Source organism: Pezoporus flaviventris, unplaced genomic scaffold, assembly GCF_033815535.1.
Source record: "Pezoporus flaviventris isolate CSIRO_AGI_PZ_B2104156 unplaced genomic scaffold, CSIRO_AGI_Pfla_v1 ptg000213l, whole genome shotgun sequence".
Taxonomy (NCBI): domain Eukaryota; kingdom Metazoa; phylum Chordata; class Aves; order Psittaciformes; family Psittacidae; genus Pezoporus; species Pezoporus flaviventris.
The window spans coordinates 1,133,079-1,197,769 of record NW_026892761.1 but is presented as its reverse complement, the minus strand read 5'-3'; the positions used below and the strand labels follow the sequence as shown (position 1 = coordinate 1,197,769).

Sequence of the window (64,691 nt, the reverse complement as noted above, 5' to 3'; positions counted from 1 at the left end):
CCTCCTGCACCCTGGTGGTTGTTTCTGTGGAGGGATGACATTGGCACAGCAAATACCTACATTCTATGTCTTTAGGTTATTGCCCTGCTGCTCAAGAGCCTTTCTTTAAACAAGGCCATGCAGGCTCTGCCACATGCTGCACCCTGAACAATGCTCTTTCATGCTCCGATGCTGCTTCCTTCCTCGTGGGTTATTTTGAAAGCTGACAAAGAGATTTTTGTGCTTGAATGCTTAAAAATATGTTGGCTTTCACTTGGGAAGGATCTGAGAGGTGCAGAGCCTCTGCTTTTGGTTTAGGTAGGACGCTATTCGTTGGTATAAAACTGCACTAAGTTCCTGATAAGTGTTCAGAAATTAGGGTGTTTGTGGCATACAGTAGCTTTCTTTTTGACTCATTTTGACTAGTCTCAGTAATGCAATGTGCACAAGCAGAATGCAAAGAAACCTCTTTAGACGTGCAGCAGAGTTTTTCTTCTGTGTGTGGGTAAATCACCATGTCTAACACAGATGCTGCTGTCTCTTAATGTCACGACTGTAGAAAGTTGTGACTGAAACTGGTGCCCCATCCCAGTCAAACTCTTCTGCCTGCCTCTGTTTGCTGTGAAGTGCTCTGAGCATCCTCAGGCCGTTGGGTCTCTGAATGGTTGGTAACTGGCCTTAAGGTCTTCACAGTGGCCTTTCCTGTCTTGCTGCTGGTTGTTCTTTGCACAGAAGGACTCGCTGTAGCCACACAAACCTTTGTGTGTGAGCACAAAGGCTTTGGTCCTTTCAAGAATTGCCGGTAAATCCCAAAGTTCTGATTTAGATGAAAATTGGTCCTTCTAGAAGTTGAAACTTCAGAAAGTGCTTCATTTAGGTTGTGCAGGTGACCTGTTGGTCTGTCACCCCTTTGCTGCATCGTTCAGTGGTGCCTTGCAAGAAGTGATAGTGTGGCCTGCAGTGAATGAGGTGTGTTTGTTCCATGGCAGGCACATTCCTCCTGGATGGGGAGAGGTTTAGCCCATGGCTGTTGCTTTCACTCTGGAGCTGGATGGAAGGAGTGAGTCTAGTCTGCAGCTACACACCCTGCAGTTCTTCCCTTTGGGAAGGTTCTCTTTGTAACCCTCATTTGGAAAATCCATGCTGAAGTTGCAAAGTTGGGGGGTTACTTTTGCCAAGTGATCCTGTCCTGCGTAGGGGGGGAGCAGACACACAGTTTTCAGGCTCTGGCAGGTGATCCCAGCCCGTGGCTGGGCTCCAGGTTCTCCTCAGCAGCTTTTAATGATTAACCTGAATATTTTTATAGTATCTTGAGGTTTTTACCCTCTGGTTGGTTTTCTCTCTGCAGGTGGAAGAATCCAAGGCCATTATCCTCCAGTGCAGACCAGGCAGCCTCTGATTTGCCATCCCATCATTCCCACCTGCCAACCTGTCTGATATGTCGGGACCCGTGCCGAGCAGGGCCAGAGTCTACACGGATGTGAACACACACAGACCCCGGGAGTACTGGGACTATGAGTCGCATGTTGTTGAGTGGGGGTAAGTCTCTGGGCTCCCTCTGGATGTCCCTGGACCAGGATCAATCCCTGCAGGATCCTGCATTTAGTGCATGGGGAGTTCAGGCACCAGCAGTGTCAAGCTTTTATCCTGCTCCTTAGCAGCTGCCTGTGTGCATGGCAAGTGTTGGGATCACAGCCTTGCTTCCCAAGTGTTTCTTGTCAAAATGTGAAATCCCCAACAGTGCAGGGATGTTTTTAGCAGCTTCCTTAAAGAGTTTGGGTTGAAGAGTGTTTGCAGGGAGTCAGGAAATGGCCCCTTTCAGAGGGAAGAAAATCTTGTTCTGAAACAATCTAAACATCAGGGTTGAAAAGAAGTAAAAAGCCTGAAGCTGCCTCTGCCTGGAGTGGCTGAAGACACTCAGCAGACTTAAATAGGTACCTGCTATTTTGTGACTTATTGCTCAGCTCTCTGAGTGACTGGAAGAGATGTCTGCTGCTTTTTGAAGGAAGGAGGTGCCTAAATTGAGCTCATGACTGAACTGTCCAAGAATCAGCCAGCAGTGACACCATTCTTTGTAGCTCTGCCTTCCCCATTCTGTATAGCAGAGCCTGGGCTATGTTCTGCCCTCAGCTTTGTGGTGCTTCTTGGGTTCTGAAGTGTACAGAGTGTGCTGAGCCGAAGTGGTGGCTTGTGCCTGCTCTGGTTTTAAACAAGCCAGTGCTGAAAGTTCTGGTCTTTCTGGCTGTGTTGATTTTTAACAACATTATACAAGGAAAAATGTAGAGACCAGTGGAAGGGATAGGTCGAGTTTGCCGCTGCTGAGATGCATAGTCAGGCTTATGTTACCTGCTGTGGAAGAAATCAGTTCTGGATTGAACCTAACTTGGGCAAGTAGAAACTCCCTGCTCCTCTCCTAACTCTGAATCACTGTGCTCAGATGAAGACACTCATTAATCCACCTTGTCTGGAAGGTGAGGCAGTGAGTTTGTGTTAAGGACCAGTTTGTAAATCGTGATGCAAATGCCAGAGCTCTTTGGAACTAACTCTAACTTCTTATCTCCACAGGAATCAAGATGACTACCAGCTAGTGCGGAAATTAGGCCGAGGCAAATACAGCGAAGTGTTTGAAGCCATCAACATCACAAATAATGAAAAAGTAGTTGTTAAAATTCTCAAGGTGAGCTGGGGATTGGGCAAGAGATAGAAACCATCTTCCTGACCCTCCTTCATATGAAACCAATGTTGGTAGCTGTCAGGGTTGTGTGATTAGAAAGGATACTGCAGATACTGAGCAGTCAGGTAACAAGAAGATGTGTTTGAGCTTCACTTGCAAAGGCTCCAATGTATTTTGCTGACTTGCAGTCACCACCTTTGTGGTGTGGTTGTTGAGCTCTTGGCCTCCCTTTACTGCAATGCTCTGTCTTACTTGTCGTTTTTCTGTTCTCCAGCCTGTTAAAAAGAAGAAAATCAAGCGTGAAATTAAGATCCTAGAGAACTTGCGGGGCGGCCCCAACATCATCACCCTTGCAGATATAGTAAAAGATCCTGTGGTGAGTGTGGAGGGACCTTAAAGGGTCCTCTGGGGTTATGGTGAAGTTGCTGTGTTTGACTTCAGCTCTGATCTGGCTCTTTGTTTTCCCCTGCTCTTAAATCCTGCTTTTGAACTGCTTAATCAGATCAGCTCTTAATCTGATTAACTCCTTTTAGAGGGCCCTGCCCCTGCAGGTGCCTTCAGCCCCTTGCTGTAAGGGTGAGATACCAGTGACCTGAGACAAGTTAATGCATTCTGCTAACAGTGCTGCAGGCTTTGCCTCTGCTTTTTGTCTCGGGGGAATCAAGTGCATCCAAGGCAAAGGGGCTTCTACCAGTTTTGGGAGTAGAAATGATTTAACTTGTTATCCTAAGTGCAAACATGTTATCTCATCTTAACCACAGCTGAACCCTGTTCTCTCTGTTGCAGTCTCGAACACCCGCTTTGGTTTTTGAACACGTAAACAACACAGACTTTAAGGTACAGTCTCATGTTTTCCATTTGAAAGCCTCTTTTTAATGTGTTTCTGGGGAAAGGCAAGTATGTAATGGGCAGGTGGGTTGGTTGATCACTTCCTTCCAACACAGTAACTGTCTTTCAAAGGTAAATGCAGAAGTTTGTAACTAGTCCTTCAGTTCCCTTTTGCCACAGGAGGTTCCAAGTGACATTCTAACCTCCAGAACAAATTAATGTTACCTTGTGGCCTGTCGGTGCTGTCCTTATGAAACATCTTGCTTTTATGCTCGGTGTATAACTATTGGAAGCACTTTAAATGTGGACAGCTGTTTCTATGGTTTCCATGCTTCTGGGGAAAGGGATTTAAATGTTTATTTGTCCCCTTCCCTACTGACCTGCCTCAGGAGGAGGTCTGTTTGAGACCCAGTCTGCAGCATAATGCGTGAGGCTGGTGGTGAAGAGGGGGATACTGTCTGAGCTGGAAGTGAATGTGGGATTTGTAAGGGTGAGGGTTAGGAACAGCCTGATGAGCTGGGAGTGGGATCAGAGGAACTTGGGAAACTTTGTCCTGTGCCTTCAAGGAGGTTTGGAGAAGCACAGCAGCAGAGCACAGGGCTGGCGGGGATGGGGTGTTGCTGAGGTGTTGAACACTAACAGGATGTGTTTGTGTCCCACAGCAATTGTACCAGACATTAACAGATTATGATATTCGATTCTACATGTATGAGATTTTGAAGGTAAGTTAGTGTTTTGTTGGTTGATTTGTAGGATTTGCACTCAGCTAATCCTGTAGAGGTGGTCGTTATCCCACTAGTGGGGATTGTAAGCTGTTGCTGGCTGCTTTTGTGCTCTGATGTAAAGTTAAATGTATTTATCCATTCTTCTGAAACAAATATTCTCTCCTTGGGAGTCTGGAGAAGGGAGGTGTGTGTGATCAGTGCCTAGTGACTGTGCTCTTAGAGACTCTGAAATGCCATTTGCATGAGGAAGCACATGAGGTGAAGTCAAAACACTTCTGTTGCAGTGGCATCCCTTTGAGAGGGAGCTCTAGAAGTCGTGTCTGTGGTCCCCAAGCCTAGTCCAGGATATAACCCTACAGGCAGTCTGGTTAGACTGGGTTTATGTGGAAATTGCTCTGAATTATCATTGAACTTGAAAGGTCCTTGTGACTGCAGCATCTCTTTCTTTGTGTGTCACCTCCAGGCTTTAGATTACTGCCATAGCATGGGAATCATGCACAGAGATGTCAAACCTCACAACGTCATGATTGACCATGAGCACAGAAAGGTAGCATGGGTTGGCTGGAGGGTGGGGAGGGGGGCCTGCTGTTCCCTTGGCAAGCTAGGATCCCTTTTGGGTACCTCTGCATAGTGATGCTAGCAGATATCTGCACAGGGGTGGAGAAGGGTAAAATGGAACTCTTAAGCATCCCTTGATCTTTGTTTTCTACCATTTCTAGCTTAGACTAATAGACTGGGGTTTGGCTGAATTCTACCACCCTGGACAAGAGTACAATGTCAGAGTGGCTTCCAGATATTTCAAAGGACCTGAACTCCTTGTAGATTATCAGGTAAGGAATACTGGGATTTGTCACTAGCTTCCATATGGGAAGTCTGTGCCATTTCGAGGCAGCAAACCAGAAATTCAGGTTCCTGGAGACCTGGAGCTAAGGACAGCCCATTCTGAAATGCATCACAGAAAGCAGTGGCTGTAAAGCTGCTGAGTTAAAGAAACTATTGAGTAGTCTCAGGACGTGAGGAAGAGCTGCAGAACTGTCATCAGGGTGCTGGGAATACAAATGCTGAATGTGGTTTTAGCAGGGCTGTGTTTGCAGTAAGTCCAGGAATGAAACGAAGCCCTTGTGGGAACAGCCAGTACTGCATGGACTAAATAAAGCTAAAACCATCCCGGCAGCTGATGGCAGTTTGCATTATGGGCTGGAAATAGCAGTGATACTGGTGGCTTCCGCTCCATGCTGGTTCTGAAGGAAGGCACTTCCTCACCTGTCCATGCATGCTGTGGAGTCCATTTCTTTTGGTTCCCGTTGTGATGCTTCCCTTGGATCACTGGAGGGAGGGGGGACCCTGTTAGTATTGAGAGTCTGTTCTGCTTCACTCACTAGACACTGAATTGTCCTTCTGGTTCTGTACAGATGTATGATTACAGTCTGGACATGTGGAGCTTGGGTTGCATGTTGGCTAGTATGATATTCCGAAAGGAGCCCTTTTTCCATGGCCATGACAACTATGATCAGGTGAGAGCTGGTCCTGCAGTCAGAGTACTCTCAGCACAATGGAGGTTTCCTCCTTGCACTTCTATCAGGATATCTGAAGAAGAATTTCAGCATTTTGTTAATGGCTTCTTTGCTCAGTCTTGAAGCCACGTTCCTTTTCTCAAGTGTGCAGGATTTTCTAACCAGTGACATAGACAGACATTTACACTTTGTGCTTTTGAGCTACTCAGTATCTGGGAAAGTTCTGTCAATATTAATGCTGGGCTTCTGGCACACAGACTGACTATTCCTGAGGCTCTGTTACGTGCAGACCCCTGGCACTGTCCGTCCATCCTCCCTCCCCTCTGTCTGGAAACTCTGCATTTGGTGCTGTTTTATTTAGAGTCTGAAAACATTGTGCTGCCTTTAGGCCAGAGTTTTTATACTTAAACCTTTAGCACGTGCTCTGCACCTGACTGGTGGGCAGTCCTTGAAAATCAGTGACCTTCTCTTCTCAAACCTCCATTCTGGAGCCCTCCAGGCTGGTGCTTCACCCTGCACGTGAAAGATGCAGAGTTTCTGTTTTCATGACCAGTTATTCCTGCCTTCCCCCCACTGCTTTTGAGTATTATCTTGCTTCCAGGGGAGTTGGTGTTGCAGGGTCTTGGGTGTTAGTGCTGTTGGGGTGTGCAGCTCCCTCCTGGCTATGGGGTTACCGAGTTCCAGCTGTGAGTGGAGGCATGGTCATGGTGACCCTGTGGCTGCTGGTTCAGACACCGAGACCACATTCAGGCTCCCAAGGGAATGTGCTCCTGCCTTTGTGACTTTGGTCTGTTTGTTCCCAGCTGGTGAGGATAGCCAAGGTGCTGGGAACAGAAGATCTGTATGACTACATTGACAAGTACAACATCGAGCTGGATCCACGTTTCAATGACATCTTGGGCAGGTGAGCCAAGCTCCAGAGTAGCTCATGAGCTCTTGGTAGACCCAAAGAGCTACTGCTTTGTCAGCAGCCCCTGAAGTAAACTGAACCTCATGCTTTTGGGAGATATCAGAGCCAAGATTCTTGAGAGCTGTCACTGTGCCTTTGATCACTTTTTTCAGTGCTTCCCCTGGTCCCTTTTCTGGAAATGGACTTGAGGAAGGGCTTTTCATGTCATCTAGGCAGTAAATGAACTGCTGGAGCATAAAGCATGAAGGGCAGATGCTCTCTCCAGTGTTCCGGGGGAGAAAACAAAACAGTGCTCTAAGTGCAAAAGATCAGGTGCTGCATAAGATGGCATTTGTGTCTTTTTTTTCCCCCTCATATTTTGTGTGACACAAACCAAACCACAAGGGACTGATGTTGAGGGAACAAGAGGAAGAGAAACTGGATTTTAGGCCTGTAAATCCATCCTGACCTTGAGTCCTCGTGCCGCCCTGTGGAGCTGCGGTGTACTGCTGCTGTGCACTGGTACAGCTCAGCCCTGGGGCTGCCACACTGAGCAGAGGTGGACATCTGAGCAGTTCTTGCTCTTCAGAAGGGTGACTTTTGGCACTGCTGTCCTCTTCCCTGCCTGACCGGGGTCTCTCTTCCCTGCAGACACTCCCGTAAGCGATGGGAGCGCTTTGTTCACAGTGAGAACCAGCATCTGGTGAGTCCGGAAGCTCTGGATTTCTTAGACAAGCTGTTGCGATACGATCACCAGTCACGACTCACAGCGAGAGAAGCCATGGAGCACCCCTACTTCTGTAAGTACAGGGGTTGTTCAACGAGTTCTGCCTCTGGGAAATCTCTGTCCCTGTAGGTTGTGCAGATAAGAGCTCAGAAGAGCAGCGTAATGAGCCTGGTCTGCAAGGAATTGCACTGGAGCCAAGGATGCCTCTGTGGTGGAGCAAGTAGGCCGCTGCCACCCACACCAGCTGAGGAAATGGTGTTACACACCCAAGTCAGGCCAGTGAATGGGCAGCCCTGTGTTCAGGCAGCTAAACCCAGGCTAACTTCAGCAGGTGGTAGGGTGCATAAACCCAGAACGCTCTGGTTTGTCAAGGCCCTCTTAACAACTTATGTTCCTAATTGTGCCTTAGTGAATGGTATATTCAGGTCTTGGCCCTGCAAAACAAAATGTACTTTACTGTTAAATGCTTTTAACCACTTGCTGCTTTTCACAAATCTTGATATTTAGGGGTTTGAAGCAGCTATAATAATGCAAAATGAGTATTTCCTCAGTTCTTTTTGTTTCCTTGCTGCTGAACAGACTTGGGTCACCAACAACCAGCACAGCTCTGTGTTATGCCTGTGGCAGGTGTTCAAGTGAAATGTTTTGCAAGTCTGAGCAGTAGTAAAGCTGAAGGCTGTGAGACAAACAGCTAAATTAACTCATGTCCTAACAGAGGCAGAGCTTGTACTGAGCTCCATGTGAGGAAGGGCAGCATTTGGAGTTCAGTTCTCTGATGCAGTAGGTTTGGGAGGCAGAAGGAGGTTGTCACAGCTCAGGTGGCAGTGTTATTTACCTGCAGCTGGAAATGAAGAATCACAGAATCCCAGGTTGGAAAGGACCTCAAGGATCATCTGGTCCAACCTTTCTGGTCCAAATATGACCAGTGCTGGAGGAGTCACCACTTCCCTGGGGAGGTTGTTCCAGTGGCTGATTGTTCTCAGTGGGAAAAATGTTCCTCTTGTGTCCAACTGGAGTCTCCCCAGAAATAACTTGTGTCCGTCCCCCTGCTCTTTGCCATGTGACTCCTGGTCAAACAGGAGTCTCCATTGTCTTTGTAGCCACCCTTTAAACCCTGGAACAGAGTTAGTGCAGAAGTTGGGAACAGCTGACAGAAGACAAGGAGCTCAGTGACACAACAGCTCTTGTGATGTGTGTAGAGACACGACATACAGTTGTAATTGGTGCTAATCTCTGCTTGCTACACCCGTTCTCTGGGTTTGGCTTTGCAGTTACACAGATCCTTAGCAGAGGAGATAAACTTTACCTTCATGTCCTTCAGTTTTTCCTCTTGCTGAACTCCAAAGCGCATCATTTCGGTGACTTCCCACTGGTGGTGTTTCCTTGGCACCTTCTTGGGTGCTTCCCACTGGAGCTGGTGGAAGCTTCTGGTAGACGAGGCTTGATGTTACCTGCCATGGGCAGCTTGTCAGGACCGGCTGAGCAGTGTGTGCTTCAGCTGCTGCCTGCTGCCACATCACCTGAGGGGACTTTGCTCTTCCTAGATCCCATCGTGAAAGACCAGGCTCGGATGGGCTCCTCCAACATGCCGGGTGGCAGCACTCCCGTCAGCAGTGCGAGTATGATGTCAGGTCAGTTCTGCTGCTGACCCTTCTCCTTGGGTGGTGTGTGACAGCATTTACATGTGCTGTGAGCATCCAGGAGGGTGAGGTCTGCGGGTGGGGCATTAGATCATCTCCTGGGACCGATGACAAGGGCACAGAGGGCTGGGAAGCAGTGGGTGGGAGAGTGTGATAAGGCCTCACGCAGCCTGAGCTGTTTTTCTGGTCTTGCTTTAAGAAGTGCTTTGCAGTTGGATGTTTTGAAGTCTGAATCTGCCCCTCAGCAACTCTTCAGAGGCTGCAGAGAACAGGGAGAGCTCTTTAATCTCAGCTTATTTTGGCAGCTCTGAACATGTAACAGAGCAGCAGCAAACTTAACCTGCAAAGGGACAGCACTTGGGTTACGAAGCCGAGTCCCGCGTAGCGCTGCGCTGGTGCCACTCTAATTCCTGCTTCCCTGTCTCTCTTCCAGGGATTTCCTCAGTGCCAACACCTTCCCCCCTGGGACCTCTAGCAGGCTCGCCCGTCATCTCCGCCACCACCACGCTGGGGATGCCCGTGCCAGCTGCTGCAGGCGCTCAGCAGTAGTGAGGGGCTCCTGTGTCCTGCGGCCTGAGCTGGGTCAGGTGGGGAAGAGGTTGCCCCTCACCCCCTGCTCAGGAGGCAGCTCGTGCCTGGCAGGGGAAGGGAGGGGATGAACGCTTTGGAGGCACCGTGTCTGAACTGTTGCTTGTGGATTTATAGTAGTTCAGTCATTATATACAAAATTATTATAGGCTGATTTTTTTTTTCTTTTTTTACTTGAACTTTTTCGTAACTCAGGGGATTCCCTGAAAATACCCACAGCTGGAATATTTCTTGGACAGTTGCTCCCTCCCCACCCCGTCCCCATCCCCAACCTCCCCCCCCCAAAAAAAAAGTACTCTTCATTTAAGAACAACAGATTGAATCAACAGCATTTCCTTGCATCCTACTGGAAATCTCTTCATGTTCCCACCATTCCTCCTCCATGAGCTTACACCCTGGGGCATTGTGCTCTTCTCCAGAACCAAACCAAGTCTTTGTGGGGCAGGGGAGGGGGATTCTTAAAGTACCACTCACTTGAACCCCATGTCCCGCCTGCCACCCAGCCCAGGGTCTGCTGAGGAGACAATTCCAGTATGGAGAGGTGGGATAAAGCTTAAAAGGAGTGAGTGCAGATAATGTTTGACACCCAAATTGGACTGAATCATGTCTCCTTAGGAGCCAACCACAATGCCAATTCACCCCCCTGCATGTCATTCTAGTCTTAAAAGATGAAGTTTCTGCTCACTCGGGGTCCTGGGCAGCTCTGAGGCCGGGGCTCCAGCCTGGAGCTCCCTCTTCCCGGGGTCTGGATCTCTGAAATTACTTTGTTATTTGGGTATCTTGTTTCTTTTAAATCGTTTCTCTAGGTTTCAAGCTGGTGGCTACTTAAAGCTGGAAAACTCAGACTGCGCCAAGTCCGATCCCACATCTTCACCCCCATCCCCTCCCTCACGTGCCATGTGGTGAGAATCCAGTTACCTCACAGTCCTGTAAATACGCACTGAGAGGACGGAGCGAGTTCCCTTAACCCGGAATGGTAGATCAGTAATTGTGGACAACTATTATCATTGACAACGGAAAAAGCACCCTCGTTACAGCCCTGCTACCCCTTGCTGTGTATATATACTTTGTCCTTCATATGTGAAAGATCCAGTGTTGGAATTCTTTGGTGTAAATAAACATTTGGTTTTATTTATCGAGGTTAGATTGAAGTTCCCTGTGTAGAGGCCTCTGGGGCCATGCCCCCCCCTGTCCCCAGTGCAGCGTGGCTGTTGCTTCTTTAGGCTGTTCCATCCCTTGGCCTCCAGCCCTTGCTCATCCCCACAGGGCCTGTCCCTTGCAGAGGGGATGGCTGGGGCCTTCCAGGTTGGAGTTAGGATGGAGCCAGTGAGCTGGGTTAGATGCACTGAAGAGAAACGGGGCAGGAGACTGAAATGCTTGTAGGGAGGTGAGGTCTTCATGGACACGAGAGCAGCTTCTCCAGGACACCATCCCATAGAAGCCCATTGTGCTGCCGTCATTTACAGCCCAGAAGCAGCGGAAGGCCGGTCTGTGTTCCCTCACGTGGCTGTGCTGCACCAGAGCAGCCCCCGCGCTGCCGTCCCGCTGCTCCTGGGGCACAACCGCGCACTTTTGGGGCTTTTAGCGCCGTTTTGGTGAATTTGAACCAAAACCTTGAATCGAGCGCTCCAGTGGCACCACGTGCTGCGCGCCCCCTTCCGCGCATGCGCAATACCCCCGCGCCCCTTCCGCCATCGTGATTTGCCTCACGGCTCCGCGCTTGCGCCATGGGGTGTCGTGACGTCCCGCCCGCGCGCCGCCGGCGGAGGGGTGGAGGGGGGGCGGGAGGGGAGCGGAGCGGACGGCACCGGGAGCGCGGAGCCCCGGCCCGGCCCGGCATGCGCCGCAGCGCCCGGGAACATGGCCCGGCGGAGCCCGCCGCGCAACGGGGTCGGCGGTCACGGTAAGGACCGGGCCGGGCCGGGCCTGGGGGGCGCCGGATCCTCTGAGGTGGGCGGGGATTAGAGCGCCCCCTGACGGCGGGGCGGAACTCGGAGCCGCCGCGGCGGGGATTACCGGTACCGGTACCGGGGAGGGTTCAAGCGAAGGGGCCGGGTCTGGGCCCACCCCCTGCGGGACCGGCTCTCGCCGCAGGAGCGGGGCCTTGAGCTCTCCGGCTTCACTGCCCGGGTCCGCCCGCCGCGGCAGTAACCGGGGAGGGCTCTGCTGGCCCGGCCCCGCCAAGCCTCGCTCCGTGCCCGCGGCTGCGCCCCGGGCGCTGTGCTCGGGGCTGGCGGTGGGAGCCGCTCCCGGCGCGGTTTGGCTGCAGGATGAGCCCGGGCGCAGTTACGGTGCTGTGGGTCCCCGGTGAGCCCGATGCCGTGAGTCCAGGTTGTGGGTGCCCAGGGCAGGGTCTGCAGTACCCCTGTGTCCAGCGCAGCCATCGCCCTGTGCGGGTCTGACCCCGGTAAATCCCGGGCTGCTCCCCAGTAAAGCTCAGACCAGGAGCCCCCGGTTCCTGCTCCTTCCTTCGCGCTGTTCCCCGAGCGCTTTGTGTGTGGCCGGGAGGAGCTCCCGCAGCTCTGCTCCTCCTTACTTACCGTACCCGGGGCAGGGAGCAGGGGCCGGCTGCTGTTCCCTGCACATAACTTGCACAAGGGGTGGGGAAGGAGAGGAGAGAAGAGGAAACCGCGGTCGCTGCGGGAGGGTTTGGTGCTTTGACGTTACCGGGACTCGGAGCCCGGCGGAGCTGGCGCAGGTTTCCTCCCAAAAGGGTGCTTAGAGGGGGGGCAGTGGCTGCTGGTGGCCTCCCCGCTGTCCGAGCAGCCGGACGTGCTCTGCCCGGACACATTCCTGAAGGCGGGAATTCCAGCCGGGAGCGGGGAGCAGCGCCGGGACAACGGCGGTGCCACGTGGGCAGGGAGCGAACAGCTGCTTCCCCATCGGGATCCTTTGAGTTCCTCCCATGCAAACCCGGTTCGGACACGTCCTGATGGAACGAATCCCGATCGGGTCCCCACAGTAGCTGGATCTGTTGGGAAAGCCTTTAAGTGAAGGAGGCGCTGGGGGCCTCATCCTGCGCTCCGGCCCCGCGGCTGCTTGGCGGAAACTCCTCCCTGGTGTGGGGCAGCGGGGACAGGTACCGGGATGCAGTGGGAAGTGGTGTCCCCAGGAAGCGCTCTCGAGTCCTGTAAGTGCGTTTAACCCGTTTGAAGGCAGAGCACTGTGTGATACTCCTTCCCCTGCCTTCCTTGTTCCCTTCCCTGTGTGTGTTCCATCCCCTATCTGCCCCGTGTGCTCCACAAACGGTGGTGGTGGTGGTTTCACACTGGCCCAGTGTGTTCCTGTGCTCGTGATTCCCTACCTCTGGTTTAATTCAGTCCCTTCCTGTGCCCGTTGGGCTCGGTGGAAGTGCTCAGACTCCTCCCCAGGCCGCTGCCGGTGGGAGCTGCAGCCTGGACTCAGCAGGAACACAAAGTCCTGGCCTTAGCAAACACTTGACGCTGGAGCTGGAGGCTGCATCAGGGAGCAAACAGTTGCAGGTGGCTTCGCACGGCTGTCACCGTCCCGCACGGAGCCGTGATCCCCCGGGAACACGGGGCAGAGGGATCCCTTGGGCACTGTGCTGAGAGGAGCAGGAGCTGCCTCCCGCAGTGGGACCAGTGGGGATGTTCTGTGAGCTGTGCGGAGCCTGAGGAGATGGGGGCCTTGAGCTGGTGGGTTGGCGCTGACGGGGCCTGTGCTCACTGTCCTGTGCCATCTCCCCTGTGAGTGTGTGTGGCATCGCCATGAGTGGGTTTTGCCCCCTCACGCTGTGGGTTGCAGCCCCTCCCTGCCCCAGCATCCCTCTCTGTGACCCTCCTGCAGACTTTGATGACAAGAAGAAAAGGAAAGTGGCGGAGATCTACCAGGCCCTCAACAGTGACCCCATCGACGTGGCCACGCTCCGGCGGATGGCGATCAGCGAGGGGGGGCTCCTGACCGACGAGATCCGCTGCAAAGTGTGGCCGAAGCTGCTCAGTGTGAACACAGACGACCTGCCCCCCCTCCCAGGTACAGCACCCAGCTCTGAGCCCCAGGGCATCCACAGGCGCTGGCCCAGGGCTGGGTTTGTCGGCTTGGCTCGGTGTGGGGCTGTTGAGACGGGTGGTGGTTGATGAACTGCTCTTCCTGGTCTCAGAGCTGGGCATGCCCTGCTGCTGTGGGGGGGTGCTTTGGGTTGCACAGTTAAAACTGTGGAACAGGGATGTTTCCAGGAGTGCTGTGTTTGAAGACCACACCTCCCTCTGGAAGGGGACTGCTTTGCACAAGGGCCTGTAGGAGCAGGACAAGGGGGAGTTGGCTTTGAACTGAAGGAGGGGAGACTGAGCTGAGCTCTCAGGCAGAAGCTCTTCCCTGTGAGGGTGCTGAGGCGCTGGCACAGGGTGCCCAGAGAAGCTGTGGCTGCCCCATCCCTGGCAGTGTTCGAGGCCAGGTTGGACACAGGGGCTTGGAGCAAGCTGCTCCAGTGGAAGGGGTCCCTGCCCGTGGCAGGGGTTGGAGCTGGAGGAGCTTTAAGGTCCCTCCCAACTTAAACCAGTCTGGGATTCTCTCATTCTACAGTTAACAATCTCATTTCCCCACACTGAAGTTTGTTAATGTCTGAACACAGCAGCAAAAGTGAGGGGCCAGGGCTGGAGTGTGACACATGAAAAGGGGGCCATGCCATGGGATGCTGTGTGTGTGTGTGTGCAGCCTCATCCTCCTGCCTCCTGCAGGGCCTCTCCCACCTCTCTTCCTGGTACGGTGTTAACCATATTCCTCTTTTCCTCACAGGCAAGGAACTGCGGAAGGACAATAAGGATTACCAGCAAGTGCTCCTGGACGTGCGGCGATCCCTGCGCCGGTTCCCACCAGGTGAGGGGGGATTCTCCTCTGGCCTCTCTGGGGGTGAGCTCTGTGCTATGGGGCTCCCCCAACTCAGACCTCACTCGGGGGGTGTCGCAGGTGGTGACACTCCAAGAGCCTGGCTCTAGAAAGCTAGAGCTTACAGCAGCTTCTCCGTGCAGCAAAGCCACTCTGAGCTCTCAGCTCCCTTCAGCTGGGTCTGATGTGACTTCCCCTGTGCCCCCCACTGCACATGGAACAGTTGTCGGCCCCTCTCCTGCCAGGAGCGGGGTGAGGTTTGCATTGATGGAGTGCTTGAGAAGCAGCCTGTTTGCTGTGGTTCATTTTAGAGCCTGCTCTGGCCCAGGGAGGGGGAAAGCAGCGTTGTCAGCGGTTGGAACCGTTTCCGGTGTTCAACAGCCTCCAAATTGGGTTCATGCACCAGATTTAGGAGGGCTCTGAACCTTTAGAAGCAAAACGCGTTGCAGTTGTTCAGTTCTGCTGCGTGGCTGGTGCCTTGTTGTGCTATTTATAAAGCATTTCATCCCCAGCTCTGCAGAGCAGTCGTTATTTCTGGCCAGAACCTGCTTCCCCCTTCTGCTGCCTTTGTGTGAGTGAGCACTTGATTCACCCTGATTCCCTTTGCAGAGCGGATGCCCCGTTCCTGATGGGTCTGATCACACTGAGTGGCAGCCTCCGGCCTATTTTTAGATACATCAGTGAAGCAGGGGAACTTTGTCACTGCAGGATCTCCACTGGGACCTGCTGCTTGGCCTTTGGGTGTTTTGTCTGTGGACAGGGATTGCCGGAAACCAGCTGCAGCTGCGGGCACAGGAGCAATGTTTTTCCTGTCCCTCAACCCGTGGTGTTAGCAGGGACTGATGTGGAGCTGTGGTGGGTGCTGCTCTGAGGCTGTTGACACAGTTTCTCTGAAGCTGGGTCCTGTTTCATCTTTGTAGAACCTCTGGGAAATTAAAAATGATTGCAGCGTGCTCAGTGCTGGGTGTGCAGCACCATCCTGCACAGCTCTGTGCACAGCAGTAAACTGCTTGGACACAGGGGCTTGCAGCAGCGAGGTGTCCCTGCCCATGGCAGGGGGTTGGAACTGGATGATCCTAAGGTCTCTTCCAACCCAAACCATTCCTTCACTGCTGCTCACACAGGCCCGTGTCCTGCCAGGCTCAGGGCACAGATCCATGTGCAGCAGCGACTCAATGTCCGGTGCTGTTCCCACAGGAATGCCGGATGACCAGCGGGAAGGGTTGCAGGAGGAGCTCATCGATATCATCCTGCACGTCCTGAAGCGCAACCCGCAGCTGCACTACTACCAGGGCTACCACGACATCGTGGTCACCTTCCTCCTGGTGGTGGGGGACCAGCTGGCCACGGCACTGGTGGAGAAGCTCTCGACGCATCATCTCAGGTACGTTGGGGGGCCTCAGCTGGAGGAGAGGAGCTGCATGGGTGTCCCAAGCTGTGGGAACACAGCACAGACAGAGCTGGCCTGGAAGGGGGAGCCTTGGGTTAAGGCCATACCCAGAGGGGTGCTGTGGGGAGCAGTGTGACCACACGTGGCTTGGCAGGAGCCGTGCTCTGGGGAAGGGCTCATTGAAGGCTGCCAGGTAATTGGTGGCATCTCTTGAAGCTGCAAAGCCAGCTCCCTGCATTGTGCACAGCTCTGTGGCCTCTGCTGCCAGGGCCTGGCTGTGCCTCCCTATCAGCCTTACACAGCCCTGGGCAGTGTGGTCTGCACCAGCAGTGGCCTGAGCCCCACAGCCTGTTTGTGCACTGAAACGAGCCCAAGCCTTCAGCTGGGTTCTGTTTTGGAGGGGGTTCTCCCTCCTTTCCCAGGCAGGGAGTTGGGGTTTGGGTGCTGGGAAGGGTTTACAGATCAGGTAGGATGGAGCCTGTCCCAGGTGGACACAATTCCCTGGGGCTGGGGCCACCCTGTCAGGAAAGCTGCAAGTGCATTTCTTTACCTTCTGGCTGCCTCCCTGGAGGCAGAGCTCACTGATGTGGTTGCTTGATGAAGCTTCTTCTCCATCTTCCCTCAGGGATTTTATGGACCCAACGATGGATAATACCAAGCACATTTTAAATTACCTGATGCCCATCATAGACCAGGTGAACCCTAAGGTGCATGACTTCATGCAGAGGTACGCAGACGTTCCCTCAACACAGGTGTGTCAACTGCAGCCCCAGAGCCAACAGTGACAGCCCAAAGCCACGCGTCCCCTGATTCTGAGCACACCCGCTCCTGTGCTGCCTCTCTTGAGGGCTTTTAGGTGGTGCCATCTTCACCCCGGTGCTCTGCAGTCCTTACGGGGAAAGCTGGGGGTTTGTGGCTGGGATCATACAGAGCTGCCACCACCACTTCAGGAGCCCAGGGTTTTGGCTGGTGTCACCTTGCTGCGGTTTGTTGCTCTTTTTGGGGGTAATTCCCAGGATTTGGGGAATTAGGGCCCCACAGGTATGGACTGGGCAGATTGAAACAGAAGCAGGAAAGTAAGGGGGGAGGTTCAGTCCAAGGTCCTTCCCTGGGCCGGTGCCTCTGTTAGGTTTCGTGGCCGAGATGTTCCTGGGTCCCAGGCAGGATTACAACTGGCAGGTGTTAGTGAAGCCTTTAGGGTGGAAAGGAGCCTGCAGGACTGGCCCTGCCAGGCGTGGGGCTGCAGTGCAGGGCTCCCCAGGAGCACCTCAGCCGGGCTGACGGCTCTTTGTCTCTGTGCAGCGCGGAGGTGGGCACCATCTTTGCTCTCAGCTGGTTGATCACCTGGTTCGGGCACGTCCTGTCCGACTTCAGGCACGTGGTGCGATTATACGACTTCTTCCTGGCCTGTCATCCCCTGATGCCCATTTACTTCGCTGCTGTGGTAGGTGCTGCCTGGAATGGCAGGGGAGGAAGTGGACTGCGGTGAGGTGGTGGTGGTTTGGGGCTGGCAAACCCAGTGCTGCTCCTGTCCCCTGCTCTGCAGAGCCCCCCGAGGCCAGTGATGTCCTTGGCAATGGCAGGGGGGATGCAGGAGAGCTCGGGCTGGCCTGAATGTGTCCAGATGTACAGCCTGGTCCAGCTCAGGGCTGTGGGGGCAGCAGGAGCTGGTGGTTTTCTTTGCTTTCATGTGCTGGCCCTGCTGCTGGGCGCTTGCTGGGGCATCTGGCTGGCTGTGTACAGCCCTGTGCTGTGCTGCCCTTTCTCCTTATGGGGATCCAAATAGATCTCTCTTTGAGCCCAGAAAGGGGCTATCAAAAGGAGCGTGACCAGCAGGTCGAAGGAGGTGATCCTGCCCCTCTGCTCTGCTCTCATGAGACCTCACCTGGAGCATTGTGTGCAGTTCTGGTGTCCTCAACATAAAAAGGACATGGAACTGTTGGAACAAGTCCAGAGGAGGCCACGAGGATGCTCAGGGGCTGGAGCACCTCCTGTATGGAGACAGGCTGAGGAAGTTGGGGCTGTTCAGCCTGGAGAAGAGAAGCTGCGTGGAGACCTCAGAGCAGCTTCCAGTACCTGAAGGGGGCCTATAGGGATGGTGGGGAGGGACTCTTCATTAGGGACTGTAGTGACAGGACAAGGGGTAACGGGTTCAAACTGAAACAGGGGAAGTTTAGATTGGATCTAAGGAGGAAATTCTTTCCTGTGAGGGTGCTGAGGCACTGGAATGGGTTGTCCAGGGAGGCTGTGAATGCTCCATCCCTGGCAGTGTTCAAGGCCACGTTGGACGAAGCCTTGGGTGAGATGGTTTAGTGTGAGGTGTCCCTGGCCATGGCAGGGGTTGGAACTGGATGATCTTAAGGTCCTTTCCAACCCGAACTATTCTGTGATTCTACGATCACGGCCTCAGCCTTGAGAAGAGTTTGGCATTGCTCTTCCCAGACAGGGAACGCTTCACTGCCACATGGCCCTGTGAGGAAGGGCAGCTCTTCCAGCTGGAAGTGAAGTGTTTTGTGGCTCGGAAGTGAGTGCCAGCGGGTGACAGGGCCTCGTCCCCCCTGCCCTCAGAGCTCTCTCTGCTCCCTGCAGATCGTGCTGTACCGCGAGCAGGAAGTGCTGGACTGCGAGTGTGACATGGCCTCTGTGCACCACCTCCTGTCCCAGATCCCACAGGACCTTCCCTACGAGACCCTCATCAGCAGAGCCGGGGACCTCTTTGTCCAGTTCCCCCCCTCCGAACTGGCCCGGGAGGCAGCCCAGCAGCAGGTGGAGCGGTGAGTGCTGCCCCTGGCTTCGCTCCATCCCCTCCCTGGGTCTTGCTTCCTCATGAAGATCGTCCCCTCTTGGAGCACTGGGTGCAGCTCTGGTGTCCTCAGCGTAAGGAGGACATGGAGCTGTTGGAGCAAGTCCAGAGGAGGCCACAAGGATGCTCAGGGGCTGAAGCACCTCTCGTAAGGAGACAGGCTGAGAACATTGGGGCTGTTCAGCCTGGAGAAGAGAAGCTGCGTGAAGACCTCAGAGCAGCTTCCAGTGTCTGAAGGGGGCTACAGGGATGCTGGGGAGGGACTCTTCATCTGGGATATGGGGTGATGGGTTTAAACTGAAACAGGGGAAGTTCAGGTTGGAGATAAGGCAGAAGCTCTTCCCTGTGAGGGTGCTGAGGCGCTGGCACAGGGTGCCCAGAGAAGCTGTGGCTGCCCCATCCCTGGCAGTGCTCAAGGCCAGGTTGGACACAGGGGCTTGGAGCAAGCTGCTCCAGTGGAAGGGGTCCCTGGATGGAACTGGATGCGCTTTAAGGTCCCTTCCACCCCAACCCATTCCATGGTTCTGTGATCTCCCTGTGGCAGGAGGCGGGTCCCGAGGACGAGCTGGGGCCACTCCTTGACCCCGGTTTCTTCTCTTGCAGAACCGCGGCTTCCACGTTTAAGGACTTTGAGTTGGCCTCGGTGCAGCAGAGACCCGACACGGTGCTGCGGCAGCGCTTCCGGGAGCGCCTGCGCGCGGAGGACAGGACAGAATCCATCCTGGCAAAGCCCAGGACCAACCGCTTGGTCAAGCTGGCTGTGATGGGGCTGACGGTGGCGCTGGGAGCCGCTGCCCTGGCCGTGGTGAAGAGCGCCCTGGAGTGGGCCCCCAAGTTTGAGCTGCAGATCTTCCCCTGACGCCCTGGCCCCGCGCCGCTGCCGCACGCACCGGGTGCTGCTTGGCGTGAGGACCTGGCTGGAAATGACCTGTGCAGCGATGGGGTTTTATCATTGCTGCCTCCGGGGACGCTTTTGGCCTTTGCAACGGAGACCGAGGGGAGCCAGTCCAGCAGGATTGGACCCCACTTGGATGCTCGCCTTGTTCTCTGCTCCCCGGGCAGGGCTGAGCACACAGGCACTGCCAGCACCTCGTGAGGAAGCGGAGTTTGGAGGAGTCTGGCTCTTCAGGCTGCACCCAGGTGACTGTTGAGCAGAGAGCTGGGTGGGGGCTATCCCCAAACGATCCCTGTGGGGTAATTAGGTGGGAGCAAGGGCAGATCCGTGCCTGGAGCAGAATCTCACTTGGCTGGGGGGGGGGGAGGGAGTTGTTACACTCCTGAGGAGCCAGGCAGCCCTGAGCTCTGCATCACTCCTGTCTGCGGGCTGCCAGTGGCCCCACGGTCCAGCCCTTTCCTATGGGCAACCTCTGAGCAGAGCCAGCCCTTTCCCAGTGCCCTGCCGTGAGGTTCTCTCCAGCGTGAACGTTCCCTGTTCTGTTTCCTCATCTCTGCAGCCTGTTGGCAGGAGAGAAGGGCCAGGGCCAGGCGCACACTGGGGTGGCCCCGGGGAGCCCGGCTGCCCCTCACTGGGGCTCCATCGCTGGCCACAGTGGGGGTGAGCAAGGGGAGACCCGAGCGTCGCACACGCTGCCAGAGGTGTGTGCCGTCATGTGCCTGATCACCTCACCACGAGTCTTAGCAGCACCACGAGCACCCGTTGCAGGCTTCTCTTACAGCTCCGGGAGCGGGTTTGAGCGCAGAGAAAGGCTTTTTCCACCCTGTGAGCCCCTTTGCACGCATCAGAGTCATGGCCACGGGAAACCTGGGAGAAACCTCCCCCAGGAGCTGCTCACGCTTCAGAGCAACACAAGGGAGGGAGTTTCCCAGTCAGGCCCCCTCCCCACCAGGCACAGCTCCTGCCTCCCCTCCAGCCCCATTCACAGCCCCAGCACTCCCTCCCCTCCCAGCTAAGCAGCACCCCCTCCACCCAGCTCAGTGTCCCACTGAGCCAAAGCCAGGCCCTGCTCCATGCCTCTACCTCTCCCTGAGCTGCTCAACCTCCCACAAGTGCCCTTACCTGTCCCTCTGCTCCCCCCCTGCTCCCCTGCCGTTGCTGCGTGGTGCCCAGTGCCCTGCCCAGGGGCTGCACCCCTGCAAACAGGCGTTGGTTGAAGAGTTTGGGATAGGAAGCTCATTCCCTGCATGTCCCAACCCTGTGCTGGGGTTCTGTGAGCGCCTCGGGGCAGGTCTGGTTTGCCCTGTGGGCTTTCACCCTCGGCGGGGCTGTGCCTTTGTGACCATCAGGGTGGCCGCAGGGTGCACGGGCTCTCCTCATGTGGTTCCATTGAGCTCTGAGCAGAGGAGTTTCCTTTGCAGGCTGCATCGGGAGCAGGTGGATGTGCTCTGGCCCAGGCAGGATGGGCCCCGAGGCCCATTCCTGCTGCTGCTCCCTCACTCCAGGGCTCCGTGTGCCCACGGTGGGAGCCGGGGGCTGCTCTCAGAGCTCCCTCCCCACCAGCACCCCCAGGGCAGCAGCGTGTGGGGCAGAGCACGGGGCTTTAGCACTTTAGCAACTCGTGGGGCAGGAGAGACTGTGGTGCCCTGGGGGTGCTGCTGGGGTCCCAGGGCCCCTCTGTGCACTCCCCAGCACCCCAAAGGAGGGGATGCTGGAGCCCCCCCGGCTCTCTGCCCGCCATGCACTTTAGTTGTTGCGTTGTCCCCGGGGAGGAAGGGGCTGGAGGAGATGCTTCGGGTGTTTCAGTTCCTCTGTACCAAGACTTCACATCCCCCTGTCCATGCGGGTTTGTACAAAGCCCACCCTGTACAATAAACTGTTACTGACACCTATCCTGCCCCCCCGTGCTCCTGGCACCCTGTGACCCAGAGCTGGTGCATCCCTGTGGCCCCGCAGTGCAGCCGGATGGGGTTGAGCTGCCTGCAGGTCCCTGGAGCTGCTCCAGGCTCTTCCCGAGCACCCGTGGCTGAATTGGGACTCAGTGCATTGAAGAGCATGGAAGCATCACCTTTATTGACCCCAAAAGAGTGGGAACAGGGGCTGTGTGCCCGTGTCCCCCTGCTGCTGTTGTGTGGATGGACCACGGCTGCGTTTGGCATCTCTTCCTCCCCATCCTCCTTGAGGAGCCGCTCCCAACGCTGGGAAGCATCACTTGGCCTTGGCAGAGCAGAGCGGCTGTGGGACGCGATGGGACACCACCTCTCCCACAAGGACTGTACCAGAGCCAGTGCTAATGATGGGGATGGGTCCTTGCCCCCCACATCTGGAAGGTAAGAGACCCCCCCACCCCAACCCCTTCCCCTGCCTCACGCTGGGCTCATGGCTGCACTCTGGCTCACGGCTGGGTGTTGGGTTTAGGTATCATAGGGAGGGCAAAGGGACCCCAGTACCCACCAACCCCTCCTGCAGCCATAGCACCCTAGGGTGCAGGGGCGGGGACCCTGCTGTGTGCACCCCCATGCAGGGGGCATTGCCTGTTTTGGGGACCACCAAGAGGGACTCCAAGAGCTGCCCCCTCAGACCCCCACCAGGGCTCTGTCTTGGCCACCAGGACCCAGCCAGAGCCACATCCTGGGGGTGGCAGACCAAGGGCATCACTGCCCTCATCCCGGTGGGGCTCCCACACGTGATGGAGGAAGGAAACCCCCCGGCACCACCGGGACGTGCCCGTCCTGAGGCGCGTCCAGACCCGCACGGCCCCGCCGCCAGGATCGGGCCCCACATCAGGCCACCCGCAGCCACCCAATCGGCGGCCATGGGGAAGGAGGAGCAGGGTTGGGGGGGGAGCCGAGGGGCCGCCGCCGTTCAGGGATGCGGGGACACGGCCACCACGTCCCCTCCTGCGCCTGCCCCGCGTGGGGAAGTGCCAGCCCGGAGGAGGGCGGTTGGGGACCGGGACCCTTTCGGTGCTGCCGCGGCGCTGAACAAAGCCCTGCACTGGGGAGGCCCTGCAGGGGGATGCGCTGCTCGTGCCCTGGCTGTGCCTGGACCTGGGGACGTTTGTCACCGCCTCCATGGACCATCAAGGTGGTTCTTGGATGCGGGGGTCCGGGGGGGGCCAGCCTGGTGCTGACACCGTTTGGTGGGGAGGGGCTGCCCACCCCAGTGCATCCCTGGTGCTGGTGCCTCCTGCCCCGGGTTGCCCTCACCCTGCATCCCCCCCAAGTGTCCCCACATGGGCTCACCCTGCCCGCACCCCTGCCTGCTCCCTGCTTACCTCTGGGAGGGCAGAGGCCTTAGAGCATCCTTCTCTTTTCCAGGTCTCTCTACTATCCTTGTGTCCAGAGGGATCCATGGCATCATCCCCGGCTTCAGCACAGCCCTGGCACTGTCCTTGTCCTTGGGACGGGGGGGGGCTGTGCTGGACAGATGCTGCCGATGGGATGCTGTGTGCACCCACCGCGTGGCTCAGAGCCAGGCCGGTGCTGGTGTGGGCATGGGCCTGTGTGAGCCACACCGGGCACCAGCCTGTGCCGAGGGCAGGAGGCAGCAGCGATGGATCGTGGTCAGAGCGGACCCACCAACCGCCTGCTCTGGGTGGTGACCCTGGGCAGGAGCCCGGTGCCACGGCCAGGGGCTGCTGTGAGCCGGTGCTGGGGCATCGCTGTCCCCGTGGCTTTGGGACTGGTGCTGGGTGCTGGGCCCCGCGTGGCTGTGCAGCCATCCCCCACCCTGGTCCCCAGCATCACCCGGGTGCAGGGCGGTGGTACCCAGGGATGCTCGAGGCTCCCCTGTTGCCATGGTAACAACTATGGGCGGGGCGGGGGGATGCAGTGATGCAAGCAGCGTGTGCCCCCGTGGCCCCCCCTCCCTCCCGGGCCCTCCTGCAGGGCTGGATTAACACCCGACCCCCCATAGGCTGAGCCAAGAACCCCCCCCCGGGGGCTATAGGGCTGTGTGTGCCCAGAGCAGGCACAGCACATGCGTGTGCAGCCGTGCACAGAGCACATACATGTGCACGCATCCCCGTGTGCTGTGCAGCCACACACATGCACGGGTGCACACACGCGTTGCACACCAAGCGGGTGCTTACACGCATGTAGGGAGATGCACACGCATGCATACACGTGTGTGCACACACACCCTGGGGTTGATGAGGGTGAACCTGCCCCAGGGGATGATCCCTGGGGAGCCCACGGGACCTGGGGCTCAGGGTGGGAGCTGGATGGTGGCCACTGGGAGCGCCTCATCCCTCTGGGAACCGCATCCTCCCCCGGGGACCCTGCATCCCCCCCTCTCCCGTCCCGGGGGTGCCGCAGGAGGAGCCGCAGCCGCGGGGCTCAGACCAACACACTTTATTCCATAGTCACAACAGCCAGGATAACCGGGAGCCGAGCTGGGCAGAGCCGGGGCTGCCCTCGGCTGAAATCCCGTTTCTCCAAGACAACAGCTACAGGTTCCTTCACTACCACGAACACGACAAAGGTGACCCCGAGCGCTGGCGCCCGTGCGGAGGCTGCGCCGGGGCCCCACCGGCTCCGGGAGCCCCCCGGCCCGCTCGGCCGCCGCCGGGGCGGCTCCTTCCTGAGAGAGGTTTGGTTTCTTCTTATTATTAATGCTTATCACTGTTCATTATCACCGTGATTCGCTTTGTCTCTGGTGGCGGCGGCTGTCGCAGGCGCGAGTGCCGGGCAGCACCGGGCAGCGGGGAGGAGGGCGCAGCGGGAGGGGGCCGCACGCTGGGGGGGTCTCTAAGCACTACAACCACACGGCACAGACAATCCACCACTGTCCACGACGGTTCTCCCCTGACAAAGACACCCAGCGAGGCTCGAGGAGGGGGCAAGGACCGGGAGGGGATGGGATGGGATGGGGACGAAGCGGATGCTGTTGTGCTTGTGGCCGGGGCTGGGGTAGGGGGGGGGTTGAGCCCCGGCTCTTGGCTCTGGTTCTGGTGCTGACCCAGAACCTGCTCCTGAGGAAACGTTTCGCCTGATAGTCCGTGGAGGGAGCGCCCGGCCCACGGGTGATGCTCGGCACGGAGGGACCCCAACAGGACCAGGAGATGCAGCCCCGGCAAAGCAAGCGAGTGATGAGAGACCCTCACCGCGGCCTCAGGCCCTGCCGGTACTTGGGGGCTTTGGCTTCCCCATGGACGGGGATGGAGGGCGGGATGCTCCGACGCGGGGCGGCCGCGTGCCCTGAGAAGGCACCGAGGTGCTGGTCGAGATCTGTGCACATTGGGGAGCCCCCATGGGGCCCCCGAACCCGGCTCATGCAGGGATGGGGCTCGGGGTGCTCCTGGTATGGGGCTGCCCAGGGGGTGGGAAGGCAGAGCCCCCCCCCCCCCCCCCGGCTACGGCATCACGGCTGGCCCGGCACTGATTTGGCTTTTCCATGTGGGGGGATCTGGGTCCGGTAGGGAACGGCCCGGGAGGAGGGAAGCAGGGATGGGGACACGCTCTATACGGGGAACACGTGTGTGATGCGTGACACCCGCCTGGCACCCCAGGCTGGCACCGCACCGGGGCTACGGGAACACGGCGCGAACGCAATGCCGACACACACAGAGCTACCGCTACACACCGACACATCTACCATGCTGGGGGGACTGCGGGGACCCCAAGGCCGCCCGGGAGGGGGGACATGGAGCATCCCTGTGAAGGGACCTGTGCCAGGGCATCAGGGCAGGTCCCTGCTCTGAGCTGCACTGTGGGGCGCCAGGACCCTGGGGGGGGGGGGGGAGGGTGATGCCCTTCCCATGGTCATGGCAGCCCCATAGCAATGGGCAGCCTGTGACTGGAGGAGCTGCAGCCTCTAAACAGGGATGCAGAGACCCTGGTACCCTGGGAAGGGTCAAAGGGGCGCTGGCATCCCCAGAGACTCAAGGCAATGGGGGACTTGAGAGGCTGCTTCTAGCAGAGGTCCCCACTGAGCCCTGTGCAGCTCCTCCGGGCACTGCTGGCCATGGCCATGTCCCCAGGGCTGGCACTTGGGGTGCCCGGGTTCCTCCCCAGCCCCACACACAGAGCACAGCCCTAACCCACAGCTGCAGCAGCCGAGCTGGTGCTGCAGCCACAGCCACGTGCTCCCGGCAGCGGGAGGAGGTGGCTCAGTGCAGGAAGGAGCCATTAGGAAAAGCAAAGACAAACCTGGCCGGAGGAGCCGTTCCTGCCGGGATGCCTTTGCTCTCGTGGTGCCATGTGGAGGAAGCCCCATGCTGGAGCATCACCCACGGCACTGGCATCGGCTGCTGCTGCTCTGGGCCCTGTTCGGGTGGTGGCTTAAGGCAGAATTCCAGCAGCATTCCCTCTGCCACGTTGGCACCATCGCTCGCTGCAGCCGAGCACAGTGGGACTCGCTCCACCGGCCAAAGCGAGCCAGAGCGGAGCGTGTCCTGCATGGGCATCGGCTCCGAGGCCGGAATGGGGGCTGGCTGCCTTAGGAAGGGCTGGTTCCAGCTGGAATTCAGGGTGGCTCCGGGCACAGCCTCCTCCGCACAACCGCCCGGCGAGAGGAACAACACAACCTCCCGCACCACGTGCGCATCACGTGCGCCCAACTTCGCTCTTCCCAAAGCGAGCGGCCGGGAGCGTGCGATCCCGTGGGATACGGAACCCCCACAGCCGGGGACGCCCAGGGAATGGGGTGCCGGGCAGGGAGGGTTCGGTGGGGCTCTGCCTCCATCCATCCATCCCCGGGGGCTGCGTCAGGGAGGAGGAAATTGAAGCCGTGCTTGAAACGTGGTCAAAAAGCAGACGGAATCGGCCATTCCCCAAGGGATGGGGAGGATGGGATGGGCGCCGAGGGCCGGTGTGGGCGCTCCGGCTGCTGGAGAGTGGGAGGGAATGGCTACTGGGGATGGGAGCAGCCATGGGAAGGGGCCGGGCCCTGGCAATGGAACCCCGATGAGAGGTGAGCAGCCACACGCCCGGGCTGGACGGGCAGATGAGGAGCGGGTGTGTGCTGGGGGTGGGTGAGCGGGAGCTCTGCCTTCCAGCGCCTTCAAGGCAAAATCCCTGATTCCTGCATGTAAACAGCTGGTTTCGGTTCTTATTTTATCGATATGACCTGATCGTGGGGGGAGCAAAACAAGAAACGGGGGTGTTACCTGCAGAGCGCGGGACTCAGTAGGTAAAGACCAAGTCCGAGATGCTGGACATGAGCCAGTCCCCCGCTATCATCTCCGTCACCTCGGGCGTGCAATAGTCCGGGAACTCGAAGTGCGAGGAGCCTCCCCGCGGGAAGAGGTCGTGGTCCTTGTCCAGGACGGACCAGTCCAGGGCAGCGCCGGTGGCACCGGGAGGAGCCCGCCCCGGCACGACCCCCAGCGCCTCCTCCTCCTCCTCCTCCTCCGGCTCCTCATCGGAGGAGCTGAAGGAGGAGGGAGGGGACGCGGCCGACATAGGAGAGGGGGACCCGCTCTGCGGGGAGCTCCCCGGCGCGGGGCTGGGGGGCGCGGGGGGCTCCTGGGCGCCGGGTGCCGCGGGGCTGTCCTCGGGGGGCAGCTCCGGTGCGGGCTCCGGTGGCTCCACCGCGGGCTTGCTGGGCTGCCTGCGGCCGGCGGAGACGCGGCCCAGCACCGAGGGCTTGATCTTCACCGGGAGCCGCGGGCGGGACGCGCCGGTGCCCACTTTGCCCTTTTTCCGCGGGCGGTACTTGTAGTCGGGGTAATCGGCCATGTGCTTGAGGCGCAGGCGCTCGGCCTCCTTCACAAAGGGGATCTTCTCGGAGTCGTGCAGGAGCTGCCAGCGCCGGCCGAGGCGCTTGGAGATCTCGGCGTTGTGCATGTCGGGCCACTGGTCCATGATCTTGCGGCGCTCGTGCTGGGACCACACCATGAAGGCGTTCATCGGCCGCTTGATGTGCCCGCTCGGGGTCTTGCACCACGCGGGTTCGGCATCGCGGGAGGGCAGCGGGGCGCAGGGCTCCCGCCGAGCCTCCGCGCCCCGGCCCCGCGCCCCGCGCTGCTGCACCATGCCGGGCCCCGGGACCCCCCCGCCGCCGCCTTCTCCTCCTCCTCCTCCTCCTCTTCCTCCCCGCCCGCCGCCGCCGCCGCCTCCCCGCCCGCCGCTACGCGCCGCGCCGCGCCGCCCCCATTGTGCGGAGCGGGCGGCGGCGGCAGGGCGGGGCGCCGGGGGCCGCACCGGGGCCCGGGGGCTCACGGCGGAGGCGGCTCCGCCGGGGCGGCGGCTGCTGAGATGCTCCGGGAGGGCCCCGAGCCGGGCCGGCGGTTTTCGGCTTAGGGATGCTCGGCAGCGGTGCGGTCCAGGGATGCTTTGTACCGGTCCGGGGATGCTCAGGGAGGCTCTATACCAGCCCAAGGATGTTCTACCGGTCAAAGGATGCTCCTCGCAGCCCCAGGGATGCTCTGCACCGGTTCGAGGATGCTCCGGGATGTTCCGCCCCGCCCTGGTGATGGTTCCCCGGTGAAGTCTGTGGATGCTCCCATCGGGGACGCTGCGGCGGGTCCGAGCCAGGGGGTGCTCGGGGGCGGTGCGGGCAGCCCGGGAGCCACACGCCCCCTGGTGCCGCTCTTATAGCCGGCGCCGCTCCGCCCCCGGTAAACACCGCCGCGCCGGTTCTGTCAATGGGAGGCACCGCCTCCCCCCGGCCCATTGGCCGCGGGGCGGGGGGGAAATCCAGCCCCGCCAATGGGCGCCCTCCGGAGCGGGGTTGCTGGAGAGAATGGCAGGGCGGCACGCCCCGGTGCCCCCCGGTGCCCCCCGGTACTGCCGGTAACGCAGCCCGGCAACGCCCGGTGCCCCTCTGGAGCAGCACCCCCGCTACCATCACATGAGCATCCAGCTACCCCGGCCTGGGCACCCGTGCCCTCCGGTACCCTCCTGGGTTTGCTCCAGCTACTGCCAATACCCGCTGCTCCCCCGGTGCCTCCCACACCCGTGTGTGCGTATCCCCGGTGCCCCCACACCTCCCGGGCGCTGCATCCCGGCCCCTGCATCCCGGCCCGGACACTCTCAGCATCCCCCGGGTCGCTGCTTTAGACTCCACCACTGCCGGTCCACGGGGCTCAACCCCGGTACCCCCGGCCAGGGTCATTCCCATAGGGGCTCATGGCGTGGGAAGGCCGCTGCCTTCACGGGCACCTCCCCGGGGCGGCGGCACTGGCACTGGCACCGGGAGGATGCGGATGAGGATGAGGATGAGGATGCGGATGAGGATGAGGATGAGGATGAGGATGAGGATGAGGATGCAGATGAGGATGAGGATGCGGATGAGGATGCAGATGAGGATGAGGATGAGGATGAGGATGAGGATGCAGATGAGGATGCAGATGAGGATGAGGATGAGGATGAGGATGAGGATGAGGATGCAGATGAGGATGCAGATGAGGATGAGGATGAGGATGAGGATGCAGATGAGGATGAGGATGAGGATGAGGATGAGGATGAGGATGAGGATGAGGATGAGGATGAGGATGCAGATGAGGATGCAGATGAGGATGAGGATGAGGATGAGGATGCGCTGCCCGCTGCCACGACCGGGACCTCGTCCCCCGCTGCGCGGCCCCGCCAGGCCCCGCCCCTCCCTGCCAGGCCCCGCCCCCCTCCCTCGGGGGCACCAATGGCGCGGCGGCGGCGGCCCCTGTTGCCCCGGAGACCGCGGGCTGCCCTCCAGGGGCCGCGCCCATTGGCTGCAGCCGCGGCGCGTGAGCCCGCCGCAGGGAGTGCGCCCATTGGCTGCGCCCCGCCGGCAGTTGCTGTGGTAACAGGGCCCCGGGACCTCGGCCTGCACCGGGTACCGGGACCTGCACCGGGGTCTGCACCGGGCACCGGGACCTGCACCGGGGCCTGCACCGGGTACCGGGACCTGCACCGGGGTCTGCACCGGGCACCGGGACCTGCACCGGGCACCGGGGTCTGCACCGGGCGCCACGGCCTGCACCGTGGTCTGCACCGGGTACCGGGACCTGCACCGGGCACCGGGACCTGCACCGGGCACCGGGACCTGCACCGGGGTCTGCACCAAGCACCGGGACCTGCACCGGGCACCGGGGTCTGCACCGGGTACCGGGGTCTGCACTGGGCGCCGCGGCCTGCACCGGGTACCGGGACCTACACCGGGTACCGGGACCTGCACCGGGCGCCGGGACCTGCACCGGGTACCGGGGTCTGCACCGGGCACCGGGGTCTGCACCGGGCACCGGGACCTGCACCGGGCACCGGGGTCTGCACCGGGTACCGGGGTCTGCACCGGGCGCCGGGACCTGCACCGGGTACCGGGGTCTGCACCGGGCACCGGGGTCTGCACCGGGCACCGGGACCTGCACCGGGCACCGGGGTCTGCACCGGGTACCGGGGTCTGCACCGGGCGCTGGGACCTGCACCGGGGTCTGCACCGGGCGCCGGGACCTGCACCGGGTACCGGGGTCTGCACCGGGCACCGGGACCTGCACCGGGCACCGGGGTCTGCACCGGGCGCCGCGGCCTGCACCAGGGCCTGCCGTCTCTGCGGGCCCGGCTCTGCGTCCCCCTGGCACCCCGGGAACACCACACGGCCCTTCCCCGCATCCTCCCCACGGCGCGGGGCCTGCGGGCGGTGCCTCCCTTGAGCCGTTCCCTCCCGGCGCTCCCGGAGGCCATGGCCGGCCCTGGGCACGTGGCTCCGGTGGCACCGGGCACCCGCTCTCCCGCTCCTCGTGGCCCACGGGGCGGGGCCGGCAGGGGGCGCCCCTTCCCGGGAGCGCGCGCCCCGCCCGGTGTCCGCGCCCGGCCGCTGTCGCCATGGAGACCGGGACCGGGACACGGGTACGCGGGGTACGGGGCAGCCCCGGCCCGAAGGGGGTTCCCCGGCGGTTACGGGGGTCCCAATGGGACAAAGGAGCGGAGCGGGGGGCTCAGTTCATCCTCCCCTATAGGGCACAGGCAGGAGGACGCGCCATGGGGGCAGTGCAGGTGGGGCTCACTAAAGGTGCCCGGGCGCTTGGGTGCTGCTGCCTCTCTGCCCTGTGCACACCGCGAGGCTTCTCCATGGGGACAGGCAGAGCTGCGGGGCTCGGCCTCCTCAGGGCGTGGTGCTTTTCCCTTGCGGAGCCTGCATGGAGGTGGATGCGCAGAGCCCAGACCCGAGCATCATGGAAGAGGTGAGGAGAAGAGGGAGTCCCTTGCTCCCTGGGGTCCCTGACACCTCCTAGGTTGACACCATTCCCCACACGCGTGCAGCACTGTGCCTGTGAGCGCTGCACCTCAAACAGGCCTGGGGTTTGCTGCTCCAGGCTGGTAAAGGGGCACCTGGAAGCCCCAAAGGAGCACTGGGTGTCGTTGTGGATCAGCTCCGAGAGGTCTCTGCTCACAAACCTCCTCTCTTCGTGCTGTTGGGCTTTTAGGATTACAGCAAAGAGCAGAAGGCAGCAGCAGACCTCCAGGCCAAGGGTTGACTTGGCCACCGTTCACTGCTAAGAACAAGAAGAAAGGCAAGAAGAGCAAGCCAGGTTGGGAGACATTCCCTTGTACCCTGCCCTGCTCCCCCTGCACGGAGCCACTTCTGCATTTGCCCAGTGCATTCTGCTGAAAGACGCTCAGCAAAAGCCACAGAGAGAAAATTACCCAAAGGGAAATGCTGAGAGCAAAGAGGGAGGAGTGGCAAAGGCCAGGGAGAGCTTTGCAGGCTCAGCTCATGGGCTGTCACTGCCAGCAGCTTTTCCTGGGGCTACAGAAGGTTTGAGTTCAGCTCTTTACATTTCCCTCAGCCACCCACATGAGAGAGTAGCTGCAAGGCTGAAAGTGGGCATATCCTGGGCTGCATCCAAAGAGCGTGACCAGCAGGGCGAAGGAGGTGATCCTGCCCGTTGGTGGGTGAATTTGTAAGCACAGGTGATGAGTTACCCAAGCAATATGGGACACTGAGCTGGATCTCTTGAGTTCCTCAGCCCCGTTCCGTGATCAGCACAAGGTGATCTCAATGACACTGTTTGTAGGGCTGGAACCCACACCTCGCTTTCTCAAGGAGCGGCACATCTGGCACAGCATTGCCAACCCAGCGGGGTTTGATACTGGTGCTTACTGGGGAGTTTCTTCAGCTGCTTTGCTTCTCTTCACCCACCCAGGAGATGATGCTGAACCAGCATGGCCTGGGGCTTATGATGATAAGCAACAACGTTCTGCTGCATGGAATAGAGAGGCAAAGGGAGGTGTGAGCTGGGGAAGAGCCAGCGTGGTGCAGCAGAGCTGACACCCCCAGGGTTTGCCCTTCATGAGGCTTTCCTCGGCCCCACTGGGGTCTGTTGTCCTCCATGTACCTGGGAGCCAGTGGCCCATTAGGACATCCCAAGGACAAGTGGGCATTTCAGGCAGCTGTTGGAGGGTTATTGCATGAGGGATGTTTTCCAGCTCTGCTGTTTGCACAATCGCCATGACAATTCCTGCTCCTATTGCAAGGTAAAGAGCTCTTAGAAACGTCCTTCCTTCAGAGTACTCAGGACCTAGAGATTGAGGAGCTGAAGGGAAGCACGCAGACCCTCTGCCAGAACACAAGAGACCCGAGAGAGCTGATCTTTGCTGACGTTCTTCTCCACAGACCCACATAAGGCTGGTTATGGGTGTCAGAGCCCTCTCCTGTGGCTTGGGCTGCAGAGTCTCTGGCCCTGGGTGTTGATGACCCAGCCCCACCATTCCCACAGGCAGCACTGTTAAACCCACACCCAGCCCGGCTACAAACCCACAGTTACATTGGGTTCTCCTTGGGCAGACGGCTGCAGGGTCTCGTGGTCTTCCCTAAGAGCAGCCAGGAACGAGCCACAGCCAGTACTGGTCCTCGGGCACATCACATCTCTCTTCTGGGCTTCCCTTTGTGCAGCCTGCAAGGGCAGATACCAGGGGCTGCAGGCGGGGAGAATGAGGAGCAATGGAGCTTCTCCAGGCCCCCGTGCCCACACTGACTCCCACTCTGTTGGTTCCTCTCACTGATGGAAGGCAGGCTCACAAGGAGCTTCCCTGCCCAGGCAGATCTGCCCCACTTCTCTGGTAGCTAATTCCTGCGTGGATGCTGGCAGTAATCCCCACGGCCAGCGTGTGCTCGTCCTGGGTGTAAGAATTCCAACGCACAAGGAGAATCCTCATGCAGTGTTGATGGGAGCCATCAGCAGCCCTGCCAGCTCGGTCACGGGAACACCGGGCTCTCCTCCCTGGGGACAGAGCCAGGCAGGCCAGCAGCCTGCTGTGACACGCTGCTTTCCACCCCATCCTTGTCAGGCTGAGGGACAGCACTGCCCCTCGTCCCCAGGAAATCCCAAGTGATGTGGACCCGCCGAGGGGCCGTGGCTCTCTCTGTTGCTGTTTGCTGACCAGGGGGCAAACGTGTTTAAATCTGGAGGGTGCTGCAGCCCCCGAGCAGAAGCTGGGAGCAGGACAATGTGCACGTGTGGGTTATTTACAGCAGCTGCCATACAAACTGTTCCTGGCACGGAGGCGCCTGTTAACAGTCATTCCTGTCCAGCCTCTGCTGCTGCTGCAGGTACCGGCCCCTCGGCTCCCTGCGCACACATGGGGCTTGTTTTGGGGTGGAAAAATCCAGCCCTTGGGATGAGCAGTGAAGTGAGAGCGATGCAGGAGGGGCTGATCTCCCTCCCCACGGCCTGGGTTTTAGCTGGAGGCCAGGTACGGCTGTGGGGACACAGGTCACAGGAGGAGGGAAGGCTGGAACGTGTCAGGATCACATCACGCAGGGGAGGCAATGGAGCAGCACAACTTGGGAGCTCTCTGATTTCAACCAAAAATGACATAAAAAAAAAGGAATTACTTCTCCTGCACAGCTGAGGGGGAAGGGGGGGGGGCTGGGACAAGAGTTAAAAATAGGTTAAAAATAGCAGGAAGGCCCAAGTGGAAAGTTTCTGTAACATCACAAGTCAGGCATTTGGTGCTTACCCGCCCTGACAGCCGGAGCCCGTGCCAGCGCCCTCTGCGGCCCTCAGCCCTTTCCCACTGACCTCCCGGCAGCTTCTCACACGGCTCCACCAGCTCCCATTAACCCTTTGGCTCCAGACACAGGATTTGCTTCCCTAAAGAGGAAGATCAGACGGAAGCTGCCCTTGGTCTGGGAGCGTTTGGATGTGCAGCAGCACGGGGCCCTTTCTGCCCTCCCTGTGTCTCCATCCCCAGCTGCATCTCAGCTTCCCCTCGTTCCAATCCTCTTGCCCCAAAGGGCCATGGGTGCATTTCAGCAGCAGCCTCCGGCCCTGCACTGGGACCCTCTGGATGCACCATTTGTCCTGGATGGGACAGAGATGGATGAGCAGAGCTCGGAGCCAGCCCAGCTCCCTGCACATGGCCTGTCTCTGCGAGAAAGCAGATGTACCTGCTGCTCCCAACGGCTCTCTGCTGCTGTTTGTCCGTTGGGATTGACACTGAGGGAGGCTCGCTTCATTCCTTCTCCCTCTCGGAGCCCTGGGGTTAAGCCTGGCTCTGCTTCTCTGGGAAGCAGCGAGTTCACAGCCTGCTTTGCAAAGGGCTTGGTTGCAAGTATGGCTGCAACGCCAGTATGTAGAGCAGGGCTTGGGCTTGGCACTGGTTTCCTTCCCAGGCAGAGGAGTCAGTACCTGGGACAGACCATGATGAGTGCCCTGGAAAGCAAAGTGGTGCTGGGGAGTGGAGGTCGGGCTGGGCACAACAACCGTTGTCTGGTTTTAAAGAGGTTTGCTCCCTGCTCCTCCCTGCTTCCTTTGTTCTGTGTCCCAGAACAAGCACCTGGGCCATCGCCATTGAAAACCAGTCCTGGACACTGGAAACACTGGAAAGGCAGAACAGCAAATGCGAGGCAGGCTTCCCTTCGCCTGGGACAGGATGTCTCTGAGCCCAGATCCATCACCCCCTCCTGCCTGGGCCACGCAGGAGCTTCTCCTCCTCCTCACACCGATCATGGCTCATTCCCACTCTTTACTTTGTCCTTCCCGTCCCCCAGGTGCGTGCTGGACACTGAGGTGGTCCTCAGCATCCCCACCGAGAAGTCTCCACTCCTCTGCTATCACCAGGCTCCGCTTGCAGGTCCCTCACCCAGCGCTCAGTGCACCCACGCTCCAATGAGGTGCTGAGCTGCACAGCACCTCCCTTGCCACCAGTGCTGCACCCCAGCCCCGCTCAGCCGCCTCGGGCTCTCTCTACTGTGGGTTTAGGGTGCAGTAAAGGTGTTGCCATCATTCCTGTGCTGTGCTCATGGCTGCGGTCCCTCGGAAGGTGCATGGCGTGAGCCCTGGGAGCAGAGCTACTGGGGAGGGGTCAAAGCCAAAGGTGCCTCCCTACTGCAATGCTCTGCCCGTGAAGGGTGTCCTGGCACTGCCCCTGGTCCGGGCCAGCCACTGGGCTCAGATCAAACCGGCTCTGGTTCTTGCCCTTGCCAAGCCAGACTCCGGCTCTGCCTTCCCTCACTGGCTCTACAGACCCAAGGCTGGTTTCGGTCCGAAGGCTGCTCCCCGGGATCGAGGGGACGCGCCCCGGGGGATCCAACCCTTCTGCGGCATCGGGAGCCCCGCGGGGACCCCCGGGACCGGGCAGGGGACCGGGGCCGCTGCGGGCCGGGCTGTGACCGGCGGGGGAGGGACCGGCCGCGGGGAGCGGCTCCACCTCCCTGGTTTAAAGCCCGGGGCCGGGCGGCGGCGGGTCTGTCCCGAGGAAAGTTGTGTCCGTGCTGCCGGCGGCTCAGGCGGGCACCGGCACCGGGAGCGGGACTGGCACCGGGAGTGACCCCAGCATCTGCAGTGACGCTGGGAGCAGCACCGACACCGGCACCGGCACTGACAGAGGCCCCGCGCCCCGGTGCTCGGGCGGCCCTGGTCGCCGCCGATGACCCTGAACACGCAGCGCGGGAGCCACAGCCCGCTCCGCCGCAGGGCCAGCACCCCTGTGCCGCGGCCGGGGGTCTCCTGCCACCCGCAGCTGGAGCACCGCTCCTCCGAGCCGGGCGCCAGGGCCGCGGCCCCCCGCGGCAGTTGGTCCTCTGAGTCCTCGGGTTCCTCCGGCGCCTGGGAGCCGCTGTACCGCGTGGTGCTGCTGGGGGACCCCGGCGTGGGCAAGAGCAGCCTGGCCAGCCTCTTCGCCGGCGTCCAGGAGCGGGATCTGCTGGAGCAGCACGGAGGTGGGTGCCTGCAGGAGGTAACGGGCTGGTGGCGCGGGTGCAGCCCCACAACGGGAAAACCCCATCAGCGTGGAGCCGGTGGTGGCCATTGGCACCGATTGGGCTCTCCCGGTGTCTTGCAGAGGCCGCCTATGAGCGCACGCTGTGTGTAGACGGTGAGGAGACCACGCTGCTCGTGATGGACACGTGGGAGCCGGAGCAGCGGGTATGGCCGGGGATGGGCACCGCTGCGCCCCTGGGACGTGCCCAGGGGATGCCGTACAGGCCGAGCCACTGCTTTGGAGCCTCTCTGGGGCCTCCCTGCCGTGTCCTTGGCTCTCACTGCTTGCTGCCCTTGCAGCAGAGCTGGGGAACACGCTGGGCAAGACAGGGGCTGGGGTTGCATCTGGGCAAGACAGGGGCTGGGGTCGCATCTCTGAGCTGCTCTTTGCCCACCTTTCCCATCATGTGCACTGTGGGGTGGGCACAAGGAGCCCCTCGCATGTGGGTTGGGCCGGGAGGGAGAAGGGATTGCAGGGAAGGAACGTGGTGCCAGCCCGTTTGAAACGAATGGAAATGGTTTGGGACTGAGGCTGAAGGAGCCAACTGAGCAAATCCACGTGAGCCGGTGCTGCCAGCCAGGGCACGTGCTTTAACCGGCAGAGCGGTGGCCCCGGGAGCCTGGCACGGGGCATCCCTCCCGCCCAGCGCACAGAGGCACCTCCCGGGCAGAAATGCCACCACCACTGTCGTTGCCTCCCTCAAAACACCCCTTTGCCCCCCTCCGTGCTGCATTCCTGCGGGTGTCACCGGTCCCTGCGAGTGGGGCTGGAGCCAAGCTGAGCCCACGGCCCTGGTTTGTTGTTGGGAGAGGAGGAAACGCTCAAACACCCCCCAAAATCAGAAGGTTTTAATCTGTGCTTTATTAATGGGGTCACAGGTCCGCTCGCCATGGTGTAGGGGCTGGTGGGGTGCGCTGGCAGGTCCCATGGGTACTGGGGCGCTGCCAGCAGCCCCCGCAGAGCTGTGACATGTCACTCCCCATGCGGTGGCAGGGCAAGGGGAGCCAGTGCCGCAGCCAGTGCCTGCAGGTCGGGAACGCCTATGTCATCGTCTACTCCATCACGGACCGGGGCAGCTTCGAGAGCGCCTCGGAGCTGCGCATCCAACTGCGCCGCGCTCGGCAGCCCGAGGACATCCCCATCATCCTGGTGGGCAACAAAAGCGACCTGGTGCGGAGCCGAGAAGTCTCCATTGAAGGTGAGCGGGGCTGGGGGGTCCCTCTGCATCCCCCTGTGGCTGTCCCCTCGTCCCAGCCATGCGGCAGCGCTCGGGGTGCCAGCGGGGCCACGTCCCCTCCTTGCCCTTCCCTTGCAGAGGGCCGTGCCTGCGCTGCCGTGTTCGACTGCAAGTTCATCGAGACATCGGCGGCTCTGCAGCACAACGTGGCCGAGCTCTTCGAGGGGGTGGTGCGGCAGCTCCGCCTGCGCCGAGGGGGCAAGGAGCCCCACACGCGCCCTGCGCAGCGGCACAGGCGCAAGGAGAGCCTCACCAAGAGAGCCCGGCGCTTCCTCGACAGGCTGGTGGCCAGGAACAGCAGCAAAGTGGCCCTCAAGTTCCGCTCCAAGTCCTGCCACGACCTGTCTGTGCTCTGAGAGCCGCCGGTGCCTGCCCAGCGCTCCGCACACCCAGGCTGGGACTGCCCTCTCCACCAGCAGCGTGGCCGACGGCTCCGTGGAGAGCCCAGATAGGACCAGAGCGATGCTGGGGATGTGGAGCTGGTTTAACCGGTGCTGAGGGATGCTCTGGATCCAGCCACATCCCCTCCAGGAACAGAGAAGTGGGGCCGGATCCCCTGGGCTGCGCTCATGGAGCAGAGGGTGGGATCCTGGGTTACAGCTGCTCCTGGGCAGCGGAGGTGAGGGGTGGCCGTGCCCTGGGAGCGTGGCAGGTCCTGCTCGCGGTGCCCATCCTTCACAGGACAGCAGGGAGGACACAGGACACGGTGAGGGCACCATGGTGGTGGCAACATCGAGGACATCCTGGAGCCTGGCTGTGGAGAGGGACCAGGGGAGCCCCGGCAGCATCGCCCGGGGCTCTGTCCCACATCCTCCTGGCACTGGTGGTTCTCAGAGCGAGGTTTTTCTGCTGTGTCTGTACTGGTGCAACGGGGAAAAACCTCGATCTGCAGAATAAACCACTCCGGGGGGGGGGGGGGGGGCTGGTCCCTGCTGCGGGGAGCTGCATCCTGGAGCCGTGTGGATGGATTCAAGCCCAGCTCCTTGCCAGTGGCTTGGGACCCGCCAGGCACCCGGTAGCTCCAGCAGCGGCGGGCAGGGGCCGGGAGGGCTGCAGGGGCCGCGGCGCTGCCGCTCTGGGCCGGGACGTGCCGGGCTGCAGCGAGCAGCGGTGACCCCAGGGGCCCCGGGGGCTCTGGGGGCTGCTCCTGGGACGCCGCGGGGTAACCGGTGACCTCCGCAGCCCCGGCCCGGAGCCAGAGGGGAGCAGGGAGCGGGGGTCGGGTCAGGAGTTTCCGTTCGCTCTGCGGCTCGAGCGTGGGGAGCCGCTGGTTGGGGCTGGTCAGAGCGGGGACAGCGGTGCAGGGGGCCCCCGAGCCATCGGTGATGGTGGCTTTCTTCCAGGGCATCCCTGCCCCGCGCACCGCCCCGGGTCCCGGTGCCGCCGGTCACACGGCGTTGCCGCGCCGGGGCTGAGGGCTCCCGATGCCGCTGTGGCTCCCGCAGCTGCAGCCGGCGATTCCCTGCGGCAGGAGGCGCGGGGGGGCAGCGGGATGGAAACTTGGCAGCGGGAGGAGAGGGGAGTGGAAAGAATGAGCTCAAACCCAGAAAAATGCGGCCGCGCCGGAGGGTGGGAGGAGAGGCCAAGGGGGGCCGTGGAGAGGCGCTGGGAAAGGATGGGAGGAAGGAAGGAGGAGGCGCTGCGGGGGCCAGGGCTGCCCGTGACCCCCGATGTGGCCCATATCTGGGGCAGGCAGTGCCGGGCTTGGGGGCTGCAGCCCCTCCAGCGGGAGCTCAGGGGCTGCCCCAGTGCCACCACCCCAATGCCACCACCTCTGTGTGACCCATCCGTTGACCTCAGTGTGATCTCCCCCAGACCCATCTGCTCCCCAGTGCCATTCCCAGTGGTGCCATTGGTCCCAGTGCCACCGGTCCTGCTGCTCAGCACCTTCCTGGGACACGATACCCCATAGGCTCTGGACACACAACTGTCTGATGTCCTCAGTCCATCCCATCCCAGGGCAAAACCCATTCCCTGCTGGCAGAGCCCTTAGCACCGGTGCTGAGCCAGCTGCCAGCCCCACACTGGTGGGTGCCATGGTTGGACCCCAGCACACATGGAGATGGGCGATGGTCCCACTATGGCCCCATCCTCCTCCAGCCCCCTCACCCCATTCTCCCCCCCCCCCCCCCGGCCTGGAGCGCCCATCCCGTTATGCAGCGCTCCCATGGGGAGCAGCGGTGACAGCAGCAGGAGGAGATCCCGTCCCGGAGCCCTGCCCGGAGCCCATGGCGGGCAGTGGGGCGGGAGCACGGGGTGAGCCCGGCGGCGCTGCCTGCCCCTGCCCGGCCACCTCCTCTGTGGGGAACGGGCAGCGCCGCGGGCAGGGATCCAGGGGGGGCTCTGCCCTCGCATGGGGCTGGGGGCTGTGAATCATCTGCTCCAGAGACACAAGAGTTGGGAGGAAAAAGGGAAAATGAATTGAACCAATAAATGAAACCTTGTTCTGTACCGTGTGCTGCTCTGCGCCCCTCGCGCTCAGCGAGGGCAATGGGGCTGCACGGCACAGGGGAGCAGGAGGAGGAGGAAGAAAGGGGGGGGGGGGTGGCGGGCCCAGGATGCAGCCGGGCTGAGGGTGGCGTGGGGGGGAGGGAATTTTTGTGAGGAAAACACCCATTCCAGCCAATTTTCCATCAGATCCTGGCCCCAGCCCAGCAGCAGCAGAGGGGATCCCTGCTGCTTGGGAAGCATCCTTATGGAGGGGCTCTTGACGGAGGGAGGCCATGGGGATGCTGGTGGTGCCCGCAGGACACAAGGCAGAAGCTCTTCCCTGTGAGGGTGCTGAGGCGCTGGCACAGGGTGCCCAGAGAAGCTGTGGCTGCCCCATCCCTGGCAGTGCCCAAGGCCAGGTTGGACACAGGGGCTTGGAGCAAGCTGCTCCAGTGGGAGGTGTCCCTGGATGGGACTGGATGCGCTTTAAGCTCCCTTCATCCCAAACCGCACCGGGATGCTGCGATCCGTGGGTGGTACCCGGGGTACCCCCGGGGCCGGGGCGGTCTCCTAGCAACGCGGAGCGGGTTGCTGGGGGCGTGGTCTCGGCGGTGACGCAAGTTCCGGCCGCTGAGAGGACGTGTCCCTCCGGAAGCGCGGCGCCATGGAGGAGGCCGCGGCGCACAACGGCAGCGCCGGGCCCGGGCCCGCCCGCCCGCCCGCCACCCCCGAGGGCATGGCGCTGGCCTACGGCAGCCTGGTGCTCATGGCGCTGCTGCCCATCTTCTTCGGGGCGCTGCGCTCCGTCAGCTGCGCCAAGAGCAAGGTACCGCGGGGCCGCCCCGCCACCCCCCCGGACACCCTCCGCTGCCCGTAGGCCTCGTCCCGCCGCCGCTCCCGGTCCCCGTCTTTCCCCCCCCCCCCCCCCCCACAACCGGCAAAGACCCGCGCCCCGCTGGGTTTCTTGTGGAGGGGGGGGGGTGCCCCGGGGCTTCTCCAGCCCCGTCCTCGCTGCCCCGGTGAATCCAAGCGCTGCCAAGCTCCCAACCTGCCCCTGGAGATGCTGCGGTGGGGATTGGGTTGGGGGGGGCGCTGTGGGTCTGCTCCCCCGCCCCGCAGCACCGGGGCTGCTCCCGGCGGTGCTGCCGCCGCTCCTGCCCGCAGCCTCCGTCCCTGCCTCCCGCTGCGCTGCTCTCGCCTGGCTCCCGTAGCAGCTGGGACCTGAAGTGCACCGGAGATGCTCAGGAGAGGGGCTGCTTTGCCCGGTCTGGTTTAGTGCTGGTCCTTAAAGGCTCCTGGGCACAGGGAGCATCCCTGGAGCGAGGTGAGGGGTAAGAGGGTGGCTGGAGAGGAGCATTGCTCAGAGGTGATGGGTAGGTGGGAGCCCAGCAGCCCTCTGGGCAGGGGGAAGGAGCGACACCAGCACAGGGGTTGTATTTTCCCTTCTCCAAGAGGACGTAAGCAGTAAATGGTGGCAGCCCCTGGAAGGCTGCGGGTGGGCTTTGCTTTTCCACCTCAGGCTCTGCCTGTGTCACAGCCCCACCTCTGAGAGGGATCCCAAAGCCACCCCAGTCCCCGCTCATTGCGTGCATTCATCTCCTGCTTGGGTATGAAGGCAGAGCAGGGGCTGAGCCTCTCCTGTCCTCCCCTTCCCTCCCCAGAACTCCTCGGAGATGCCAGAGACCATTACCAGCCGTGATGCTGCTCGCTTCCCCATCGTTGCCAGTTGCACCCTTCTGGGGCTCTACCTCTTCTTTAAAGTAAGTGAGAACATCAGCAGTGCCTGGCATGTCCCAGGGCTGGGGCAGGAGCGCCCGGAGTGGGGCTGACTCCAGTTTTGGCCCTCAGTGTTGGGACAGAGAACATGTGAGGCTGCCCAGCTTGAGCTGCTCAGGGTCCCCGTGCGGGAGGCCATCGGGTCTCACCCGAATCATCCCAGCTCGGGGGAGCTGGAGCCTGCTTGTGCACACATTGGCTCTGGAGAGCAGCCGAGGGGTGAGGGCACCCCTGAGCTCCGCCTGTCCCTGGGGCCTGACTGAAACTGGAGGGTGCTGGCGACCACCGAGTGTCAAACTGAGGGTGCTGAGGCGCTGGCACAGGGTGCCCAGAGAAGCTGTGGCTGCCCCATCCCTGGCAGTGTTCAAGGCCAGGTTGGACACAGGGGCTTGGAGCAAGCTGCTCCAGTGGAAGGGGTCTCTGCCCGTGGCAGGGGTTGGAGCTGGAGGAGCTTTAAGGTCCCTTCAACCCAACCCATTCCATGGCTCTATGAAATGCTTTTTCCATGTTATGCTTCCTGTTGGCGCTCCAGCTTCCAGCCCTGCTGTCCTGGGCTGCCTGCGGGGTGCTGGGATGCTCCTGCCTGGCCATTAGGAGAGGTTTAGGGTGCAAGGTTGGGAATGCTGCAGTTACCACACAGCAGCCGACTGCTGCTTGCTCCTGGATGGGATGAAACAGCAGGAAGAGGAGTGCTGGATGTGCAGCAGGGCCCTGCTGAATGATGAGCAGCTCTGCCCTTTTAATTCCTGCAGCCATGAGCCCCCCTGTTCCACCCCCTCTGCCAGGAGAGCAGGGAGGAGCTGGGGTCCCCTGTGCTGGGCTGTCGGGGTGGGATTCAGTGTGCGTTGGGGGCAGGACTTCTGTTGACCCCGGGGGTACTGCTGCTCCCCTCTGCTGGGGCAGCCCCCCAGGAGCAGTGCTGTGCCTCGCTCCCTGCCCCAGCTCTGCAGGGGACACATGCAGGAAGGCTCTGTCCTCCTTTCTGCCACACAGGAGTTATTTTTTGACCCAAGCAGCACGCCAGCTCGCAGGCCCAGTGCTTGTTCTGTGAGCACACAGCTATTTCCAACTCATCTCCCATCAGCGGTGCAGGAATTTGGGTTATTCCAGCTATTCTTCTCCTCTCCCTGGAGCACTGGCACAGCAGCTGCCGGTAGGAAACAGTGCAGTGCTATAGGTGGGGAGGACACTGCGGTTATGACCCCCTCTCTGGATTTGCCTTGCAGATATTCTCTCAAGAGTACATCAACCTTCTGCTTTCCATGTATTTCTTCGTGCTGGGGATCCTCGCCCTGTCCCACACCATCAGGTACAGCAGAGGGGAGGCTGTGAATGAGATGGGTGTTTGAGGCCGCCCCATTGCCCTGCAGCTCTTGGGGTGTTGTCCCTTGGTGGTGTGACCCCTTCCTCGTGGGGGAACCAAAGTCTCAGGGGTCCCAGTAACCCAGTACCCTGCACAGCATCACCTGGGGAGCTGCTGGAGGTGTAGGTGGCCACATCATGGGGCAAGGCCAGCTCATCCTGAGTTGCTGCTGTGGCTTGGCACAGTCCTCGCTGCCCTGTGCAGGGTGAGCTCCCTGGTACCAGTGCTACTGGGATGGCTGAAGCAGCAGCTGGAGGTCGCAGTGACATCCCCTGCCTCTAACCCTGATGCTTGGCAGGAGGTGTTGAAAGCTCCAGCTGTAACAGTAACTGAAACAGTCAAACTGGCTTCCTGTTTCCTGAGCTCTAGGGTGTTGGGGACCCACTGCTTTCCCTTGGCTGGTGCTGGGCAATGGCTTTACCCCTGCTCCTGGTTCCACACAAGAGCCATGTGGTGGTGGCCCAGCCAGTTCTGAGTGTCCGGGGGTCCTTGTGGTGGGTCTTCCCTTCTGTATCTCTTACCCTTTTGAGGGACTGTCGCATAAGGACAGATCAGACCTCTGGGGAGGTCAAGGTCCCATGTTTGCAGCTTGATGCCTGAAGCTGGGGCTGCTGCTGGTCCCTGACGTGGCAAATCCCAGCGTTCCCTGTCTTGGGAAGGGTGTGGGCTGACATCTGTGCTGGGCAGCACCTCCTGCAGGGTGTCCTGTCCAACTGCCCTTCTCTACCCCTCTCATTTCAGCCCCATGATGAACAGATTCTTCCCTGCAAATTTCCCCAACAAACAGTACCAGCTCCTCTTCACCGAGGGCTCCGGGGAGAGCAAGGAGGGTACGTTGGCTCGCCGGCCTCGCTGTGGGCCTGCATGTTTTCTGCCTTTACTCTTATGGTGTTTTGACCTCCAGCCCCTTCAGACAACCTTCTTAAAGGCTTCCCTCTTGCTCCCCACTGTGCTTCTGTAGCCAGAGTGAGCTTGTGTGCCCCTGCAGAGATGGGGATGCCCTGTGCGTCTCCTTGCACCGGTGCTCTCCCTCTGTGCTGCCTCTCGCTGGCAGCAGGACCCCATAAGCAGATCCCAGAGCACTGCAGGGATGGAGCTATGGCTGCTGTAAACGCACTGCCTTTATTTAAGCTCCTTAGCACAATTGTGACTGCCTTACCTGAGGATCAGATCTGATCTGATGATTCAGATCTTTGCACTTTGAAAAGCATCCTACCCAGTAGCTCTACTGGCAAGGGAACTCTTCTAGTGCTGCCACCAGGAGTTAACTGGTGCAGGAGGATGGAGATTTGCCTCTCCCTGCCTCAGGCAGTGCCTGAGTCCAATTTCCCTGTTGACAGAAGGGTCACAGATGCTGTCCATGTGGCAGAGTCTGCCTGAAGGAGAAGGTCTGGGCTTGCTCGTGGGCACAGCCGTGGCCATGGTTTGTGTCAGTGCAGCTCTGAGGGGAGCTGCCCAACATCCACCTTCTCTGTTCTGTTGCAGAAATAGTGAATTACGAGTTTGACACCAAGGATCTGGTGTGCTTGGCCCTGAGCAGTGTTGTGGGGGTCTGGTACCTGCTGAGAAAGGTAAGTGAGCTGCAGGCAGGGACCAGGCTGGATCAGACCCGGGCCCTTTCCATGCAAGTCAGCACGTGCAGCGGGACCCAAGTCTCCTTTTCCTGTCGTTCCCAGCACTGGATTGCCAACAACCTCTTTGGGCTGGCCTTCTCCCTCAACGGGGTGGAGCTGCTGCACTTGAACAACGTCAGCACAGGCTGCATCTTGCTCGGGGGCCTCTTCATCTACGACGTCTTCTGGGTAAACAGGAGCAGTCCCTGGGGTGGGCGCTGGTGCAGCCGGTGGGGGGGGGCATGTGCCCGGTGTTGTGCCCCTCTGGAGGCTGCACACTGCCTGGCCACACGTTTGTAGTCAGGATTTCCACTTTCTGAGCCCAGAGAGGTGTGATGATGGAGTCAAACAGGGGTGGAATGTGGCTCGGTGAATGCATTTCCTTTTCATCTCTGCCTTAAAGAGCGCAGGGCTGGCAGGGATCCTCCCAGGGCTGCTGTGGAGTACCTGGCTGTGTGGCATACCCAGTTCTGGTGACCTGTGTTTTCCCCACTGAGGTCTTCCCAATGCCTGACAGAGCTGTGGGGTGGGCTGGAGGACAAGGCTGCTCTGGGGTTCACTGATCCTGCTTGTATGGCTGTGCGCTGTCACCTGCCAGCTTCATCAGCATCCCTCTGCTCTCATGCACAGAGGATCAGACACTGGAATGTCTCCAGTCTGTTCCCCTCAGCCAGTGCCCTGCCCTGACAGCTTCATTTGGGGGATTTCCTTCTCTCTCTGCAATGGACCTGAGTGCACATTGCTCCTTGTAATGTCCGTATTCCCCAGTCTTTCCTGCTGCCTCCATCTCCTGAATTACTGCATTTCCAAATGTATACCTTGAGGTCCGTCCAGCAGCCCTGCAGCTGCCTGCATAATGCTTCCCTATTTGAGCCTGGCTGCTGCGTGTTGCTGTGTACTTGGCTGGAGCTGCCCCTGTGTCACAGGCTCCTTAACAGAGCGAGCTCTGTGGTTCGTTGGCCTCTGCCACTTCCTGCGCTGCTCTCAGCTGGGGAGGGTTCAGCTCTTCTGTCTCAGTGCACCCGGTGCCTCGTGCCCTGCTCGGGGTGCCAGAGTCTTCCTGGTGCTTCAGAGACAGCCACACTGTGCCCCTCACTGCTCACTGTTGCCAGAGCCTCACAGAAGAGGCTGGCCTGAGGTGGAGCCCCTCTTATTGTGCCCCTGTGCAGGGACTGGTTGCTTGGTCTAAGCACGGGTGTAATCACAGTGAGATCCAAGGGGGGTTTCAGGGAGGAAGGAAAACTCCTCAGTGCATCGAGGATGTTGCTGCTCCCTTCATAGTCTTGGGGTGGATTCACATGTGATGATTTTCCCTGGTCCCAGAGTGCAGTCCTGTCACCTCTTGGCAATGCCCAGAGCTTGCGGCATTAATCTGGGGTCCAATACTTGGCTTTAAGGTTTCTGTTCAATCACTGTCTCTAGGATCTTGCTCACCCAGTGCTCACCAGCACCTGGTTTGTGCCCTGCTTTTGGTATGGCCGAGCCTGGAGGCTTGGGGATGAAAAGGAACAGGAATAAGGGTGGTTGACCTGGGTGCTGGCATCCACCCCCAAACGATGCCAGTGTTTAAAGCTGATAGTGCAGAGCAAATAAATGACCTCAGAGAAAATGCAGCTGAGCTGGCAACTGCTCTGCTCCCTGATGGGGCTCACGGGCAGCCGCCTGCTGCTGGCTGGGATCTGCAGGGAGCTCCTCGCCCATGCTCACCTCCGCAAGCACAGTCCTGAGCCCTCTGCCCCGGGCTGCGGGCTCACTTCAGGGCTCCCCTGCCTGCACTTTGCTTGGGTTTGCCCCTCTTTGGCTATTCTCTGCCACTGAGGCTGCTCCAGGCCCTGGGGTGAGGCTGTAGCTGAGCATGTGCCTGTTCCTGTGCCACTGCGGTCACCGCGGCCTCCTCTGCTTGTCCCTAGGTCTTTGGTACCAACGTGATGGTGACGGTTGCCAAATCATTCGAGGCCCCGATAAAACGTGAGTAGATGCTCCCTATGTGCTGGAGAGCGGGGGGGATGTGCTCCTGGAGGAGGCTCAGAGGTGGGATGTGTTCGGAAGGTTTCCTGCTTGTGTTCCCCTTAGGCTGCTGTGTGGTGCCAGGGTCTCTGGAGAGGGCTGGTTCCGTTGCCCTGGGCTGGGTGCATTGGGTGCATCCCCAGTTTTAGCAGCTTATAGAAAAAATGATGCAAAAAGCCCTACAGACCCCTCTGATCCAGCAGGAGGGTGAATTTGTGCTCTTGTGGAGCAGTAGTTTGGGTCCTTGGAGCTGGGGTTGGAGCCTGCTCCCGGGCTGGCTGAAACCCCCTTGGGTTTTCATCCTGGTGCCTGGAGTTGTCCCAGGAAAGGGGACCAAGGGGAGCTGCAGGTGAGGAGGGGGCTGAGGGCAGGGGCAGGGCCCTGCTCTGCTCCCTTTGTGCCAGGTTCAGCAGTGCTGGGGTCAGCTCAGCACAGACGCTCCCCCCTCACTGTGCCTCTCTCTGCTTCCCGCAGTGGTTTTCCCTCAGGACCTGCTGGAGAAGGGGCTGGAAGCCGACAACTTTGCCATGCTGGGCCTGGGGGACATTGTCATTCCAGGTGAGGACAGGAGAGGGGGAGCAGGACCGGGATCCCCGCTCTGAACGGGCTGCGTGGGTGCCTCGCTTTGCCTTTGGCCATGCAGAGCCCTGCGGATCCCCTGCGGGGTTTGGGGGCTCTGTGGGCGGTTTGGGGGCTCCGTGGGCTGGGGGCTCCGTGGAATGAGGGGGTGTCCCCCCCCGCCCCGGTCCCGGGGCTGTGCTGCTGCCTTGTGCCGCCAGAGGGCACTGTGAGGCCGGGCACAGCGCCGCAGGCTGCCCTCCGCCCGCAGCCCCTCACCGCCGCCTTCTCCCCGCAGGGATCTTCATCGCCCTGCTGCTGCGCTTTGACATCAGGTGAGCGGCTGGCGGGGAAGGCTCTGGGCAGGGGCGGGTTTGCTGCGTATTTGAGCTGCTTGCGGAGAGCAAAAGGGGAAGGGGAAGGCGGGAGCAGGGTTGTGTGCTCCCCTCCGGCGCTTGGTGATGGCAGCGTGGCCGTTATGGTGCAGAAGGGTGCGAGGGAAGCTCTTGGAGGAGTAGATAGGAGCTGTGGGGGTGATTGAGTTCCCAGACGGTGCTGTGGGCAGTGCAGCCCCCCCAGAGCCTCACCAGCTCCCTGGCACCGAGGACGGGGCAGCGCTGCGGTGCTGCGGCAGTGATGGCGTGGGACAGCGCTGGGGGTGCTGGCACCCGGGAGGTGCTCGTGGATGCAGATGGGTGCCTAGCAGTGCAGGCTGCCGTTGGAGGAGGCAGCTCTTCCCTGCACGGGGAAGCTGCCCCCACAGCGGGACACAGCTCTTGGCTGTTGCCCCACACCGAAAGTCTCCGTCTCGGTGCCACCGTGGTGCTGCGGCCCCACTGCTGTGGCACAGCCCCTCTGCTCTGTGCCAGCTTTCCCAGGTGCTTCCACCCACATCCTGCCTGCACCTGCTGGGAATCCCAGTTCCCATGGCCTGCCCTGCAGTGAACCAGCACGAGCTGAGAGCGGGGTGCCAGGGACAGGCCACACATCCCCCAGCAAGCTGGGCCCCTCTCCCTGGGTCCCAGCACTGATTCCTCCCATAGCAGCCATTCAGCAGCAGGATTTCGTGCCTCCTTCCCTTCCCCAGCCCCTCAACTGGGTGTCACCTCATCGATGCCCGTGGGACTGGGCGCATGAGCAGAGCACAGCTCCCATACCCCAGCACAGTGGGAGATGCTCGGAAGCACTGGGCCAGCTCCGTTTTGCCTGCTGGCATCCCAGACCCAGCCTCACTGAGCTCTGCTCTCTCCTGCAGCTTGAAGAAGAACACACACACGTATTTCTACACCAGCTTTGTGGCCTACATCTTCGGGCTGGGCCTGACCATATTCATCATGCACATCTTCAAGCACGCCCAGGTGAGCTCTGCCGTGAGATGCACGTCCCACGTGGGACACTCCATGAGGTTCCTGCATCATGCCAGGGAAAAGCCGCTGCATTCCTTCTCCCACTTTGCTTTTCCAGTGTCTGCCTGTACCTTCCCTGCCCAAAGCTTGTGTGTCTGACTGGAGCAGAGCCCTCTTAGGACAAGGACTTTGGCTGGGCTGCCCTGTGGTTTAGTGGCTCTGTGGAACCAAGCTGCCCATGAAGTCCCATCCTCTGCCCTTCAGAGGGGCCCTGGGAGCCCATACTTTATGGGTGCTCTCTCTGGTCTCTGCAGGTGTCCTCAGTGTGTTCAGAGGACCTCCTGGTGAGGATTTTGTGCTGCTGCAGCGGTGGCTTGGCTCTGGAAGCCGCTTCCTGGGGCATTAACCCTCTGGGCAGTGCTGTGCCAGACACCATGAGTGCAGAGGGGCTGGGGCCAGCTCGCTTTAAAGCCCTCCCAAGGTGGTTTGGTTTAACAGATGCTTTCCTTCCCAACAGCCCGCTCTGCTCTACCTGGTCCCCGCCTGCATCGGGTTCCCGCTGCTTGTGGCTTTGGCAAAGGGAGAAGTAACCGAACTGTTCAGGTGAGCGGGGCGTGCAGATGTGCCCGGGCACAGCTGGAGGGACGGGTTCCTCCGGGCACGCTCTGGGTGGAGGCAGCGGGTCCATGCTTGTACCGGGGCGGTACCGGCAGGCAGGCAGCATCTGCTGGTGCTTTCCGCCCCGGTGACAAAGCCTTCCCATGTGCCGGCAGGCAGGGGAGGGTGGGACACGCACCTGGAGCTCGGAGACTTGGTCATTGTGTCCCAGGGCCTCTGGGTGGGGAGAACGGAGCCGGAGCTGCTGCAAGAGCAGCCAGGGCTGGTTCGAGCACATCCCAGGCTCCCTCCTGGGGTTGGAGCATCCGGGGTTGCAGCAGTCTCCCTGCCCCGGGCTGCAGGGAAGGGGACCTGGCTGTGCCGTTGTGCTTCTCGCAGCCTGCCATGCCCCAGCCTCGCTGTCTGCTGTCTCCTGCCTGCACTGTCCCCTCTGAGCTGCACGGTGTGGCCTGGCCTGCCCGGGAGCTGTTTCTCTGCTCTGAGCTGCTTGTGCTCAAGCTGTGCAGTTTGAGGGTATCCGAAGCAGAGGAGGGAAGGGAGCATCTGTCCCCAGGCAGGGCCGTGCACCCTCCAGCCTCCCCGCTCCGCAGTGCCCCTGCTCAGAGGGGAAGCAGGAGCCGAGTGGGGCGCAGCAGGAGCTGCCTGTCCTCCCCTGCTCCTTCCCCTCCCCTGGGAGACGCAGAGGAGCGTGTTCCCAGCGCTGTCAGCGGGCTCCCAGCCCTGCCGCACCTGCCTGCCCTTTGATGTTGGCTTCTGAGATCGCTGCTGCAGGCGCTGAGTGTCCTGGGATCGTCCTTCCTGTGCACCTGGGATCCTGCTGCTGCTCTCCCGGGGCCGTGACTCAGAGCTGACAGCAGCAGCAGCGCCTCCCGTGCCAGGAAATGGGAGGGATGAGCTGCGAGCCCGGCCTGGCACCGGGGAGCCCGGACACCCAGCACCGGGGCTCAGGGCCCCATCAAGCACTGGCACCAAGCACTGGCTGTTTGCTGAGTGCTGTCAGGGCAGGAGGCTGGGGGGCTGCAGTCCTGATGGGCCTGGCTCCAGCTCCCCTTGGAGTCCTTCCAGTGGCCTGCAGAGGAAGTGGGAAGGGATAGGTCTCTGCCTGGAGGGCTCCCACTGCAGGAATCCCACCAGGTGGATCTCCCCTGCGTGGCTCTGGTGTGCTCTGATCCCTCCCGTGCTGATGCCAGCATGGAGCTGGCAGTTCCTTGTGTCCCCAGCACCCAGCGAGCTGCCTGCATGTGGTGTCTTGCAGCAGCCATCAGCTGCTCTGGGAGAGGGCAGTGAGAGTCTGATGTGGGAGCAAATACAGGCAGCGCTGCGGGCAGGATCTGTGCTGCAGGGTGCTGATGGAGCAGAGGTGGGTGACGTTGGGATCAGTGCTGTGGCTCCCAGCCTCGCTGAGCCTCCCTAGGCAGGCAGTAACCTTCACTCTGCCCCCATCAGCTGTCAGCAGTGAGGAATCTGTCCTTGAGCAGGCTCTGCTGCATCGCTCTGCTGCCTGTGCGGCCCCTGGGCTGTTCTGCTGCTGCCTTTCCCATGCCCAGGCTTGCTCTCCTATGGGCTCTGGCTGCCTGGCTCTGTCTGTGCCAGCAGGAGCTGCCTTCTCCTGGGTCTCAGCCCCTGCTGTGCCTTACCCTGGGCTCTGCAGGCAAGGGCAGCGCAGGCAGGAGCCCCCCTCAGCCTGCACTCACTGGTGCTGGTGGCTGGCGGGGCCCTGGGCTGCCCGCACAGGGTGCTGGGTTTGCAGCGGTCTCACTCCAAAACTCTTCTGCTTGTTCTCTCTCTCCCCTCCCTCCTTTCTGTCCTCGTCTTCTCCCTTTGCCCTCCTGCTTCCTCTCTCTCCCGCAGCTATGAATCCTCTGCTGAAATCTTGCCGCACACACCACGACTTACCCACTTCCCCACCGTGTCTGGCTCGCCGGCCAGCCTTGCTGATTCCATGCAGCAGAAACTGTCCTGTCCCCGCCGACGCCGGCAGCAAAGCCCCAGTGCCATGTAGCCCTGGCAGGCGGTGCCCTTTGTCTGTCGCTCTGGCCAGGTAGGGGCTGGTTCCTGCAGTGAAAGGGGGAGATTTGACATCTCTGCCCCTGTTGTGCTTCCTGCTGGCAGGCAGCGCTCCCGGGTTTCCTTTGCCAAGGCCCCGGGGGAAGGGGGGGTGTGGGGTGTGTGTGCTGCAGCCAGAGGAGTGAGACTGGTGGGGTGTCAGCACTGTTGGTCTTGCTGTGGCTTCCCCCCGTTAACCAGCCCCTCTGGCACCGGCGTGGAGGGATGTGTGATGCTATCCAGGTTATCTAACGGTGTACTCTGTGGTGGGCACAGAGCTGGCTCGGCTTGGGGATGTCCTCCCCATCCCTGGAGGTGTCTGTGGGGACCATGCTGGGGCTCTGTCCCGTCAGGCTTCCTGCACTGGGGGGCAATGGCTGGAGCCTGGCACGGCCCAGCCCCTGCATCAGGGCAGAGATCTCTGTCCCCAGGGCAGGTCCAGCCCCGCTCACTGCTCCCTCTTGTCCCTCTCGCCCCCAGCTACGAGGAGAGCTCGACCCCTACGGAGGGGCCGGGGGCCAGTAAGGACGAGATGACAGCAGCCTCCAAGAAGGAGCATTGATGCTGCCCAGGGGCCGTGCCCCCCCCCCCCGCTGGGCCGGGGCCCCCCCAGCCCCTCCACCAGTGACAGACGACGAAACAATTGTGCAAAGAAGCCTCGTGTTGTGTGTGTGGGAGCAGCCGCTGGGGGGGGATCGATGTACGCTGCCAACCCCCCCCCCCAGGGCCGCCCCTGCCCCCGATCCCCCCCCCCCCTCCCCAAACGCAAAGGGGGTGCGGGGGGGGGGGGGGGCACAAACCACAGCCTGGTTTTTAAATTTTGTATTGTGCGTTTGCTTTCTCTCCTATTAAACCGTGTCCAAGGAAGGACGGAGGCACCGGCGCCGCGGCTCGCGCAGGATGCTCCAGCCTGCACCGTGGCCAGCACCGGGATGCGCGGCCCGGCTCACCCGCAGCCTTGTTCTCTCCGTGGGGCCCGTGGCTGTTCTCTGCTTGTTTCCAAGTGCCCGTCCCCTTCCTGCTCCTCCAGTGCTTGGACTTGCCCCAGCCTGGTTTCCCCCTGTGCAATACCCGCATTTAGGGCTGCAGATGCTGAGGTGGGGACAGTGCAGGCGGTGGCAGCTCCAACAACCGCTTCAGCTCCCACCGTGGCTGGTTGCCCGTGTCCTCCATCCCTGGGGTCTCTTCCCTGCTCGCCCTCGGGGCTGGCACACGGAGGGGAGCATCCCGCATCCCTCCGGCCATGCCCACTGCCAGAACAAACAGGCAGCGTTTGCTGCCTTGGCAGCCCCTCCACAAAAGCCGTATTGAACCATTCTTGCCCGCGTCGGCTGCGAGCACTAAAAGTGGCGCCTCACGTTCTGCCATCTAATGACCCTTTGCCGGCTGCTGCAGATGTTTTCTATGACTTACAGCTCCTTTTCCAGCAGCCCCGGCCGCAAAAAACAAGAGGGGCCACTTTAATTCCAATTAAATACCTCCAGCTAAGCAAACAGAGTGCAGCGGGGCCTGGGCACGGCGCAGCAGCCAGGCCCGGCCCACGGAGTCACTGAGTCTAGACTCCAGATGTGGTTCCACCGGCCTCCAGTGCTCCGTGGATACTGGGGCCCTGCTCAGTGCCACGGTGTGCGAGCCCCGGTGTGGGTCTGGAACTGGGTCCTGCCCAGCACTGGGTACCGGCTGTCACTGTGGCCTCAAATCCGTCCCCATGTAGCCACCAGAGTCCCCTGTGTGGGCAGGAGCAGGCTGAGGGTTGCCTATGGAATCATGGATGGTTTGTGGTGGAAGGGAGCTTAAAGCTCCTCCAGCTTCAACCCCTGCCACAGGCAGGGACCCCTTCCACTGGAGCAGCTTGCTCCAAGCCCCTGTGTCCAACCTGGCCTTGAACACTGCCAGGGATGGGGCAGCCACAGCTTCTCTGGGCACCCTGTGCCAGCGCCTCAGCACCCTCACGGGGAAGAGCTTCTGCCTTAGATCTAACCTGAACTTCCCCTGTTTTGGTTTAAACCCATCACCCCTTGTCCTGTTGCTACAGTCCCTAATGAAGAGTCCCTCCCCAGCATCCTTGCAGCCCCCTTCAGGCACTGGAAGCTGCTCTGAGGTCTCCACGCAGCTTCTCTTCTCCAGGCTCAACAGCCCCTGTGTTCACAGCCTGTCTCCAGCCCCTCATCATCCTCATGGCCTCCAACAGCTCCATGTCCTTCCATTAGGACACGGTACCCGCAGCACCAGCACCGCGCTCCCTGCTCCGCTGCCGGCGCGGCAGAGAGCCAGGAGCGTTCCCGGGGCTACCGGGAGGGGAGCGCGGGGTCACCCTCATCCTGCCCGGCCCCAGAGCCGGGAACGGCAGAGAGGAAGGAAGCGCCCTGGGCCCTGCGAGGAGCCGCTGGCGTCGGCCCGGCCCCGGCTCCGCTTGCCCGCTGCACCTGGGCTCGTGGCACCGCCGCAGCATCCCAGCGGCTCCACTGTGTCTGGGATGCTGCTGGGCCGCCTTCCTCTCGCCATGGGGTCCCTCCGGTGCGGGAGGGCTGCGGAAGCACGAAGGTGCCGGCTCCGGTGGGAAATCTCCATCGGGGGAGTGGAGCCAGCGCGTCCTGCTGCCGGCAGCGTGGAGTTTGGGCTGATCCCACCATGGCCCCTGGGGCAGGGATGCAGGGCAGCCCCTGGGCATCCTGCTCACATGCCAAGCTCCTGCCAGCGATTGCATTGGGGTGGGATAGGGTTGCCTCTGGGCATCCTTCTCTCATGGCCAGTTCCTGCATTGGGATCATGAGATGGGATGAGCGTACCGGGAGCACCCTGGGTGCAAATGCCCGGGAGTGGGATGGCAGTTTCATAGCTGGGAATGCTGGCGCCTGGGGCAGGGGAGGACATGGGGGATGCTTGTCCCCAGAGCCCGGTAGAACCCCCCCATGCTACAGCTGGAGTGCATGTGGGGTGGGAGCGGGTGCTGCAGGCCCCTGTGTCTCCCCGCGCAGGGCTGGGGATGCCCGGCCGGGGTGGGGGTCCCGGCTGAAAGCCGGGGTCCTGCCCGTGGCGCCCGGCCGGCGGCTGCGAGCGGGGAGAGGAAACAGCCGGGAGCAGGCGCAGGCTCGGCCGGCCGGCGAGGAGGGGCAGGAAGCTGGAATAAATCCCAGGAAGGGCCGCCTGGCTCCAGCTGGTCTGGGCTGCAGCGGATGGAGCTGGGAACGGGAAGGGAGAAGGCGGGAGGGGAACGCTCAGGGGCTTTCTCAGGCCTCAGCCCTGCTCCAGCTGTGCCGGCGGCCCCGGCTCACATCTGCCGCCCTGCTCAGCACCATCCTGCGGGATCGGGGGGCTGGAGGCTCCGCAGAGCCCCAGGGCAGGGGGTGTGTGTATCTCCAGTGGGAGGAGAGGACCTGGATGGAGCCAGCACAGGAGCAGCCCCACTTTGGGGGTCCCATCCACTGGGGATGCCCCATCCTTAACCATGGCGTCCCCGTGTGCCGGGGCGCGGTGCTGCCGCCTGTCCCCTGTCCCCATCACCACCGCGGCACAGGCATCCCCGGCGGCCCCTCGGCGGCCTGGCGTGGCCGTGCCCTGTGTGGTCCCTGCGGGGTGGGGGGCAGCCGGGGGGCTTTGATGTGCTCCTGCTGCCGGGCAACCCCAGCTCTGCGCGAAGCAGCCGCTCCCCCCCCGCCCCGGCTGCACAGAGCTCAGCCAGCACCATATGGCCGGGGCCGCTGTTACCGCGCAGCCAGCCCCGTTCCCAGAATTGACATGGAAATGAAGCGATCCGTCCTGCTGGACACCGCCGGCTGCGCTGGCCGGGCCCCGCCGCCAGATGTGGCCAGGGCAGCATCCTGTGGGCACAGCAGCACCCCCGAGCCCGGCATGCCATCCCCAGCACCGCCTCATGCAGAGGGATGGAGTGAGGGTGTCCCACAGCGGGTACCCCGGGGGGGTCTCCCGTGTGCCGCGGCAGCGGGGCCGGGCCCGGTGCGCTGGCCGCCGGGGTGGCCGGGGCTGGGGCCGCATTGTTGGCGGTGCGGCTCTGAAAGGCATTCCTGTGCACAATGTCCTCGGCCTCCCCGCTGCCAGATGGGGGCTAATTAGCAGCTTTGAGAGCCGCGGTGGGAACCGGGCAGCACCAGCCCCTCCGCCGAGCCCTCAATGGAGGGGGTGACCCCGGCGCCGTGCCCACCCTGGGAACCAGCAGCGCTGCGGGAGGAGGGACAGCGGCACCGAGGGGCGCAGCACCCCGAGGGTTGCAGCCCACCGTGCTCCCCACGCCAGAGGAGGAAGAGGAGGGGAGGCCTTCGGCTCCCTGCAGCCGCTCTGAGCATGGCCAGCACGGGAGGGTGGCCCCCAGCCCACACCCCAAAGGGTAGGGTGCCGGGTCCCCTTGCACCCACACTGGGGTTGGTCTGCGTGATGCATTCTCCAGACAAGAAGGGCACAAGGTGCCCGTGGCCATGCCACTACGAAGGTGCCATCACCTCCGTGCCGCTGCGGTGGTGCAGCCCACCCCGACAGCCCTGTCCAGCCACAGGGTCAGGGTACATTGGAGCTGCATTGTTGGGTGCCCTGGCCCTGCAGCAGCTTTGCTCATGGCAGAGCCCAACAATGCAGCAGTGCAGTCTTGGGGGTACGCATGGGGCGGTGGGTGCTGCTTCAGCACCCACATGGTGCATGTGAGCTACATGAGAGTGCATAGGTGAACATACATGGTTGTAGCTGTGTATCTGAGTGCGTGCACGTGTGTGTGCCTGCATCCGTGTGTGCGCGTGTACTTAGGGACGTGTTTGTGCACGTGTGTGAGCGTGCCCGTACCTCGGGGGGTGTGTGAAGGTGTGATGGACGTGAATCCATGTGTGCACACGTGTGTCCCTGTGCACACCCGCACACCCCCCCCCCGTGGCTCCAGAGGCCGCAGCTCTGTCTGCTCCTCCTGCCCTGGTTTGCCCTGTTCAGGGGGTACCGGGGTCCCTCTCAGGGTCCCCCCCGGAGCTCTCGATGCCGGTGGATGCTGCAGGTGGGCGATAACGAGCAATTCCCACCGGGATCGGAAGCCCTTGAGGGCAGGGACCGGCTTCGAACGGTCCCAGCGGAACCCCCTCCCGGGAGCCCCCCCTTCGGCTCCCACGGCCCCGGTACTCCCCCCGCCGACCTGCACCCCGCACCCCCCCCCCCATTCCCGGTGCTATCGGGGCACCCCTGTGGGACCGAACGGGGGCCCGGGGGTCTCGGGGCTGCCCGGTGCCCCCGCGGGGGTCCCGCTGTGCCCCCCCTCGCCCGTCCCGCCCCCGTCGCCATGGGCACCGCCCGCGAGGCGCCGCGCTGACAGCGCGCGGGGTTTTATGAATGGGTGACGTCACGGCCCTGGCGTCTAACGGTCTGGGCCGGCGGGGGGGCGGGGGGGGCCGGGAATTCGGTGGGGGGAGAGGGCAAGGGGGGAGCGGGGCTGTGGGAGCCGGACCCGGGGTCCCGAGGGGCGATTGCCCACGGCGATGGCGGGGGAGCTGCGGAACGGGCGGCACCCACCGGAGCCCCGCACCCCGGTACCCCCCCAGCACCCCCGTGTGCCCCCGCCGCCGCTGCCCCTTTAAGGCGCTGCCCTTCGGGACAGCATGAATGGGATGGGCGGGGCGGTCCCTTCCCAAGCGGCGCTGCCATTGGCTCCGCCGCTCCCCCGTGGCCCCGCCCCTCCATCAGCCGCGCGCTATAATTGGCGCTGCGGGGCGCGGGCTCCGCTGTCCGCCCGCAGGGTCCCGCCGCCGCCGGTCCGTCCCCGCCGCCCCACGCTATGAAGGTCGCTGCCGTTGTCCCGTCGCCGCTGCCCGCGGGCGCCGGTGGCGCGCTGAAGGCGGTGCGGCCCGGGGAGGCCGCCCGCTGCGGGCCGGGGCCGGGGGCGTCCCCGGGGGCGGCGGAGCAGGCGGCCGCCGCGCTGCTCTACGACATGAAGGGCTGCTACTCGCGGCTGCGGGCGCTCGTCCCGACCCTGCCGCGGCACCGGCGGGTCTCCAAGGTGGAGCTGCTGCAGCACGTTATCGACTACATCTGGGACCTGCAGCTGGCGCTGCAGCGAGGGCCCCCCCGCCCCGCCGCCGCCGCCGGGGACCCCCCCGAGGTGAGTGCGGACCCCCCGGTACCGGCCCCGCTCTCCCGCCCTGCCGGTTCCCCGGACCCCTTGCGCTTCATCAGCGCCGGGGGTGCCCCTTCCATCCCCGGGACGTCCCGGACCGGCTCTGACCGCTTCGCCCTCCTCTCCCGCAGGCTCCGTGCGTGCCCGCTGCCGACCGGATCCTCTGCCGCTGAGACCGTTCCGGACCCGCCGCGGACATCCCGGGACCGTGGCCGCCTGCATCCCGGGTCCCCCCGGGGGGGGGATCCCCCCCGCAGCCCGGGCCGGGGGTGCTGCCCGATGTATCCTTCTCAGATTGCTGAGAGCATTCCCCGTATTGTATATTACAATGATGCTGGAGAATATTGTTCTACAATAGCTGGAGTTTTGTTATTAAACAAGCCCTGATGACCAGGCACGTCTCTGCTTCCTCCCCCTCAAGCCCCGGGCTTTGGGGACAGCCCCCCCCGGGAGTCTGAACCTGGGGCATCCTATCGGGACCAGTGTGGGCTGGGTGGGTGCTGGAGTCCCCCATGGGCTGGTCCCAGTCGCCCCAGTGCTGCTGTTATGGGACCTGCCTCAGCACTGTACCCCCCTGCGTGCTCTGTGTCCTGCTTCCCCCTCGCTCCCAGGCTCAGACATGGGGTGCTGGGGCTGGTGTACCCCGGATTCTGCAGTAGGAAGCTGCAGCAGCACTGGGATGTGTTTCTCCTGTGTGGGCACCTTGATGGGACGATGCCACTGAAGGGATGGTGCTGGGAGCTGGGTGAAGGGCTCTGTGCCCACTTGGAGACTGTGGGTGGCGGTGTCTCTGCATGGGGGTGAGTGTGCAGCACAGGTCTGTCAATGCACCGAGTTCCAGCTGGGACCCTGCAGTGTTCCTGGAGCTGTGCTGGGGTGCAAGGCTGTGGGCGCTGCTCCCATTGCACTGCCCCAAGGGAAAGTGGGTGCAGGCCCCAGGGTGCTGTCCCTGCGGCTCCGGTTTGGTGCTGGACAAGCTCTCTGGGACAAGGAAGTTGCATCAGGGGTTGCACAACCCCGCGGGCTGGGGGTGCCCCGGGCAGCAGCGCTGCCCTGAGCTCCCCTGTGACTCACAACCACCTCGGGGCCGAGCTGCCTCCTGCCGCAGCTGGGAACGGACCTTCCTGAGGGGCTGGCGGAGCAAACCGGGCTGCATGGGGGGGTCCTGCTGCCTTAGTGGGACCCTTTCTGCCCCCCAACAGGTCCTGCAGCCGGGGCTCAGGGTTTGCACCCCTCTGCTGCAGGGGTGTGTGTGCTTCTGCGTGATCACCTGTGTGTGTTTGCATGTCCATGGCGTGCTCACAGCCCCGTGTGTGTGTGTGCGTGTGTGTGTGTGTGTGTGTGCGCCTGCCCTCTCGTGTTCCCCAGCCCAGCAGGTACCTGGCAGGGGGTGAGCAGGGGGAGGTGATTTGGGCAACTGGGGCACTGCTTGTCCTGGCTGTGACACAGCGGTTGGGGGACATGGAGTGCCGTGGGTCCGGGTCGCTGTGGGTGATGTCCCTTCCACCAATACCCCCTGTGACACCGCCATCACTTCCCTCCGTCACCCCCAGTTCCCCTCTATCACCCCACCGCTGCCCCTCCATCACCCCCCAGTTCCCCTCTATCACCTCACCACTGTCCCCTCCATCACCCCCAGTTCCCCTCTATCACCCCACCGGTGTCCCCTCCATCACCCCCAGTTCCCCTCTATCACCTCACCACTGTCCCCTCCATCACCCCCAGTTCCCCTCTATCACCCCACCGCTGTCCCCTCCATCACCCCCCAGTTCCCCTCTATCACCCCACCGGTGTCCCCTCCATCACCCCCAGTTCCCCTCTACCATCCCACTGCTGTCCCTTCGCTCCCCAGGTCCCCTCCATCACCGCGGCTCCAGGCCAGTCCCGGTGCGCGGGGCTCTTTGGGTCCCTCTCCCGGTGCCCGCCCGCACTGCACAGCCCGGCCGGGACCGCCCTCCCGAAGGGTCCCGGTGAGGGGAGACCCGGACCCGGGGGCTCTTCCCTCCCCCGGAGCCGTCCTTGCCCCGTTCATTGCCCGTAGATGTGGAAGCTCCGGCTGCAGCCGTGGGGAGTTGGGCTCTTGGACCCCACATCCAGCCCCTGACCCCCTGCCCAAGCCCCGTGTGCCCCACGGCCGAACCCCGGCCATGCAGCCCCGGCCACCACCGGCTCAGGGCAGGGGCTCAGGATGCGGCGTTGCCAAAGGGCTGGCACCGCCGGGACAGGCTCGGAGCGGGGCTGAGCTGCTGCCACGTGCCGGGATCCCGGATTTGGCAGCGCCAGGATGCCCCGGAGGGCCCAGCCCCGCGGCCACCGGCGCCCCAACCGCTCCCCGGTTGTTTTCATGGGACCTGATTCATCCCGGAAGGGATTAGGGACCGGGGAGCTGGTGACGCGCTGGTCCAACCAGCCCGGCCACCCCGGGATGGACACGGGTGTCAGAGCTGGTCACTGCCACGTACGGCCCCGGGGACATGGCAGAGCTGGGACCAACGGTGGGACCTGTGGCTCCCATGGAATGGGCACTGTGGCCACCGGCCGTGGTGAGTCTTGGGGCATGGTGGGGGTATTTGGGGATGGAGGGGCTGTGGCGGGCACGGGGCTGGTGGCCTTTGGGATGCTGCTGGTGGCCGTGGTTGGTGGTACTGGGGGTCCCAGGCGAGCGGGAGCTGCTCTTGAGGGGTCCATAAAGGAGCAGTGCCCTGCTGAGGTTGGCCACGGGCCCTGTGTCCCCTCATGGTGCTGGGGTGGAGCCCTGGACCCCTGGAGGGACCTCTGGATGCCCCGGTAGCCGCAGCCCATAGCCTGGGGCTGCCCCCCGGGGACGGTCCCACCACCAGCAGCAGCACAAGCAGCTCCCCTCCTGCGGCCGGGGCTTTTGGAGGGGATTGCACAGTTCTGCTCTCCCTCTGCCTGCCCCGATGTTCCCAGCGCCCCGCAGCCGCCCTGACCCCACAGACGATCGGGTGCCCCAGTGCAGGGGCCCCAGAGCCATTCCCAAAGTGGGAGCAGCCACTGCTCCCCAGTGCAGATGGGTCGAGCCCTGCCCCAGCAGTGCAGCTCCCTCTGTCCTGGGACCAGCTCTCTCCATCCCCCTGCTCCTCCATCACCTCCAGTCCCGGCATAGCCAAAGCCCCTCAGGACCGTGACCCAGCCACGTCTCTGTGCCCCCATGGAGCTGTGGGTCCCTATGGGGAGCCCTGGCTGGTGGCACGGGGCCGGCAGCAGCGCAGCCGTGGGACCCTGCCTGCCCCTTGCTCCCACGAGTGGGAAACAACGGGGAAGCGGCTTCCCCTTTGAGTCACGCGTTGGGCAAGGCCGGGCTTTCGGTGCCGGAGCGCTGCGGTGGCCCCGCGTGTGCGCAGGAGCTGATGTAACCCTGTCCCCATATAAGCCCTGGCCGGTGCCCGGGGATGGGGTCTCTGCACAGCTGTGTGTCCCATGGCCGCGTCCTCTGCTCCAGCTCCCAGCTCCCAGCACCGTTCCCGAGGCTCTTTGGGACCAGTGTGCCTCTGCCTCCTGCTCCTGCTGAGCGCCTGCGTGCCCATCACTGGCACCAGCCCCGGCACCAACCCTGGCACCAACCCTGGCACCAACCCTGGCACCAACCCGGGCACCAGCCCTGGCACCAACCTCGGCATCAACCCCGGCATCACAGCCCGGCTGACCCGGAGGGCGTTGGAATTTGGTAGGTATCTGCCCCTTGGTCTGTGGGTAGAGCCCCTCCAACACCATCCTTGGGGTTGCTGTCCTGGCCCTGCTTGTCCCCTCCCCAGCATCTTGGGTGCCCCAAACCCCTTCCTGGGTGTCACATCCCTGCTCTGCCCCAGGCCGGCGCTTTGGGGTGGAGCTGCTCCAGTCACTGCTGCAGAAGGAGCATGAGCTGGACCTGGAGGGCTCCTACCACATCCCGCTCCTGGGGACGCTGACCTACACCGTGCCCCGGTAAGAGCTGCGCACGGGGTCCCTGTCCCATCCTTGTCCCCGTCCCGGATGCAGCCACAGGACTGGGCCGTCCGTGTCGTGCAGGATCCACATCCAGGAGCTGCATGTGAACGACTCCAGCTTGGACTTCGCTGAGGACGTGGGGCTGAGGCTGACGGTGCAGGGCGCCCGCATCCGGCTCAGCGCCGAGTGGGGAGCCCGCCTGGGGGCCGTGTGAGTCCTGCATGGGGATGGGGATGGGGATGGGGACCGGGGGGCACCGCTGTGCCCCTGCTCACCCCCTCCATCCCCAGCCAGGACAGCGGCTCCCTGGAGCTCCACGTGCAGGACCTGGCCATGGTGGCGGTGCTGGGGCTGGGGGCGGATGCTGACGGCCGCCCCGCGCTGTGGAGCGCCGGCTGCGACGCCCGCGGTACCCACCTGCGCCTGCAGTTCCACCGGGGGCACAGGTAACGCGGGACCCCGCTCCCCTCCTGTCCCTGGTACACAGGGATCCCCCCCCCCGCTGCCCGCAGTGGGGTGGTGATGAGCTGGGGTAATGAGGACCCTGCTCTGCCCCACAGCTGGCTCTACAACCTCCTGGCACCTCCGCTCCAGGGGACCCTGCAGCAGGAGCTGAACAAGCAGGTGGGTGCTCGGCCCCTGCGCTATGGGGTGTCGGTGTCCAGGAGTCCCCCTTCCATGGCAGGCAGAGGGAGAGGTTTGGGGACCCCATCCATGGCCTCCCTGATGCCCTGCTCTGCTTCCAGCTCTGCATCAAGCTCCGCAAAGGTGTCTTCAAGCTGGAGGATGCCCTGAAGCAAATGCGAGGTGTGTGAAGGACCCTGGGGGCCAGGCAGGGTGGGATGGGGGGGCTGGTGCCCAGCAGGGTCTGCGGGACCCCAGAGTGGGGCTGAATCCCCAAAACCTCCCCTGTGTCCCTGCAGTGTCCACCCAGGTGGACGCCTTCGTCGCCATCGACCATTCCCTGCTGGGGCCACCGGCCATCACGGCAGAGCACGGGGACATCGCCATCAAGGTAACATCATCCCTGGGCTGAGTGCAGGGGAGCAGGGCTGAGCTTCACATCCACCCCTCCATCCACCCTTCATCCATCCATCCATCCACCCCTCCATCCATCCCTTCAACCACCCCTCTATCCACCCCTCCCTCCATCCACCCCTCCATCCACCCCTCCATCCACCCTTCCATCTCTCTTCACAGGGAGAGTTCTTCAGGGTGCACAAGTCCCAGCAGAGGCCCTCTTTGGTGCTGCCGGTGTCGCTGCCGGTGTCGCTGCTGGTGCCGCTGCCGGTGCCGCTGCCGGTGGCACACGAGCCCATGCTGCTGGTGGCTGTCACCGACTCTGTTGCCAACTCGGCCGCCTTCGCCTACTTCACGGCTGGGGCCCTGCGCAGGAACATCTCCAGTGCCATGGTAGGGACGGGTCTGGCAGAGCTGCCCCCTCCGGGGTGTCCCTGCGCCTTCTGTCCCAGCACCCTGACCCTCTGCCGCCTTCCAGCTCCTCCGGCGGTTCCCGGTCCAGCTGAAGACCAAGAGCTTCGGGATCTTCACCCCACAGGTGGCTGCGGGTGGGATGGGACGTGGGGAGAAGGGACAGAGGTGGGATGCAGGCAGGACGAGATGCAGGCAGGATGGGACGCAGGCAGGATGAGATGCAGGCAGGGAGGGACACAGGCAGGACGGGATGGAGGCAGGACGGGATGGAGGCAGGACGGGATGGAGGCAGGACGGGATGGAGGCAGGATGGGATGGAGGCAGGATGGGATGCAGGCAGGACGGGATGGAGGCAGGACGGGATGGAGGCAGGACGGGATGGAGGCAGGATGGGATGGAGGCAGGATGGGATGGAGGCAGGACGGGATGGAGGCAGGACAGGATGGAGGCAGGACGAGATGGAGGCAGGACGAGATGGAGGCAGGACGGGATGGAGGCAGGATGGGATGGAGGCAGGATGGGATGCAGGCAGGGTGGGATGCAGGCAGGGTGGGATGCAGGCAGGATGGGATGCAGGCAGGATGGGGCACAGGCAGGATGGGATGCACAGGGCAGGGGGGTGGTGGGGACCCCCTGGAAGCCCCGATTGGTGCTGGTGGTGCCGGTGCCAGCCCAGCCCTGCTTCCCCCTCAGCTGCAGGAGCGCTTCCCGGACCAGCCCATGGAGCTGCAGGTCTGGGCCCGCCGGCAGCCGCTGTTCTCCTGCCACCCCGATGCCGTGCACGGGGCCCTCTTCGGCTCTGCTGAGGCCTTCGTGCTGCTCCCCAATGGCACCCGTGTCCCTGCTTTCCTGCTGGACATCGTGAGTGCCTGGTGCTGGGTGGCACAGGGAGATGGGGCGATGCTGGGTGATGCTGGATAATGCTGGGGTGATGCTGGATAATGCTGGGTGATGCTGGGTGATGCAGGGTTAAGTTGGGTGATGCTGGATAACGCTGGGGTGATGCTGGTGATGCTGGGTGATGTTGGGGGATGTTGGGTGATGCTGGTGATGCTGGATAATGCTGGGGTGATGCTGGATAATGCTGGGTGATGCTGGGTGATGCAGGGTTAAGTTGGGTGATGCTGGATAACGCTGGGGTGATGCTGGTGATGCTGGGTGATGTTGGGGGATGTTGGGTGATGCTGGTGATGCTGGATAATGCTGGGGTGATGCTGGATAATGCTGGGTGATGCTGGGTGATGCAGGGTTAAGTTGGGTGATGCTGGATAACGCTGGGGTGATGCTGGTGATGCTGGGTGATGTTGGGGGATGTTGGGTGATGCTGGTGATGCTGGATAACGCTGGGGTGATGCTGGATAATGCTGGGGTGATGCTGGTGATGCTGGGTGATGTTGGGTGATGCGGGCTTGCATTGCTCTGATCTTTCCAACACCTCCTGCTGCAGGATGCCAATGTGACGGGGAAGCCCATCATCACCGGGAACAGGCTCGGGGCCACCATGAGCCTCAAGGGGTGAGTGCCCAGTGCTGGGTCCGGCCTCCCCATGGATGTACCCAGGAGCTCCCCCCCATTCCCCACCTGTGGCTGTTTTCCTCCCTGGGTCCTGTACCACCCATGCCTGCTGCCCTGGCACTGGTACCGCCTGGGTCCTCAGCTGGACCCGTCCCTTCCCTGGGAGGGTCCAGTCCCCATCCCTGTCCCTGGCTCTCACCCTGCTCTCATCCTCCAGGCTCAGAGTGACGCAGGTGACATCGCACGTGGGTCCGGTGGAGGTGAGTGGCCATGAGTGGGACAGGGACAGGACAGGGGAGCCTTGTCCTCTGCATGCCCTGGGAGCAGGGTCGGGGGGGTCCTGGGGGTGCTGTGGGCCCTGTGCCAGGCTCAGGGCTGCCTGTCCCGCAGGTGCAGAGGCTGGAGACACTGCTCAGCTTGGGGCTGAGGCTTTTTGGGGTGCCCAGAGCCAACAGTGAGTGATGTCCCTGTGCTGTCCCCTCCTGTCCCCATTGTCCCCCTCCAGCTGCCCCCTCACGCTCTGCTCTCCCCACAGAGTGGCTCCAGGCCCGTGTCCCCCTGCCCACCCCGTACGGCCTCCGCCTGCTCAACCCGCGACTCTCACTGCACGAGGTGGGTGCTGCTCCCGTCCGTCCCCCCCTCCCGGTGCCCCCTAAACCCCCCTTGTCCCCATCTCACCCCCGTTCCCCACAGGGTTTCACGCTCATCACCACGGACCTGCAGCACGAGCCGTGACACCGGATGCCTCGTGGCCCCTTCACCCTCACCATCCCACACCCGCTGCCCCGGTGGCCCCAGCACCGGCCCTGGGACCCCCCCGGGGGGTTCAAGTCCTTCGCCCCCCATCTGCAGCGCTGCGGCTCCGCGGCCGCTTCCCCCCATGACCACGGGGTGGCGCCCGTGTCCCGGCGCTGCCCCGGCGGTACCGGGGGTGCTGGGGTTGGAACCGGGGAATGGTTTGGGATGAAGGGACCTTAAGGCTCCTCCAGCTCCAACCCCTGCCACGGGCAGGGACCCCTCCCACTGGAGCAGCTTGCTCCAAGCCCCTGTGTCCAACCTGGCCTTGAGCACTG

At 61.9% G+C, this 64,691-nt stretch overlaps 7 protein-coding genes across 11 annotated transcripts in view; 6 read left to right on the top strand and 1 right to left on the bottom strand.

Annotated features, from left to right (window-relative positions):
* CSNK2A1 (casein kinase 2 alpha 1) overlaps window positions 1–10,703 on the top strand; it is a 21,310-nt gene extending 10,607 nt beyond the window's left edge. For 2 of the 3 annotated variants that reach the window (XM_061441285.1, XM_061441284.1), the window contains exons 2-13: window positions 1,328–1,518; window positions 2,545–2,656; window positions 2,928–3,029; window positions 3,440–3,490; window positions 4,144–4,203; window positions 4,670–4,753; window positions 4,926–5,036; window positions 5,619–5,720; window positions 6,524–6,624; window positions 7,261–7,409; window positions 8,881–8,967; window positions 9,410–10,703. In XM_061441285.1, coding sequence (XP_061297269.1) covers window positions 1,418–1,518; window positions 2,545–2,656; window positions 2,928–3,029; window positions 3,440–3,490; window positions 4,144–4,203; window positions 4,670–4,753; window positions 4,926–5,036; window positions 5,619–5,720; window positions 6,524–6,624; window positions 7,261–7,409; window positions 8,881–8,967; window positions 9,410–9,525 — 1,176 coding nt within the window. In that variant the 5' untranslated portion in view covers window positions 1,328–1,417 and the 3' untranslated portion in view covers window positions 9,526–10,703. The remainder of the gene's footprint in view (window positions 1–1,327; window positions 1,519–2,544; window positions 2,657–2,927; window positions 3,030–3,439; window positions 3,491–4,143; window positions 4,204–4,669; window positions 4,754–4,925; window positions 5,037–5,618; window positions 5,721–6,523; window positions 6,625–7,260; window positions 7,410–8,880; window positions 8,968–9,409) is intronic. The other variant, XM_061441287.1, reaches the window with a different exon arrangement.
* Window positions 10,704–11,378: 675 nt separating this feature from the next.
* TBC1D20 (TBC1 domain family member 20) lies at window positions 11,379–19,464 on the top strand. 2 transcript variants are annotated; one of them, XM_061441282.1, is made up of 8 exons: window positions 11,379–11,467; window positions 13,372–13,557; window positions 14,320–14,400; window positions 15,607–15,793; window positions 16,425–16,526; window positions 17,102–17,243; window positions 18,389–18,573; window positions 19,206–19,464. In XM_061441282.1, exons 1-8 carry the CDS (start codon window positions 11,425–11,427, stop codon window positions 19,459–19,461), a joined length of 1,182 nt encoding a protein of 393 aa, XP_061297266.1. In that variant the 5' UTR covers window positions 11,379–11,424; the 3' UTR covers window positions 19,462–19,464. The 2 variants fall into 2 exon arrangements, with proteins under 2 accessions (XP_061297266.1, XP_061297267.1); XM_061441283.1 differs by lacking the exon at window positions 11,379–11,467 and adding an exon at window positions 12,620–12,694.
* Window positions 19,465–25,674: 6,210 nt separating this feature from the next.
* Window positions 25,675–27,737, bottom strand: SOX12 (SRY-box transcription factor 12). Its single transcript, XM_061441292.1, has 2 exons — window positions 26,609–27,737; window positions 25,675–26,523 (listed from the first exon to the last, which is right to left on the bottom strand). Exon 1 carries the CDS (start codon window positions 27,474–27,476, stop codon window positions 26,625–26,627), a length of 852 nt encoding a protein of 283 aa, XP_061297276.1. The 5' UTR covers window positions 27,477–27,737; the 3' UTR covers window positions 25,675–26,523; window positions 26,609–26,624.
* A 7,444-nt stretch (window positions 27,738–35,181) lies between these two features.
* On the top strand, window positions 35,182–37,365 carry REM1 (RRAD and GEM like GTPase 1). Its single transcript, XM_061441291.1, has 4 exons — window positions 35,182–35,583; window positions 35,706–35,788; window positions 36,618–36,822; window positions 36,940–37,365. Exons 1-4 carry the CDS (start codon window positions 35,292–35,294, stop codon window positions 37,215–37,217), a joined length of 858 nt encoding a protein of 285 aa, XP_061297275.1. The 5' UTR covers window positions 35,182–35,291; the 3' UTR covers window positions 37,218–37,365.
* Window positions 37,366–39,917: 2,552 nt separating this feature from the next.
* On the top strand, window positions 39,918–51,272 carry HM13 (histocompatibility minor 13). 2 transcript variants are annotated; one of them, XM_061441355.1, is made up of 13 exons: window positions 39,918–40,117; window positions 40,953–41,051; window positions 42,294–42,376; window positions 43,172–43,260; window positions 43,916–44,001; window positions 44,107–44,232; window positions 45,954–46,011; window positions 46,525–46,608; window positions 46,907–46,943; window positions 47,864–47,966; window positions 48,472–48,557; window positions 50,424–50,613; window positions 51,099–51,272. In XM_061441355.1, exons 1-12 carry the CDS (start codon window positions 39,956–39,958, stop codon window positions 50,572–50,574), a joined length of 1,164 nt encoding a protein of 387 aa, XP_061297339.1. In that variant the 5' UTR covers window positions 39,918–39,955; the 3' UTR covers window positions 50,575–50,613; window positions 51,099–51,272. The 2 variants fall into 2 exon arrangements, with proteins under 2 accessions (XP_061297339.1, XP_061297340.1); XM_061441356.1 differs by lacking the exon at window positions 50,424–50,613.
* A 4,921-nt stretch (window positions 51,273–56,193) lies between these two features.
* On the top strand, window positions 56,194–57,114 carry ID1 (inhibitor of DNA binding 1). Its single transcript, XM_061441363.1, has 2 exons — window positions 56,194–56,706; window positions 56,853–57,114. Exons 1-2 carry the CDS (start codon window positions 56,383–56,385, stop codon window positions 56,892–56,894), a joined length of 366 nt encoding a protein of 121 aa, XP_061297347.1. The 5' UTR covers window positions 56,194–56,382; the 3' UTR covers window positions 56,895–57,114.
* A 2,856-nt stretch (window positions 57,115–59,970) lies between these two features.
* On the top strand, window positions 59,971–64,415 carry LOC133262465 (bactericidal permeability-increasing protein-like). Its single transcript, XM_061441661.1, has 16 exons — window positions 59,971–60,305; window positions 60,378–60,409; window positions 60,552–60,666; window positions 60,751–60,879; window positions 60,960–61,115; window positions 61,230–61,293; window positions 61,416–61,476; window positions 61,593–61,684; window positions 61,870–62,082; window positions 62,168–62,227; window positions 62,797–62,964; window positions 63,551–63,618; window positions 63,836–63,878; window positions 64,009–64,072; window positions 64,154–64,230; window positions 64,312–64,415. Exons 1-16 carry the CDS (start codon window positions 60,163–60,165, stop codon window positions 64,351–64,353), a joined length of 1,527 nt encoding a protein of 508 aa, XP_061297645.1. The 5' UTR covers window positions 59,971–60,162; the 3' UTR covers window positions 64,354–64,415.
* The last annotated feature ends 276 nt before the right edge of the window (window positions 64,416–64,691 follow it).

Bases quoted from the DNA above. Each gene is read 5' to 3' on its own strand.
- TBC1D20 (XM_061441282.1), top strand. From the start codon at position 11,425: ATGGCCCGGCGGAGCCCGCCGCGCAACGGGGTCGGCGGTCACG. The intron at 15,794-16,424 runs GTACGTTGGGGG...ATCTTCCCTCAG, and splicing joins CTCTCGACGCATCATCTCAG to GGATTTTATGGACCCAACGA. The intron at 16,527-17,101 runs GTACGCAGACGT...GTCTCTGTGCAG, and splicing joins GTGCATGACTTCATGCAGAG to CGCGGAGGTGGGCACCATCT.
- SOX12 (XM_061441292.1), bottom strand. From the start codon at position 27,476: ATGGTGCAGCAGCGCGGGGCGCGGGGCCGGGGCGCGGAGGCTCGGCGG.
- REM1 (XM_061441291.1), top strand. From the start codon at position 35,292: ATGACCCTGAACACGCAGCGCGGGAGCCACAGCCCGCTCCGCCGCAGG. The intron at 35,789-36,617 runs GTATGGCCGGGG...ATGCGGTGGCAG, and splicing joins CGTGGGAGCCGGAGCAGCGG to GGCAAGGGGAGCCAGTGCCG. The intron at 36,823-36,939 runs GTGAGCGGGGCT...CTTCCCTTGCAG, and splicing joins CCGAGAAGTCTCCATTGAAG to AGGGCCGTGCCTGCGCTGCC.
- HM13 (XM_061441355.1), top strand. From the start codon at position 39,956: ATGGAGGAGGCCGCGGCGCACAACGGCAGCGCCGGGCCCGGGCCCGCC. The intron at 40,118-40,952 runs GTACCGCGGGGC...TTCCCTCCCCAG, and splicing joins TCAGCTGCGCCAAGAGCAAG to AACTCCTCGGAGATGCCAGA. The intron at 42,377-43,171 runs GTACAGCAGAGG...CTCTCATTTCAG, and splicing joins GCCCTGTCCCACACCATCAG to CCCCATGATGAACAGATTCT.
- ID1 (XM_061441363.1), top strand. From the start codon at position 56,383: ATGAAGGTCGCTGCCGTTGTCCCGTCGCCGCTGCCCGCGGGCGCCGGT. The intron at 56,707-56,852 runs GTGAGTGCGGAC...CCTCTCCCGCAG, and splicing joins CCGCCGGGGACCCCCCCGAG to GCTCCGTGCGTGCCCGCTGC.
- LOC133262465 (XM_061441661.1), top strand. From the start codon at position 60,163: ATGGCCGCGTCCTCTGCTCCAGCTCCCAGCTCCCAGCACCGTTCCCGA. The intron at 60,410-60,551 runs GTAGGTATCTGC...GCTCTGCCCCAG, and splicing joins CCGGAGGGCGTTGGAATTTG to GCCGGCGCTTTGGGGTGGAG. The intron at 63,619-63,835 runs GTGAGTGCCCAG...CTCATCCTCCAG, and splicing joins GCCACCATGAGCCTCAAGGG to GCTCAGAGTGACGCAGGTGA.